The 72,089-nt window shown below is 44.2% G+C and overlaps 2 protein-coding genes across 6 annotated transcripts in view; both read left to right on the forward strand.

Annotated features, from left to right (window-relative positions):
* Window positions 1-2,401: 2,401 nt before the first annotated feature.
* On the forward strand, window positions 2,402-58,095 carry LOC109897894 (neurogenic locus notch homolog protein 2). 3 transcript variants are annotated; one of them, XM_020492545.2, is made up of 34 exons: window positions 2,402-2,807; window positions 13,848-13,929; window positions 28,207-28,472; window positions 28,884-29,225; window positions 35,649-35,771; window positions 35,947-36,180; window positions 36,333-36,488; window positions 36,624-36,821; window positions 36,904-37,017; window positions 37,119-37,232; window positions 37,364-37,597; window positions 40,967-41,077; window positions 41,187-41,379; window positions 41,478-41,623; window positions 41,745-41,858; window positions 41,975-42,094; window positions 42,213-42,365; window positions 42,571-42,799; window positions 43,030-43,231; window positions 43,318-43,471; window positions 43,629-43,813; window positions 43,914-44,046; window positions 44,199-44,450; window positions 44,547-44,659; window positions 45,311-45,852; window positions 46,530-46,883; window positions 47,019-47,161; window positions 47,385-47,589; window positions 47,876-47,957; window positions 48,473-48,626; window positions 48,738-49,060; window positions 49,773-49,920; window positions 52,344-52,441; window positions 54,135-58,095. In XM_020492545.2, exons 1-34 carry the CDS (start codon window positions 2,735-2,737, stop codon window positions 55,530-55,532), a joined length of 7,488 nt encoding a protein of 2,495 aa, XP_020348134.2. In that variant the 5' UTR covers window positions 2,402-2,734; the 3' UTR covers window positions 55,533-58,095. The 3 variants fall into 3 exon arrangements, with proteins under 3 accessions (XP_020348134.2, XP_031689158.1, XP_031689159.1); XM_031833298.1 differs by having other exon boundaries at window positions 2,403-2,807; window positions 47,876-47,951; XM_031833299.1 differs by having other exon boundaries at window positions 2,403-2,807; window positions 36,636-36,821.
* A 7,171-nt stretch (window positions 58,096-65,266) lies between these two features.
* Window positions 65,267-72,089, forward strand: part of LOC109897895 (UDP-N-acetylglucosamine transporter-like) — an 8,964-nt gene continuing 2,141 nt past the window's right edge. The window contains exons 1-5 of one of the 3 annotated variants that reach the window (XM_020492547.2): window positions 65,267-65,622; window positions 70,458-70,673; window positions 70,869-71,023; window positions 71,337-71,459; window positions 71,575-71,749. In XM_020492547.2, coding sequence (XP_020348136.1) covers window positions 70,484-70,673; window positions 70,869-71,023; window positions 71,337-71,459; window positions 71,575-71,749 — 643 coding nt within the window. In that variant the 5' untranslated portion in view covers window positions 65,267-65,622; window positions 70,458-70,483. Of the gene's footprint in view, window positions 65,623-69,463; window positions 69,872-70,457; window positions 70,674-70,868; window positions 71,024-71,336; window positions 71,460-71,574; window positions 71,763-72,089 lie in introns of those variants that run through there. The other 2 variants (XM_020492546.2, XM_031833300.1) reach the window with 2 other exon arrangements.

Here is a 72,089-nt window from a genome sequence, read left to right on the forward strand (position 1 = left end):
GCTGTCAGGACCCACTGGCAGACTTGACCATAAATTGCTCTTCGCATGCAGCCCGTTTTAGTGAAAGATTACTCCCCAGTTGTCATCCAAGCCTCCCACTGAACAAGGAGCGCCACCTTAAAATGCACGATTTACACTGATGTCGAGTAGCTGCAAATACTTTGGGCCATCTGCTTTTCTTCCCTCTGAAAGCTTCTGTTGTCTTTTTGCACTGAGTCAGTTCCTCACGCTGCTGTTTCCAACGTCTTATCATCGAGTCATTAAGGCCAAGCTCCCGTGCAGCAGCTCTATTTCCTTTTCCAACAGCCAGATCGATCGCCTTCAACTTGAAAGCTGCATCATATACATTTCTCCGTGTCTTTGCCATGATGAGGGTGACAAAATTACTACCGTAATCAGAACGATGGGAAGTTTGAGCGCGCTCGATTTACGTCACATTATGTGACGGTGCTCAATTTTTTGGCGGCATGAATCTTGTGAAAGTGGGAAAAATCCATAAATTAGCCGCGTCATTGTATAAACCGCGAGGTTCAAAGCGTGGGAATAAAGTAGCGGCCTATAGTCCGGAAATTACGGTATACTGTATCTTAGTCCAATGCCGCTCTGACATATATGTACTGTATATATATTCTCAATCCATTACTTACTTAGATTTACGTGTTTTTGGGTATATGTTGTGAAACTGTTAGATATTACTGCACTGTTGGAGCTAGAAGCACAAACATTTCACTCCACCCGCAATAACATCTGCTAAATTTTGGGTTGTGCCGTGGCGGAGATCTTTGTGGGCTATACTCGGCCTTGTCTCAGGATGGTAAGTTGGTGGTTGAAGATATCCCTCCAGTGGTGTGGGGGCTGTGCTTTGGCAAAGTGGGTGGGGTTATATCCTTCCTGTTTGGCCCTGTCCGGGGGTATCATCGGATGGGGCCACAGTGTCTCCTGACCCCTCCTGTCTCAGCCTCCAGTATTTATGCTGCAGTAGTTTATGTGTCGGGGGCTAGGGTCAGTTTGTTATTTCTGGAGTACTTCTCCTGTCTTTCCGGTGTCCTGTGTGAATTTAAGTATGCTCTCTCTAATTCTCTCTTTCTCTCTCGGAGGACCTGAGCCCTAGGACCATGTCTCAGGACTACCTGGCATGATGACTCCTTGCTGTCCCCAGTTCACCTGACCGTGCTGCTGCTCTAGTTTCAACTGTTCTGCCTGCGGCTATGGAATCCCGACCTGTTCACCGGACGTGCTACCTGTCGCAGACCTATTATTTGACCATGTTGGTCATTTATGAACATTTTAACATCTTGGCCATGTTCTGTTATAATCTCCACCCGGCACAGCCAGAAGAGGACTGGCCACCCCTCATGGCCTGGTTCCTCTCTAGGTTTCTTCCTAGGTTTTGGCCTTTCTAGGGAGTTTTTCCTAGCCAATGCGCTTCAACACCTGCATTGCTTGCTGTTTGGGGTTTTAGGCTGGGTTTCTGTACAGCACTTTAAGATATCAGGGCTATATAAATAAATTTGATTTTTGATTTAGGTGGAACCCCTGAGGAGATCAATTTGCTCCCCCTGGTCCCAGCTCTTTCATGTGTGGTCAATAGGGACAGACGGACGTCCTGGATTTAATGTCTATGGTCCCAACAGCAGGGGTCCTGCAAAGTTTCTCTAACAGGGTGTGAAAACAAACAATGGGATGAGCTCTGTGTTTAGGTCATGAGTCAGTGATTTACACCTGGATCAGAATGCCTGCAATAACTGTTGTTAGTATCTGTGAATATAAAGTAATTCAGTTTATTGTTATATTGGAGGTTAAATGATACCAATAAAGTGCTGCTCTTGTTCTCACACCTCATGATGGAAGTAGGCTATGATATCACAAATCACAAGACAGCCTGTCTTATACTGTATGACAAGGCCTAAAATTATTCAAATGTATAGCCTATCACACCATATAAAGTAGGCTACCAGATTGCACTGTGACTGCAAGTTTATTGATGTTGCTTATTTGTTTTACTAATCTGGTTATTGAAAGTAATATTGTTCATCAAAACAACATTGACAGTAAACACTATGGTATAGTTATTGAAGGGAAATATTCTGATCACCTTCATGAGTCACAAATACCAGTAAACCTGCCAATGAGGGCAACCTATAGTAGTACAATTAGGAAAGTGTGGGAGTTAAAAGGCTGAACGGAAAAGCGTCAACATCTAGGCCCATGTGGGGAGAGAAAAAAATCTATGAACGGGTTAAATTTCAGTCATACGAAGCTTTGAGAAGTAGAAAATATGTGAAAATTCCTCCGCCGCGGCGACAGAGAAAAATAAAAGTAGAAAAGTGGAATTCTAAAACAGTTCCACAAGTACAAACACAAAAATATCTCAGTAATCAATTTGTAATGCGATGTTGGTTTGGTGAGTGTCAAAGTGTACTTTCAAATGTGCCGACACTCATATATACTGCTCAGATAGATCCTCCTCTGTAACTTCTGCGGAGGAATAGATTTTCCTCTGAGTGACTTCAGCGACGAGGTGAGGAGTGAAGAAACGGAATACAGTCTTTTATAGGAAAATACGAAATGTTAAAGTAAAAACAGACGGGGACGAAACAAGGGGAACGGGGCCTTTATTATTTTAACTCCTTAATAATATTGTTCTTGACGACACATTTAGAAGATTAGTTCACCTAACCCGAGAGAGAGCTCAGCCTCGCGCTGGCGACTCTATGTGGATTTTACAGAAAATATGGGCCAATTACCCGTTTTCTCTTCGGGCAAAGTATTAGTCATCGTCGTCTGCTGTGTTCGACTTTCTTTGGGTAAGTTACTGAGATAAGTTTAGCTTTTGATACATTTCTATGACCTAAATCGTATGCTCTCGCTAATTACTTAGCATCTGTGCTGGCATGGGGCGAAGCATCTGCACCCGCTTCTTCATAATAACAGGGGCTGATTAGGCGACTTTTGGATCCAAAGTAACACATATCGACATTAATACTTTGTCACGTGCCTCTTAAGCATCAGTTTAGTAACTTTGTAACAAATAAAGTAGTCAGTAGCAGTTCGCGACAAGGTGAAGAATGGGGAAAAAGTTACAGCACAGCTGTACTGTTTTATTTGGCAGTTTATTCTTTAGAGTACATTGTATACGTCTATCTTAAATCTAGTGTAACCGACAGTACACACACACACTATCAAGTAAGATTTGTGGATGGTGTTTAATTACAAATTATATTTAGTTGCCACAATTTAGTTATTGACACCTATGCTCGATGTCTCGCAGCGCTGCCCAGATGTTAGTTAACCAGCGCGCTCGCCCAATATATTTAGTGTGAAAGGATTTCAAAATGGTTTTGTTGTGTTAGCTACAAATAAATATATATTTTGTAATTTGAGTTTGATGGAGTATAGATTTGACGTTTTTGTTATTTTTTTGTTCGTTTTGGGCGTGTTAATGCTTTTTGCTGATTGGCTACTTTTGGCTCATTTTTTTTGACAACTCATATTGATGATAATCACAATTATCATAACTCTAATACAGTACTTTTAATCGTTACACAATGAATAATTGGGCTAATAGCAATGATACCATACTGAAATTGTTACTATTACTATCTGCTCAGCACTATTATTGTTCCTTTGTGATAGTTTCCAAATTCAACAAAGTACTGCTACAGACTCAAAGTCATAGCACAGAAATGGTGGTTAATAATAAAACACATGAATTCCAGCCAGGTAAGGGACATTAACATAAAAGTGATTACATGAGCCATGTTTCTGCCTCGACCTCATGTATGCATGACAATCATTTATCACGTTTGGGACAGAGGCCTGACACAAAAGAACACAAGAAAACGTAAAGCTGCTGCATGCAGGAGAAGAAGTGGGTGGAATGTTCCTGTTGGTGTTTCACATTCCTCCCTCTTTCTCTCTCTCTCTGACCCTCTCATGCTTTCTCTCTCTCTCCCTCTCACACACACACACTCACCCAGCCACTCTTACAGCATAGAAATCGGCTGTTGCCTCCCTATTGTGTCAAGCAGATGATGTCCCTTGAGGATGAAGCTTCTGACTTTTTTTGTGGCACATGACTTGGTGCTGCCTGCCTGCCTCCACTGCATGGGTCCATGGCTGCATGTATTTACTCAGTCCTGACAGCATGCCTGTGCAATGAAAAGCCCAGTGATTGTGCCTGTTACTGCATTGCTTGTTCTGCAGTCTGACCCATGCTGGAGCCTGGTGTGAAATGTGATTTATCTGTGACATGCTGCGCCCTCCATGTGGAACAGAAGCTTCTGTTTATTGACCTGCCTGCATTACTGAGCTGCTGAGCACTGGCTCTCCACAATGCCGGTGGAGGGGAGGGCACAGTGGTCGGAGCATCAGTTCATCCCAGCTCCGTCTGCCTCCAGACAATTTTAATATTTTTCTATGTTTGTTGATTCTTCTTCTTAACCCATTCTCCTCCCTAAGCTATATGTACATATTAGAAGAAAACACATGTTTTTTTGCCTGTTTCTTTTGGTTGTTGTAGTAGTAAATTACCTCAAATTACAGCAGCAAAGAACAGCTGTGTGATAAGAACAGGATAGGAGTGTGCTCCAGATAGGTTTTTAGTTGAGTAGAGGGGAGGCGATCTGATGGAAAGGGGGGCTTGGTGTGGTTAATGTGAGGTGCTGCTGTGAAGAGTGGGGGTGATTTACAGAGGGTTGTGACTGCACTGTTGAGCAGGTTAGCAAATGAACAGAGAATTAAGATGTCCTACATTCCTGCCCCAGCAGAGCTCAATAATCCTGGAGCCATGAGGGCAGAGCGCTGGTGCCCATGTCCACGGCGCTACACTACACCCCAGCACTGCAGTGTGAAGGCCACTCTGCCAGCAGAGGATGGCCCTCTGTATACACAGATTTAGATCAGGGGTGATAACTTTGCTGTTACAATTAGGAAGAAGAATTATCATCAGGACTTGACTGTTGCGATTGGAACGGGGCAATTTGTAACGTCACCTCCCTCGCTGTATGTGACCTACTAGTCCAAGTACAAACCCAGCTTGATGTTGATGCTGCTGTTTTTGTGGGCCACAGACATAAGTAACCCTCGGGCAAAGTCGTTTAGCTTAGTTTCTGTGCATGCTAAGTCAACTAGGAGTAGTACTGTTGACCAATCACCGACGAAGGGGCGTAGACTTCAGTTACCGAACTTCGACTTGCCTCAAGATGTTTTTTTTGTGTGCACAAACTGCTGAAAAAAAACTTCCAAAGACAAAAATTTACCAAAACATCACACAATTTTGTCATAATATATGCGCAAACTGTTTCAATTTGGAAGCATACGGTAAGCTTTAGCCCCAAATATATTAGCCTATGATATTAATGCACATAAAGACCAGGGAAGTTTCTATATAGATTTTTTTTTTTTACGTAAGGTTCTGCAACCCAATATTTATTTATTTAACTTATTTTTTTGTACTTTTAACCTTTTCTCTCCCCAATTTTGTCCAATTTGAAGTTACATTCTTGTCCCATCGCTGAAACTCCCGTAAGGACTCGGGAGGTGAAGGTCAAGAGCCGTATGTCGCACTGCTTCTTGACACACTGCTCGCTTAACCCAGAAGCCAGCTGCACCAATGTGTTGGAGGAAACACCATACAACTGGCAACCGAAGTCAGCTTGCAGGTGCCGGGCCCGCCACAAGGAATTGCTAGAGCGTGATGGGATAAGGACATCCCGGCCGGCCAAACCCTCCTTAACCCGGACGACGCTGGGCTAATTGTGCGCCGCCTTATAGGTCTCCCGGTCACGGGCCAGCTGTGACACAGCCTGGGTTCGAACCCGGGTCTGTAGTGATGCCTCAAGCACTGCGATGCAGTATCTTTGACCGCTGTGCCACTCAGGAGACCCCTGCAACACTTTTTAACAATAAAATATAACAACAATAGCTTAATTGTCAACCCAACATGCATGACAATCACTGGATTGGTTGCACATGAGAATATTTAGAATCACAACATGAAAAGATGAAACAACCTGTTTCTTGAATACCATCTCAGTAGACTATTTGTGCTTTTTAACAAATCACTGCGAATGATGTTATAAGATGATACTCATTTGTTCTATTGTGTGACACTGGGAAGAAAATCATGGGCTGGTGCCACGTACTGAAAAACTTAGTGCCATCAGGGGAAAATGTTAGTCTGGAGCCCTGCCATGGCAACTGTTTGCTTGTCGTCTGTTAGATATGGCTGCACTGTCGGAACTAGAAGAACATGCGTTTCGCTACACTCACAATAACATCTGCTAACCATGTGTATGTGACCAATAAAATTTGATTTGTTTTGCCAACGGATATGGGCTATAGCAATTCCAGGAAACTGGGTTACTTCCTCAGTTGGTGCGAACAACTTCCTGTCCTCTCCAATATGGGACTAGAGCCTGTGCTTGGGGACGCCCATTCTTGTGCACTCTTTGTCAGTCCGTCACTCATTCCCTCTCCGCAATCAGACTCAACTAACAGAGCCTCCCCTCCCCAGGGTTTTGTAGTGGTTTCAGTGACAAAGCAGTGGTGCGTGTTGAGGGAGGAACCAACGTGTGCCAGCCAGCTGCACAGCCAAATGCCAAGGCCCATGACCCTGACTGACATACTCTTCGTTTGTATGTCCTTGATCTGTTCTTAAAATGGATAGAGAACAACATACAGTGCACAGAGACAAAACAAGAGAGAGGGAAAGAGAGCGAGCGAGCGAGAGATTCACTTCCATTTCTACGAATGTGGGGATTCCATTGTCTAGCCCACACAGTCGTGTCTGACCGCAGTCACACATGCTCACGCCACTACATGTGTGTGTTTGGCCTACTAGCCTGGCCTGAAGGACGATGAGTATGTTTTAGTCATCTCATCTGTGTGTTAAATACCACCCCCCCCCTCCTCTTCAACCATCCCCAATTTCCCTGTTTTCCTTAGCCGCTAGGTTCTTATCATGTCTACAATCCCAAGAAAATTCCCCTAAACCAGCTTTCACTGCTAGAATAGGAGAGCCTCCATTAGGAGGCAATAGGCTGGTAAAAGTTATTTGTCAGCGGGGTCTGTGACACATGGTGGTATTGTTTGTTTGCTTGTTGGGTCTGTGTGAGAGCGGTGGGGCTGAGCTGCGATGGGGGGATCCTCTCCTCCCTCCCTCCCCACCCTCTCCCAGAGCCAGAGCCTGGGCTGGTGGCCTGCTTCAGAATGGAAATTGAGTAATTAGTGTTAGCCTGTCCCAAATCCTGTGAGATCATTACGCCTGGCGTTGTGACAGCGTGCGTGTATGTGGACTGGAGCTCGTCAAACCAGTCAGGGGAAAGAGATTTCTCCTCTGCTTACTCGCTCACTCTCTCCTTCTCACCCTTTCTCTCCCTGTTGCTCTTTTTAGCACTCCTCCTTATACTATTTGGATATCCTTATACTCAGTTGCTCATTGTCTACTGTCTTTATTTACCCCTGTATATTTTGCTTCCTGCTTTCTGTCTTTCTCTCCTTCGTGTCTAAAAAGTAAAATTGTGTCTGGCTGGAGCAGTTTTTTTTTCTGAAGTATTTCCTATTTAATGAGCCAATGTCAGTAGAGAGAGAGTGAAACCCCAGATGCGAACTTCACTGTTCAATCATGTGCATATTTTTGGCACCTCTTTTTAACCACAGTGACCACCAATGAGACGGCATAGGAAAAGTATGTCTGCTTCTAGAGCTTCCAAATACATTTTAGGCCTAAGTACAGTATATATTTTCTTGACATGCATTTTCATGCAAATATCTCATTAATAATCAATGCATAGCCTATTTATGCCTATAGGCTAAGCTATGTGCATTAACCGCATATCACAAGTTAGCCTTGAATGATCAGTCATATGGAGATGAAAGTGAAGGATCCAGACAGGGAGTGACCTCTGTATGATCTGTGATGTCTTACTGTCTCGTAGCATGAGTAATGGGGGATATTATTTTTGTGGTCAGTCATCATGCAAAGTCACACATGATATCACAGCCTAGCTGTATGCAGCACAGCAGTATATGGTGTGATATGTCAGCTGATATTTACTGGCCTTATGAGATGTGTGTCTTGCCTCAGGTCTTCCAGGCTCATTATGTTGCTCTAAATTGTAGTGTGGTTGTGTTTAATACCATTGTTCCTAAATTTGATTTTAACCAATATCCACTATGATTGACTGAGTTTATATCTGTGATTCTTGGACCTTGGAGTCTGATTCCAACCAGCACTCGGTTGTTGAAATGACTAGGCTTGTCCTTTACAGTCGAAGTTGCTCCAGATGTGTGAGTGTTCATGTACTTCTTCCTTTCAGAGTGGTGCATACAATATGCGACGGTCTTGTCACAGGAAGTAGTGTTAATGCTGAGCACACTTCCTGCGCATTGATGATGTGGCTGTCATGTGAGGATTGGCGTTGCTGTGAAGTCATTTGACCTGCCCTTTCTTCCAGGAAAGAGCGCTGTGTTTTGGGTTTCCCAAACTCGGTGCTGGGGCCCCCCCTGGTTGATTATGACAGTGAACCCCAGGCTAAGATTCAGACTAAGTTAAATCAAACATCAATGGAAAAAAGATAACATTTATTTTGTTCTTAAAACAGGCTCGATTGAATGGGCCTTAGTTTGCCCCCCCCAGCCCCCGCCCCCACACACACCATTCTAGGAGCTAATGATTTTCACAAACACATGTTCTTTTCCTTCCTGTTATTCATATATATATTGGAAGCCCATTGGACGTTTCTTACCGTAATGCTAACAAAATGTGCACAAACTAATAGCGAAATCACAAAGTCAACTAACAAACTAATTGCAAAGCCGTGCAAATCCAGCTATAAAGTCTTACAAGCATAGCTAGTAGCTACCGAGTGTGGACATTTTACAAGTGAATGAGAAATTGTACAAATTAACAAGTTGTGATGCATGCTTTTCTGAAGGAATAGCAGCATGTGTACATGGAACTGAGGGTAGAAGAACAGAGGAGGGGGAGATAACGCTAGTAGGAATCACAATAAAAAAAATTGGAGCTTTCCAAGCAACTCATCCAGAGCTCTTTGACTTCTGGCAGAAAGCCATTGCAAACATTTAGTAGTGATTAAAAAAAAGATATATATATATTTCACCTTTATTTAACCAGGTAGGCTAGTTGAGAACAAGTTCTAATTTACAACTGCGACCTGGCCAAGATGAAGCATAGCAGTGTGAACAGATAACAGAGTTACACATGGAGTAAACAAGTCAATAACACAGTAGAAAAAAAGAGTATCTACATTGTGTGCAAAAGGCATGAGGAGGTAGGCGAATAATTACAATTTAGCAGATTAACACTGGAGTGATAAATGATCAGATGGCCATGTGCAGGTAGAGATACTGGTGTGCAAAAGATCAGAAAAGTAAATAAATAAAAGCAGTATGGGGATGAGGTAGGTGAATTGGGTGGGCTATTTACCGATGGGGATGAGGTAGGTGAGTTGGGTGGGCTATTTACCGATGGACTATGTACAGCTGCAGCGATCGGTTAGCTGCTCAGATAGCAGATGTTTAAAGTTGGTGAGGGAGATAAAAGTCTCCAACTTCAGTGATTTTTGCAATTCGTTCCAGTCACAGGCAGCAGAGAACTGGAAGGAAAGACGGCCAAATGAGGTGTTGGCTTTAGGGATGATCAGTGAGATACACCTGCTGGAGCGCGTGCTACGGGTGGGTGTTGCCATCGTGACCAATGAACTGAGATAAGGTGGAGCTTTATCTAGCATGGACTTGTAGATGATCTGGAGCCAGTGGGTCTGGCAACGAATATGTAGCGAGGGCCAGCCGACTAGAGCATACAGGTCGCAGTGGTGGGTGGTATAAGGTGCTTTAGTAACAAAACGGATGGCACTGTGATAAACTGCATCCAGTTTGCTGAGTAGAGTATTGGAAGCTATTTTGTAGATGACATCGCCAAAGTCGAGGATCGGTAGGATAGTCATATTTACTAGGGTAAGTTTGGCAGCGTGAGTAAGGAGGCTTTGTTGCGAAATAGAAAGCCGATTTCTAGATTTGATTTTAGATTCGAGATGTTTGATATGAGTCTGGAAGGAGAGTTTACAGTCTAGCCAGACACCTAGGTACTTATAGATGTCCACATATTCTAGGTCGGAACCATCCAGGGTGGTGATGCTAGTCGGTCGTGCGGGTGCAGGCAGCGAATGGTTGAAAAGCATGCATTTGGTTTTTACTGCCGTTTAAGAGCAGTTGGAGGCAGCGGAAGGAGTGTTGTATGGCATTGAAGCTCGTTTGGAGGTTAGATAGCACAGTGTCCAAGGAAGGGCCAGAAGTATACAGAATGGTGTTGTCTGCGTAGAGGTGGATCAGGGAATCGCCCGCAGCAAGACCAACATCATTGATATATACAGAGAAAAGAGTCTGCCAAGAATTGAACCCTGTGGCACCCCCATAGAGACTGCCAGAGGACCGGACAACATGCCCTCCGATTTGACACACTGAACTCTGTCTGCAAAATAGTTGGTGAACCAGGCAAGGCAGTCATTAGAAAAACCGAGGCTACTGAGTCTGCCGATAAGAATATGATGATTGACAGAGAAAAAAAGCCTTGGCCAGGTCGATGAAGACGGCTGCACAGTACTGTCTTTTATTGATTGTGGTTATGATATCGTTTAGTACCTTGAGCGTGGCTGAGGTACACCCGTGACCGGCTCGGAAACCAGATTGCACAGCGGAGAAGGTATGGTGGGATTCGAGATGGTCAGTGATCTGTTTGTTGACTAGGCTTTCAAAGACCTTAGATAGGCAGGGCAGGATGGATATAGGTCTGTAGCAGTTTGGGTCCAGGGTGTCTCCCCCTTTGAATAGCGGGATGACCGCGGCAGCTTTCCAATCCTTGGGGATCTCAGACGATACGAAAGATCGGTTGAACAGGCTGGTAATAGGGGTTGCGACAATGGCGGCGGATAGTTTCTGAAATAGAGGGTCCAGATTGTCAAGCCCAGCTAATTTGTATGGGTCCAGGTTTTGTAAGAGCTACAGGAAAAAAACAGAAAAAGCTGGCCTTTGCTAACCTGACTGACTGCGTGTATTGGTTCCTGACTTCCCTGAACAGTTGCATATCGCGGGGACTATTCGATGCTATTGCAGTCCGCCACAGGATGTTTCTGTGCTGGTCGAGGGCAGTCAGGTCTGGAGTGAACCAAGGGCTATATCTGTTCTTAGTTCTGCATTTTTTTGAACGGAGCATGCTTATCTAAGATGGTGAGGAAGTTACTTTTAAAGAATGACCATGCATCCTCAACTGATGGGATGAGGTCAATATCCTTCCAGGATACCCGGGCCAGGTCGATTAGAAAGGCCTGCTCGCAGAAGTGTTTTAGGGAGCGATTGACAGTGATGAGGAGTGGTCGTTTGACCGCGGACCCGTAGTGGATACAGGCAATGAGGCAGTGATCGCTGAGATCCTGGTTGAAGACAGCGGAGGTGTATTTGGAGGGCCAGTTGGTCAGGATAATGTCTGAGGGTGACCATATTTACAGATTTAGGGTTTTACCTGGTACGTTCATTGATGATTTGTGTGCGATTGAGGGCATCTAGCTTAGATTGTACGACTGCCGGGGTGTTAAGCATATCCCAGTTTAGGGGGGCGATCAATTCACAAATGGTGTCCAGGGCACAGCTGGGAGCTGAGGGGGGTCGGTAGCAGGCGGCAACAGTGAGAGACTTATTTCTGGAAAGATTCATTTTTAAAATTAGAAGTTCAAACTGTTTGGGTATGGACCTGGAAAGTATGACATTACTTTGCAGGCTATCTCTGCAGTAGACTGCAACTCCTCCCCCTTTGGCAATTCTATCTTGACGGAAAATGTTATAGTTTGGTATGGAAGTCTCAGAATTTTTGGTGGCCTTCCTAAGCCAGGATTCAGACACGGCAAGGACATCAGGGTTGGCAGAGTGTGCTAAAGCAGTGAGTAAAACAAACGTAGGGAGGAGGCTTCTGATGTTGACATGCATGCAACCAAGGCTTTTTTCGATCACAGAAGTCAACAAATGAAGGTGCCTGGGGACATGCAGGGCCTGGGTTTACCTCCAAATCACCCGTGGAACAGAGGAGGAGTAGGATGAGGGTGCGGCTAAAGGCTATCAAAACTGGTTGCCTAGAGCGTTGGGGACAAAGAATAAAAGGGGCAGATTTCTGGGCATGGTAGAATATATTCAGGGCATAATGCGCAGACAGGGGTATGGTGGGGTGCGGGTACAGCGGAGGTAAGCCCAGGCACTGGGTGATAAGAGAGGTTGTATCTCTGGACATGCTGGTTATAATTGGTGAGGTCACCGCATGTGTGGGAGGTGGGACAAAGGAGGTTTCAGAGTTATGAAGAGTGGAACTAGGGGCTCCATTGTAAACTAAAACAATGATAACTAACCTGAACAACAGTATACAAGGCATATTGACATTTGAGACATACAGCCAGGCATAAAGTAATCGCAGGTGTTGATTGGGAGAGCTAGCTAAAACAACAGGTGAGACAACAACAGCTAATCAGCTAACACAACAACAGCAGGTAAAATGGCGATGACTAGGCAGAGTGGGTCAGATTAACTACACACAGAGCCTGAGTTCGCGGCTGGGGCCGACAGATTAAATAAACAGAATGGAGTACCGTGATTAATGGACAGTCCAGCAGGCATCAGCTATGTAGCCAAGTGATCATAGTGTCCAGGGGGCAGCAGTAGATGGAACAGGGAAGCTGCCACTACGCTATCACGCGGGCGACACAGCGTTTAAAGTTAGTAGCCCGGGGCTAGTAGGAGCGTCTGCTCCGACGGAGGCCGGTTGAAGGCACAGCGGATGGAGTATTCATCGGCAGACCAGTCGTGGTGGTGCGGCGGGGCGCTGTGTCGACAGAGAATCCAAGCCAGATGGCGAAAGAGGTATTGTAGAATTTAGTTTGCTAGCCGGAAGATGCGCCTGGCTCATGGCTAACTGGTGCTAGCTTCGTGGCAGTGGCGTTAGCCACTAGCCAATCGGTAGCAGCGGTGATCCTGTGCCAAGGTCCAGAGTTTACAACAAGGATCCGGTGGAGTATGTGACGGGTGAAATGAAGTACGCAATCTGCTTTATCTCCTAACGTTCTGCACAAATTACTGCAGGTATTCATTATAGATACAAAAACTTTAAATAAATAGTTTTGACGGTATTAATAAAAACATCCCTGTGGCTTTTTTTATACGATATACCGCCCAAGCCTAACTACCACCTGGTATGCATCAGGAGCACTTGAGTGCCGTCTCTGGTTGCATCCTCCCCGCACAATAGAGGAAGTGTTTATTTTTTTAATCGTATTTTTCTTAACCTTTATTTTGACAGGGAAGTCACGCTGTGAGCCTGAGTGTCTGACTAGCAGCCCCCCCCCCCCCCCCCCGGGTGCACGTATATATTGTTTTTTGCCCTAGTACTACACAGCTGATTCAAATCATCAAAGCTTGATGAAGAGTTGGGGGGGGGGGGGGCACTGACTCAGCACTGAGTTTGGGAAACCCTGACGTAGATGAGCATTGTGGTCTCTATCAAGGCTCACTGATGTCTCTGTCTGCTGCATGTTCACTGGCTGGCCAATGTGGCTCTTGTAGTTTCCTATATTAATATGATCACCTGGGGTTGGGTGGCAGGAGTGGTGAGATGTGCTTGAGTTTGGATGGCATAAGACTGAAATATATAGGGATTTTTTTTAAATGCATATTTTCAAGAGGATTCTGAATAAACAGATTGATCAAGGCCTATTGGAAATAATCACTAAAGTTATTCATCAGGTTGTGTGTTCTTGACTGATGTGTTATATTCCTGTCTGTTGCAGCTCTCCAGTGTCTGGATGCTGTTAAGCCGTGTGTCAACAATGCTACATGTGCCACCTTCACCAACGGGACAGGATACTGCAGGTAAGACTGGCTTGGCCGAGGAGAAACCCCTCAGGGGGTTGTTGGGTCCAGTGCCAACCCAAGGATCACTGAGTAATAACAATACTGGCAGCCCCACCAAAGAATACTTCCACCTCCAAGCTGTTTTTTTGTAGAGATTGCGGGGGATCTCCCAAGTCGTACATTTTCAAAGGGGTCTTGTCTTGCCAAATTAATAAAGACTCTTCCACTGTATTCAATGGCAATGGTTCACTGTCTAAATCCAGAATGGGTATAGCTTTTTAATGTTCTGTAAAGGTCTGCAGTTATTTCGGTTTGTTGTGATATATGCCTAGTGCTTTTGACAGTGCTTGTAATTCTACATTTACTTAGCATAGAAAGAACGGACACTCCCAATCTATACACCAATTATAGAAACACACAGCTGGGTCATGAACCTATCACGTTGCATGTAATGGGGTGTGAGTCACGCTCTGTTTCTGTTCCCAGACCTGTGGAATCTGAAAAGTTTGCTGCTTCTGAAATAAATAGAAAACATCTAGGCTATAGTCAATGTTTTCAATTCAACTATAAAGCAAATATGTTCCCCTACAGGTGTATGGAGTCCATTATTAGGGCCCTATAAAGTCTGCCTAATTTTTTTCCAAATTCTGTTTTATCCATTTTTGTTTTTCCAGGTTTCATTTTTTGAGGGGGGAGTTTCGCTCTCAAAATCACACCCTTTGGATGTTTTAAGTGCTTAAACCCCAACAGGAGACCACTTTTGGGGTCTGGGAAAAATCTAATAAATGTAGATGCTCTTTAATTCAACTGAGCACCAGCAAGAGACTTGTTTGGTTAGCTGTGTTTCTGTACCACACATGTAATTGCTAAATGTAGTTTGCTAAATAAATCGCCACTGGATAATCACATTTTATTGGCTACATGGACCGAATACAGCAGTTGTAGACTTTACCGTGAAATGCTTACTTACCAGCTCATCCACAACAACACAGAGTTAAAAAGTAAGACAAATATTTGCTAAATAAAATCATAGTAACAGAATAAATAATCAATGCACGGGCATTCCTGTGCGTTGCCTCTTCAGAAAGTTGAAGGAAATACGAATCACTGAATCATTTTTGAATGTCTTGGGCAAATGTAATACATGTTGTAGTAAGTTGACTACATTATTTGATTTCATACTAAGTTCAATACATTTTTGAATGTTTTTGAATTCCGTTTTAATGTCTAGATTCCGTGATTCCGTCTGCGTTCTCCGCTTTATGTATTTGATAGGATCCTACATTGTGTGTGCCTCTGGTGTAGAACAAGACACTGACCTAAGCTAGGCCTAGCTTTCACAGTCAGTGGTTGTAATGAGAGCGAGTAGGAGGACAAGTGAGCCCAAGACAAAGAACACTGAACAGTCCGCTTGAGTCACACACTGGTTTTAACGGTGACTTGTGTAACTGGCTGACTGCCCCAGAAGGAAGTTTCAACATTTGAGTTTGTCCCTCTTCTCTATTATCTATTTGAATTCATTTAGTCCTTTGTCCCATATCGGGCAGAGGGTTGCTCCTCCTGAAGAGAGGAGTCTTTCAGTCCAAAGCCAGTCGGGTGACAGAGGAGGGCAACTGTTAGACTGATTAACCAGTCAGACGGCACACACAGTCCCAGCTCTCTCCCTCCTGCCCGCCCGCTGGCTGACCTTAAAAGAGTCATTGTGTGAAAATCCCATTGTGTTTATTAGACTTCCAACATATTAAGGCAAGCAGTGAAAAAACAGTGCCTGGTCCATCCCTCTCAAGACAAGTGCAATTATGGACTGTGCAGCAGCCCAGGGGTCAGAGTTAATTGTAAAGACTACTGTTGTGTTGATATGCTGTCTTTAGGACAAGGCTGAACACTGCCGGGGGACAAGGGAGGCAGGCTGAAATGTGCTCCAAAACAGATTGATGGCTGCCTGTTGGCCTTTGTGCAAAGGGAACAGAAGGATACAGAGAAGGAATTAGGGGAACATTCAGCTGATGCTTAGTAATGCTCTTTTGTGTGGAGGTGACACCCAAGCACTCATTTCTGTCTGTCTTTTTGCTTACTGGGAACCTAATGAGAGAATTATGAGTCTGGGAGGGAGAGGCTGGCTGGCAGAGCAGGGTGTGTTTAAGCTGTTGAACCGGTGGGACTACAAGCCTTCAGCCAGGGTGTGAGAAAGAGGCGTGTGTCACCACTGTGTGTTTGTGTGTCACTGTCTGTTGAGCCTGGGCTTTCGTTAGTGCCCAAGTGTACTGGTAAGTCACAGCAAAGTGTGTTGATCTTGATTTATTATTTGACATATTTGACGTGATAAACCCACAGAGGGCCAGGGAGACGCGTGTGATAATCTGAAGGACACAAAAGGGCCACTTGATGTCTTGAGAGAAATTACATCAAATCCTTGAGTTATCAAAATTCTGGTAGTTTACTGGTAAACTTAAAAGATTTCCAATAAAACATTTATATCTATCTATCTCTCTCTTGCTCTCTCACTCTCTCTCTCAGGATAGATTTAGAGTTGGGCCTAGTACCTCATCACAGCAACCCTAGGGCAAGAGTAATGACATCCAAACCTTTTTTTCCCCTGAACAAGATCCCTTTGTCTACTGCAGTGCCATGGTGCAAACTGATTAATTTTCTCTCTCTTGACTGAACAGAGAAGGGGAGAGAGAGTTTGGTGTGTAGTAGTTTGTAGGTTTGATCTGACAGATAGAATTTAGCTTGGGGCAGAGAGAGGAAAAAAGAGGGAGTAAAGAAAGGAGGATGCCTCTTTAGCAGTAATTTGAGGAGAGTATCTCAGAGCTGACTTGTCACTGATGAGGTGTGGGAGGGGAGGAGAAAGGAGAGGGACAGAAATGACCTGTCACTGCCCCTTCCGCCTCACTCTATCAATCATCCCTCATTCCGCCGAGCTAAATGCCTCTGGACACATCTCACCTGGTGACTTTATCCTTCACTCTCTCTCTTTCTCTCTCTTTCTCTCTCTCCCTCAATTTATCCCCCTTTTCATTATTTCCACCATCTCTTTCTCTTCATTTAACCCCTCCACCCTACTTTTAGTCTCTCAGACCCTCAAATCCTCTGTTACCCCTTGCCTTTGCCCCACTGACTTAACCTCACCCCCTTTCTACTCCTGTCTATATATGTCAGTTCTCTTTCATCATGAGCTTGCCCTACAGAGAGCCATGATGTGATTTCCTATCCCCATTGAGCCTCCCATAGCCTCAGGTGAAACAGGAGAGAACCAGAAACTCCAGCACAAGGGAGGAGGGAAAGCTGAGTGGAGAAGCACTGCGTTAGCTTAATCTCTCCCTCACTCCTTTCACTGCAACCTCAGAGCACTGCGTTAGCTTAATCTCTCCCTCACTCCTTTCATTGCAACCTCAGAGCACTGCGTTAGCTTAATCTCTCCCTCACTCCTTTCACTGCAACCTCAGAGCACTGCGTTAGCTTAATCTCTCCCTCACTCCTTTCACTGCAACCTCAGAGCACTGCGTTAGCTTAATCTCTCCCTCACTCCTTTCACTGTAACCACTCCGTCTCCTCTACTCCAGCAGACCAGCACACACAACCACAGTAGCTCATAACACACACTGAGTGGCCAGGCAAACCTGAGTTAACAAAACCCTGTGATTTTGAAGAAACAAACCCAGGGTGTTGATTTTCCACCCAGTCCACTTGCCCACCACAGCTCAATGAGATGTACTGACAGAATGAAACCACACCAGATAAGAGACTAAAGACAGGCCCAGGGGCACCTTGAGACAAGATAGTGGCTGGCCTGGCCCTGGGACAGTGGGGCAGGGAAAGAGCTGAAGTGTGGCTGGAACAGAGAGCTAAGAAAGGGGTCTGCCGGTGGGGGTGTTGGTGGATGTTAGAGTGGGGTATGACTAGGCCTGTGTGTATTGTCTATGGCAGGGGTCTTGACGGGGTGGAGACGAGACCATTCATCATTGTCAACTCACTAGATAGGGTCAACATGGCCTGCTGGCCAAGAGGGACTGTCCCTTTTTGTGTGTTTCACCCCTACACCCACTCAATCTGAAAGGGAGGAAGCCCTACAGAATAGTGGGGAATGTAACAACCAGATTCTAAACCCACAAGACACTGCAGTGACGAGCTGTGGTGATAATGACAACAAAGTAGGCTAACCCTGTGAAGTTCAAATGCCCAGTGGTTACATGCCAACATCTTTCATTGAAGTCCTCATGCCTCCTAGAGATTCATAACTAAATGACGCCACACAACAGAGGAAAGCAGATGGAGCATACAGAATCAAAATGGATTCCTTATTCCGTCTGTCAGATCTGGATTACTTTGGAGTGTTTTTTTTTAATATAGTGTGCTATTTTACCACAGCCCAAAGTCAGTCTCCACTCTCCGACAGTCTCTTTTTCTACCCTCTCCTGCCTTTCATTCCTTCTCCCTCATCTCTCTACAAGCCACACATTTTCTCTTCATTTCTTGCTGTTCGCAACTTCGCACCCCCACCCCCCCAAATCGCTTGTTTTTGCAGCCTTTCTTCTCTTTATGAAAGTGTTTGCTTCCAAAAATACTACTAACATTTCCTCTGAGTAAAGAGCATAGAAGGTATTGAGCAAAAAGGAATGAGAGAAATTGCTTTATTGTAAAGAAAGCAAGGAAGACTTTTCCTATTATACTGTGTCATATAGCCTAGATCGCATAAGACCCACATCTCAAAATCTTCTCAACCTACAACATTATTTTTGGTTTTGAATTGAAACTTTCTACTGTAGAATATAGAGCACTATATTACATACTTGCACCAGAGAGACCACCTCCAGTCCAACCAGCCAAAGTGAATGTGGCAAGTGTGAAATGTGAGCAGGAGCACCTTGTTTATTATGCAGCCTGGTCTATGTGTGATGGCCGGAGGGAGAGGAGGAGATAGATTGTTTTTAGTCAAGGACAGCCCTATTGGTTGAAATTTTAAACGTTTATTTTTCCATATATAGACACACCCTATGTGTTTTAATAAAATCAATTATATGCATTGAGCTTGTCTGATGCTTTAAGCTTACTGGTTGATGAAATAAGACATGCCTCAAAAGGGTGCCAGAGATCTAGATAACCAGAAGAAAAAAAACCTGGCCCAACTATTCTCCTCCCGCTCCTGTTGGCTTTCAGATTCTGCCATCACTCTCCTGAAATTGCTGGTTGTCGGCTACTCATGGAGTCGGCAACCTTTCTCGTGGAATGCCAATTTATCCTACCATTTCTACTGATCTGCGTGCCAGTTATGGTTTTCATATGCACATTTTCGTGAAACAGTTTCATTTAATTTATAACTTCTTCATATCTAAATATCATTGGCATGTAGTTAATCAAAATTCTATCCAAATCTAAATTAAAATTATACAAACCTAAAAAGTAACTTCCATTGCCATTTCCAACAATGTAAAATAGCTTCCATAAAGCCAACAAATAAAAACATTGCAACCTGCAGGAAGAAAATATCCTGATTTAAAAATAAAAAAAATCCTATAAATCACATTGATACAACTTGAAACATTGTATCAACTATATAACTTCTTGATGCACCCATCCATTTTCGTCAACATCCGCTGAATTGCAGAGCGCCAAATTCAAATTAAATTACTAAAAATATTACATTTTCATGAAATCACAAATGCAATATAGCAAAACACAGCTTAGCTTGTTGTTAATCCACCTGGCGTGTCAGGTTTCAATAAAGCTTTTCGGCGAAAGCATACCAAGCGTTTATGTAAGGACATCTCTCTCAGCAGACAAAATATTACAAACCGCTAGCAGCCAAGTAGATAGGTCATGAAAGTCAGAAAAGCAATAAATTAAATCGCTTACCTTTGATCTTCAGATGTTTGCACTCACGAGACTCCTAGTTACACAATACATTTTCATTTTGTTCCATAAAGATTTATTTAATATTTAATATCCAAAATACCTCCATTTGATTTGGCGCGTTATGTTCAGAAATCCCCAGCTCGAGCGGTCACGACATCACAGAAAATTCCAAATAGTATCCGTAAAGTTCATAGAAACATGTCAAACGTTTTTTATAATCAATCCTCAGGTTGTTTATAAAATATATAATCGATAATATTTCAACCGGGACTGTAGCTTCTTCAATAGGAGAGAGAAATGTCTGCTCCAAGCTGTTGCGCATGCAAAACGCTGCTGGCACTATGTCTAAAAGCCTGAAACTATGTCTAAAGACTGTTCACACCATGGGGAAGCCATAGGAAAATGAATCTGGTTGATATCCCTTTAAATGGAGCGAAGGCAGGCAATGGAACAGAGAGCTTTCAGGAAAAACAGCACTTCCAGGTTGGATTTTCCTCAGGTTTTCACCTGCCATATCAGTTCTGTTAAAGGGTCAACCTAGTTCGTTTCTAGTAATCTCTCCTCCTTCAGTCATCTTCTGGCAGTTGGCAACCAACTTTAAGGTGCATTACCACCACTAACTGGACTGGAGTGTGGACCTCAGTACAGTTTTCTATCACCCATGTGGGTATATGTTCCTAAAAACCAATGAAGAGATGGGAGTGTGGACTTGTAGCACATCAAGTGTAAACATTTATTTATTTTAGGACCAGGGTATGCAGTCGCGCGTGAGCAGTTTGGATGAAATGCTTGAATAACATATACACTACCGGTCAAAAGTTCTAGAACACCTATTCATTCAATGGTTTTTCTTTCTTTTTAAAAACTATTTTCTACATTGAGGACATCAAAACTGTGAAATGACACCTGGAATCATGTAGTAACCAAAAAGTGTTAAACAAATCCAAATGTATTTTATATTTGAGATTCTTCAAATAGCCACCCATTGCCTTGATGACAGCTTTGCACACTCTTGGCATTCTCTCAACCAGCTTCACCTGGAATGCTTTTCCAACAGTCTTGAAGGAGTTCTCACATATGCTGAGCACTTGTTGGCTGCTTTTCCTTCACTCTGCGGTCCAACTCATCCCAAACCATCTCAATTTGGTTGATGTCGGGGAATTGTGGAGGCCAGGTCATCTGATGCAGCACACCATCATTCTCCTTCTTGGTAAAATAGCCCTTACACAGCCTGGAGGTGTGTTGGGTAATTGTCCTGTTGAAAAACAAATTATAATCTCACGGCATCCCATCTGGTTTGGGTATAGTATCACTGCAGAATGCTGTGGTAGCCATGCTGGTTAAGTGTGCCTTGAATTCTAAATAAATCACAGACCATATCACCTGCAAAGCACCATCACACCACCCCCTCCATGCTTTACGGTGGGAAACCACATGCGGAATTCCTGCGTTCACCCACACCTGTCGGTGGTTGGAACCAAAAATCTCCAATTTGGATTCCAGATCAAAGGACAAATTTCCACCGGTCTAATGTCCATTGCTTTTGTTTCTTGGCCCAATCAAGTCTCCTCTTCTTATTGGTGTCCTTTTAGTAGTGGTTTCGTGGCAGCAATTTGACCATGTAAGCATGATTCACAGTCTCCTCTGAACAGTTGATGTTGAGATGTGTCTGTTACTTGAACTCTGAAGTATTTATTTGGGCTGCAATTTCTGAGTCTGGTAACTTATCCTCTGCAGCAGAGAACTCTGGGTCTTCCATTCCTGTGGCGGTCCTCATGAGATCCAGGTTCATCATAGTGTTTGATGTTTTTTGCGACTGCACTTGAAGAAACTTTAAAAGTTAGAAACTTTATGGATTTTTTCCGTATTGACTGACCTTCATGTCTTAAAGTAATGATGGACTGCCATTTCTCTCTGCTTATTTGAGCTGTTTTTGCCATAATATGGACATGGTCTTTTACCAAATAGGGCTATCTTCTGTATACCACCCCTACCTTGTCACAACACAACTGATTAGCTCAAAAGCATTAAGAAGGAAATAAATTCCACAAATGAACTTTTAAGAAGGCACACCTGTTAATTTAAATGCATTCCAGGTGACTACCTCATGAAACTGGTTGACATAATGCCAAGAGTTTGCAAAGCTGTCGTCAATTTTGGCTACTTTGAATAATCTCAAATATAACAGATTTTGATTTTGATTTTTTAACACTTTATTTGGTTACTATATGATTCCATGTGTTATGTCATAGTTTTGATGTCTTCACTATTATTCTACAATGTAAAAAATAAAGGAAAACCCTTGAATGAGTAGGCGTTCTAAAACTTTTGACCGGTAGTGTATGTCTACATTTATTTTACGTAATGGGAGCGGTGTGGTCAGCATGTTACTCAAGATTGACAGTAGCGCTCCAAACAAAAGACAATGAATAAATTGACAACTCTTAAAAGGAATGAAATAAGTGTAGCCTAGGTTGTGCGCTCTGCAAACATGTCCACTCCTACAATGACAACAATAAGACTGTAACAATAATATATTGAATGCAATTTACAGAAAGTACCGTAACCAAACAAACATTGTAAATGTGTGAATCAGACGGGTGTCTCTCGTGTGCCATAATTTTTTTGTTGTTGATATATTTGCCACTGCTCAACAAAAAAATTCTCTATCGACCAACAGCCTATCGACAAAACAATTAACCAGTCGACTAAATGGCGTCAGCCCTACATCCAATCAAATTTTATTGGTCATAGATTTGCAGATGTTATCACCGGTGCAGCGAAATGCTTCTGTTTCTAGCTCTCACAGTGCTGCAATTTCTAGCAATACAATGACCGTAAAAAAATTATCAAAAGAGCAAGAAATTGGACGTATCAGAATATATGGACAGTATATGAATAGAAAAGGTGTGTACAGCAGTAGTTGTATAGGATGGCCATGACTAGAATACAGTACATGCATATCAAGTGGGTAAAACCGGATGTAAACATTATTAAATTGACCAGTGGTCAATGACCATGTACAGTGCATTCGGAAAGTTTTCGGACCGCTTTACTTTTTCCACATTTTGTTATTTTACAGCATATTCTAAATTGATTAAATTGCTTTTTTTCCCTCATCAATCTACACACAATAACCCATAATGATAAAGCAAAAACAGGCTTTTAAATAACAAATATCACATATTACAAAGGTATTCAGACCCTTTACTCAGTACTTTGTTGAAGCACCTTTGGCAGAGATCACAGCCTCGAGTCTTTTTGGGTATGACACTACAAGCTTGGCACACCTTTATTTGGGGAGTTTCTCCCATTCTCTGCAGATCCTCTCAAGCTCCCTCAGGTTGGATGGTGAGAGTTGCTGCACAGCTATTTTCAGGTCTCTCCAGAGATGTTCGATCAGGTTCAATTCCGGGCTCTGGCTGGGCCACTCAAGGACATTCAGAGACTTGTCCCGAAGCCACTGCTGCATTGTCTTGGTGTGCTTAGGGTCGTTGTCCAGTTGGAAGGTGAACCTTCACCCCAGTCTGAGGTCCTGAGTGCTCTGGAGCAGGTTTTCGTCAAAGATCTCTCACTACTTTGCTCCGTTAATCTTTCCCTCGATCCTGACTAGTCTCCCAGTCACTGCCTCTGAAAAACATGCCCACAGCATGATGCCGCCACCACCATGCTTCCCCATAAGGATGGTGCATGGTTTCCTCCATTTCCACACTTCCATTTAAGAATGATGTAGGCCACTGCATTCTTGATGACCTTCAATGCTGCAAAAATGTTTTGGTACCCTTCCCCAGTTCTGTGCCTCAACACAATCCTATCTATTGGAGCTCTACTGACAATTCCTTTGATCTCTTGGTTTTTACTCTGACATGCACTGTCAATTGAATTTACCACAGGTGGACTCCAATCAAGTTTTAGAAACATCTCAAGGATGACAGGACAACAGAGCTAAAATTTGAGTGTCATATCAAAGGGTCTGAATACTTAAGGAAGGTATTTCAGTTATGTTGAATACATTTGCAAACATTTCTTAACCTGTTTTCACTTTGTCATTGTGGAGTATTGTTTGAAAATTGATGAGGATTTTTTGGGATAAATTTTAGAATAAGGCTGTAACGTAACAAAATGTGGAAAAGGTAATGGGGTCTGTATACTTCCCAAAAGCACTGCATAGGACAGTAGTCTCTAACGTGCAGGGTAGAGTACCAATGATGGAGTTTAGGCATCAGTGAGCATGCGGGGGTCCATGAGAGAGTTGGAGAGGCAATCCCCAAGCCCTAACCCACGCCCCCATTGACAGGACAGGGAGAGGTCAGCAATCAGAGAGCTGAGGGAGAGGAGGTGCATTGACGGGACCGGGGCTCTCTAATGTGATCCAGCTGTAGAAACCTGACACCCTGAGAAGGGGGGGAGAGGAAATCTGCTGCGAACTGCACTTAGAGAAGGACAGGGAATGAAAAATCCCACATGGAGGATAACAAAGAATCCTATAGATGAGTTTGGCTGCAGAGCCACTGAGTTCTTCCTGAGTGTAGAGCTGACTACTGGGTGGTGACTACTGGGTGGTGAGGAGCAGTCTGGACTGTATTTGACTGTAGGGCCTTGTGCACTGCTTTGTCCAATTTCTTTTTTTGTTAATGTGTTTTATTAGTTTCTTTCAACATGCTTCAGCCCATTGCAGCAAACAGACTACACAGGCCAACATGGTTTGTTGTCTTATAAGTCATATTAGGTCCTCTCCTGTTTTCACCTAGAACCTCCCTGGGAATAATAATGCTGTGTGTCATTCACAGCCTTGTTCTTTAGCTGTAGGGTGATTTTGGTTAGGGGCAATATTATATTAAATAGAGAATACAAAGCTGAAGGACAAGACATTTCTTCATGTCAACAGGAATAGAAATGATACAGAAATGATAAACCCAATTAAATGAAATCAAACTTATGTCATTTTTTCTTTCAACACAGTTGAATTCAAGAGATTGTATTTTTTGTTAAATATCATGTTCCCCTTTACTCATACATTATAGGTCTTCTGAAATATAAAACGATTACCTACATGGACATGGTCAGCTTTATTTGACAGGCTGCTAATGTGATCTATGTCAGGGGCCATGTCATCATTCTTTCAGAGGGTTGAGAGGTTGCCTTGGAGTAGAGTAGAGGGGAGTGTAAATTCCCAGGGTAGCACATATTGTTGTGATATCATTGACAGGCTGTGCTTAGTTGTGTGTGTTTTGGGGTGGGGTGAGGGCATAGTGTAACCAAAGACGAGGAGAGGAGTGCTGAGACGGAGAGGAGGGATGGAGGGATGAGAAGCTATTATAGGGAAGTAGCCTAGTCATGCCTGTGGAGCATGTCCAATCGGAGAGAGGTGAGGAGGTCTGTGTTTTTTTAAGGTTGTTTGTGTGTGTGAAACAAGCATGTTAAATAAAACAGGTATGTGAATCCTCTGAAGCCTGGGACGGTGTGATAAATATTAGGGTTACACTTTCAATCGATCTACTCTGGAATTCTCACTGTCATGAATCATGACAGCCAGAGTTTCCCATGCTCTCTCAACCTAATATTTTCAAGCTGTGTTTGGGTGTAGTGCAGAATATATATAGTACATGTGAGACTACATTTAAAAATGATTCCCATCTCCATTTCAAAAGATAAAAATTATTCCCGTTTGTCATTCAATGATCTGTGAAATAAAAATGTATTCCTTTTTGAGAAAATTAAGTGTGTGTGTGTGTGTGTGTGTGTGTGTGTGTGTGTGTGGGAGGGAGGGGGGACGTGTGTCAGTGAATGGAATTTATTCCGTTCCAGTCATTACTATGAGCCTGTCCTCCCCAATTAAGATGTCACCATCCGCCTACGCTGAGCCCCTTCACGGAGGCAGGTGTGAAGACCTATATCTGATAGTCAGCAGTTTACTCTATGGCTGAGAGTCTCTTGATAGTGTATTGGCAGTGTGCCAGACACACACTCTGGTGTGCTGAGAAGCATTAGAGCCCTGAGACCGTGTCTGTCTAGAGCAGCGTGACCACTGATCATGCTTCAACCTCGATCGGTCTGTGACCACAACCAGTAGACAGAACTTAAGAAAATAGACAATACAAAATACAATATACACAGACTTCGAGCTGACTACAGTACAAAATGACAATGTCAAACTGAGAGGGACATGTCAAGAAGTGAAGAAACAGTGAAAGTAAGGGGCAGAGTGGGGGTTTTCATTTGTCCTTTTGTGCAATATTGTAATTTCCACTCTGCTGTTAGTCATGTCGTTAAATCACTTTACATAGGGCATTTCTTTTTCTGTTCTTTTCTCTATGTCTTGTGACTATCTAGCGATGGTGAGCTGGCCTTATGTCCTTGTTTTTATGTTTACAAGTATTTGTGCAACTTCACATAAGATTGTTCTTGTTTTTTGTTTTTGCCACTTGGCCAACTTCCGTCTAACACCACATCGTTGCATCCTTCTGCATAAAAAAATAAATAAAACCTTTACCTTGCTGTCACCCTTTCTGCTGCTCAGCTCTATTCAAATGATTTACAGTAGCTCCAGTGACATGAACATGAATAGTCCAACTATTCTGAACAAAAATATAAACGCAACATGTTGGTCCCATGTTTCATGAGCTGAAATAAAAGATCACAGAAATGTTCCATATGTACAAAAAACGTATTTCTCTCAGGTGCACCTTGTGCTGGGGGACAACAAAAGGCCACTCAAATGTTTTGTCACACAACAACATGCCACAAATGTCTCAAGTTTTGAGGGATTGTGCAGTTGTCATGCTGACTGCAGGAATGTCAACGAGAACTGTTGCCAGAGAATTTAATGTTAAATTCTCTACCATAAGCCACCTCCAATGTCGATTTAGAATTTGGCAGTATTTCCAACGTGCCTTACAAACACAGACCACGTGTAACCACGCCAGCCCAGGACCTCCACATCCGGCTTCTTGCTCACAAATGCTGGCATGCTGGAGAAATGTGCTCTTCACGGATGAATCCCGGTTTCAACTGTACCGGGCAGATGGTGGGGTTATGGTATGGGCAGGCATTAGATATGGAAAACAAACACAATTGCATTTTATCTATGGCAATTTGAATGCACAGAAATACTATGACGAGATCCTGAGGCCCATTGTTGTCCCATTCCTTTGCTGCCGCTGTCTCATGTTTCAGCATGATGATGCATGGACCCATGTCTCAAGGCTCTGTACACAATTCCTGGAAGCTGAAAATGTCCCAGTTCTTCCATGGCCTGTATATTCACCCGATATGTATATTGGCCTGTATATTCACCTGATACCCATTGAGCATGTTTGGGATGCACTGGATCGATGTGTACGACAGCGTGTTCCTGTTCCCGCCAATATCCAGCAACTTTGCACAGCCATTGAAGAGGAGTGGGACAACATTCCACAGGCCACAATCAACAGCATGATCAACTCTGTATTCCCAGTCATGTGAAATCCATAGATTAGGGCCTAAGGAATTTATTTCAGTTGACTGATTTCCTTAAGTTAACTGTACCTCAGTCTTTGAAATTGTTGCATGTTGCCTTTATTTTTGTTCAGTGTAGTATTTTCCCTGTATTCATTACATTATCCCACATACCCTCTCTGACTTAATGAGCTCCAGAAGTATTGGGACAGTGACAATTTTATTGTTGTTTTGGCATGTTGGATTTGAAAAGATACAATGACTGAGGCTACAGTGCAGACTGTCAGCTTTAATTTTAGGGTACGGTTTAGAAATTACAGCACTTTTTGAACATAGCCCCCCCAGCATTTTGCTGAGACTCAAAATTGAGCTCCGGTGCGTCCTGTTTCCATCGATCGTCCTTGATGTTTCTACAACTTCATTGGAGTCCACCTGTGGTAAATTGCCACTTCCATCTAACACCACCTCGTCGCATCCTTCTGCTTTTAAATATTTTGAGAACTTGACCTTGCTGTCAACCTTTAGTCTGCACAAAATAATCCAAAACACCAAAACAAATGACAAATGCATCCAACAAGTTTGCAGAGTCACACGCTTGATGTAATCATTGCGTGCTATGACTATGGGACCAAATACTAAACTTTTGACTACTTTAATACACGTATCAGTGAATTTGTCCCAATACTTTTGGTAACTTAAAATGTGGGGACAATTTCTAAACGATTCACCCAATCTGGATGGTTATACCCTCAAATTAAAGCTGACAGTCTGTACTTTAACCTCATAAGATTTGAAATGATACAATGACTAAGTGCTGGAGTACAGAGTCAAAACAACAACAAGTATGTCACTGTCCCAATACATTTGGAGCTCGCTGTAAGATTCTTACGCTATGACTGATTTGTACTGTTGTCCACTATTGCTGCTCCTGTTCCTCTTTATAGTGTAATGTCCTGTCTGTGATGTATTGATGAGACCACTTTTATTGTCCTTTGTCTATAGGTGTGCCGCAGGTTTCCTGGGTGATTACTGCCATCACAAAGACCCGTGTCACCCTGGTTACTGTCTGAATGGGGGGAATTGCTCTGTGGCTGTGTCGGGCATCCCGGGCAGCCCTACCTGCTCCTGTCCCCTGGGCTACACTGGGCAGCACTGCCAGACCCCCCAGAACTCCACCTGCTACCCCAACAACCCATGTGCCAACCAAGGAGTCTGCACCCTGCTCTCCCTCGACAAGTACAAGTGCCAGTGTGCCCACGGATGGACAGGTCAGCTTCTCTCTGACTCAAACCGTTGCTTAATACTGTACAAGCGCTCCTGATACGTGCTAAGTGCTGTGCAGTTCACTAGTCCAAATCCATTCTTTCCACTATGTTGTCATTTGTTTGGTGCATGTATTCAGGACAGTCCTTGGCTTTTGCATTGATCAAAAGTCTGTTTTGAATGTTATGGCCATGATAAGTAACCAAGGACATGAGGCACTGTAGCCTAGCTGTTAAGAGCGTTTGCCTGCTCCACAGGCACCGATAACGTGGACGTCGATTAAGGCAGCCCCCTACACCTCTGATTTAGTTGAGCAACTGACTAGGTATCCCCTTCCCCACTATTTCCTATTTCTCTGTTATATAACCTCGGCTCACTCATCTCTTTTTCCACTGCCTCTCTCCCTGTGTGTCCAGGCATGCGCTGTAATCGTGAGGACAGATGTCTGTCAGGACCCTGTGCTAATGGAGGCACCTGCAGCTCTCTGTCTGGGGGCAAGTTCAGCTGTACCTGTCCTCCAGGTTACTGGGGTCCTCGCTGCCTCAACGACACTGACGAGTGTGCTGCTTCTGCCCCGGTGTGTCAGAACCAAGGGGCGTGTGTCAACACCCCCGGCTCCTACAGGTGTAACTGCGCCCCCGGGTTCACTGGCCGCCAATGTGAGACTCCCTACATCCCCTGCTCCCCCTCGCCCTGCCTCAACGGGGGCACGTGTCGCCCAACCTCTGAGACCAGCTACTGGTGCCACTGCCTGCCAGGTAAGAGAGAGAGAGCGAGAGAGAGAGAGAGAGAGAGAGGGAAAGAAAGAAAGATGGAGAAAGGCCTAGTGAGAGGCCTGTATGAATGCAGCTTGTTGCAATCAATGTTTGAGGTCCAAGCACTAGAATCCTACTGGCGCTATAACACTAGACACTATGTATTAAATCTCTCTGTTCCCAATGGCTCTTTGTGGGCACAACAATCAACTGTCAACCCTAGCTCATGTTATCTGTTTACAATATAACTTGTCATCACTATGTAAATGATAAATTATATGACAGATTGCCAGCAAGATTGATAGTAGTGCAATACACTATATATACAAAAGTATGTGGAGACCCTTTCAAATTTGTGGATTCACCCATTGCTGACAGGTGTATAAAATCGAGCACACCGCCATGCAATCTCCATAGACAAACATTGGCAGTAGAATGGCCCATACTGAAGAGCTCATTGACTTTCAATGTGGCACCGTCATAGGATGCTACCTTTCCAGCAAGTCAGTTTGTAAAATGTCTGCCCTGCTGGAGCTGCCCCAGGCAACAAGTACTGTTATTGTGAAATTGAAACGTCTAGGAGCAACATCGGCTGGCCGAGAAGTGGTAGGCCACACAAGCTCACAGAACGGGACCAGCGAGTGCTGAAGTGCGGAGCGCGTAAAATTCCTCTGTCCTTGGTTGCAACACTCACTACCGAGTTCCAAACTGCCTCTGTAAGCAACGTCAGCATAAGAACTGTTCGTCAGGAGCTTCATGAAATGGGTTTCCATGGCCGAGCAGCCGCACACAAGCATAAGAGCACCATGCGCAGTGGCAAGTGTCGGCTGGGGTGGTGTAAGGCTCGCTGCTGTTGGACTCTGGAGCAGTGGAAACGTGTTTTTAGTTTATTAATTCGACCATTTAAAAAAAAAAAACACAAAACTTAAAAGCCATACATGCACATGAATAAAATCATCGAGGATAACACACAATAAAGTCTGGGACTAATTTCCATTGTGGTCCTCTTGAGACAAGATGGCTATACAAGATGGAACACAGTATGGCAGTGAAATAATAAAACAAAAACATAAAAGAAGAACATCTATCTCATCATTCCAGTTACATCATAGGGGTTATTCATGTGGGCACAGAGGACATCAAACATATTTTTACTTTATTTTAAAAGCTGTCCAGAGAGGACGTTGTTTTTATAGGCAGAGGCAACTCATTCCATTCTGAGGCTCCAGTATACAAGAAAGTACCTTTCCCAGCATTCCTCCTGAACCTGTATAAGCACACATCAGCAACACCTGATCTGGTGCTGTGATTGTGTGCATCCCTAACACAAGGAAAGTAATCACTTACCAAACCTAGTCTAATCTGGGACACCGTGGCCTCAACAGGCAGACAGTTTAGTTCCTGAAAGCAGCTCCTGCCTATGTGCGTACGTGGACTCAAATTTCAGGTCTGTTCAGCGCAAGCTTTTAGCTTTGTTAGGATAGTTGCATTAAAAGTGACTAATTACGCTGATTCGATCCCATTTGCCACAGTAAAGGGAAACGTTGAGTGTTAACAGGGAAAGCTCTACTGGTCACCAACCTTTTCTGAGTCGAGATCACTTTCTGAGTCAAAATGCAAGCCTAGGTCTACTGCTCAGATTTGTTTTTAACATGACTTTAAAAATGTACGCCTGTGCAACATTAACAAATTAAAAACAGTTCTGTAGCAATGATGTTTGTGCAGTAAGCTATAGAACCAATACATTATCACTGCATACTGGCTTTGCCCTGTACGGACCATTTAAAAATATATATATTTCAAAATTTGAGGTATTCTATATGATCACACTAGTAATAAATACGTTGTTGTATTACTTGTGAGGCACAACTGAGTGAGCGTTTTAAATCATTTGCTTTTCATTTTACTGGGCTGATGATGCCTGCATCTGATGGTCGGTCAGTCTCCTCTCTCTTTCCTCCACTGACTCTCACCAAAAAGGGACACCATCCTCCAGCGGATGATGACAACTCCAGTTACACCTCATTATTTCTGCATGGACAAGTTCATGGTACTTCTATGAACAAAGAAAGTGAAATATTCCTAAAGATGAAACCAGACCCAAGCTGCTAATAACAACTAGAACGCAAGCCTATCGATTTACACTTTCATACTCATTCATTACTGCTGCAGTGCTTGTTGTAGCGCTGAGTGGAAATGGGAAGAATGTGCATTTTTGGCTTATAAAAGTGTTGAATACAAAGTGTTGACAGTAGAGGTCGACTGATTATGATTTTTCAGCGCCGATACCGATTATTTGAGGACCAAAAAAGATGATACCGGTTAACCGGACAATTTTCTATATATAATGACAATTAAAACAATACTGAATGAACACTTTTATATTAACTTAATATAATACATAAATAAAATCAATTTAGTCTCAAATAAATAATGAAACATAAACATAAAAAAATGCAAAAACAAGGTGTTGGAGAAGAAAGTAAGTGCAATATGTGCCATGTAAAAAATATAACTTAAGTTCCTTGCTCAGAACAAGTTTTAGGTTGTAGTTATTACAGGACTATTTCTCTCTATACCATTTGTATTTCGTATACCTTTGACTATTGGATGTTCTTATAGGCGCTATAGTATTGCCTGCTTAATCTCGGTAGTTGATAGGCTTGAAGTCATAAACAGAGCTGTGCTTCAAGCATTGCGAAGAGCTGCTGGCAAACGCAGTAAAGTGCTGTTTGAATGAACGCTTACGGGTCTGCTGCTGTCTACCACCGCTCAGTCAGACTGCACTCTCAAATATCAAATCATAGACTTAATTATAATATAATAAACACACAGAAATATGAGCCTTGGGTCATCAATATGGTCAAATCTGGAAACCTATCATTTATCGAAAGGGTGGAATCCCTCAAATTCTGGCAAACTAATTACGGTCTTTATTAGGAAGAAATGGTCTTCACACAGTTCGCAATGAGCCAGGTGGCCCAAACTGCTGCATATACCCTGACTCTGCTTGCACAGAACACAAGAGGAGTGACACGATTTCCCTAGTTAATATTAATTTATGTTAATGTTTAATGTTAGTTAATGCCTGCTAACACATTTATTTTAACTAAATATGCAGGTTTAAAAAAATATACTTGTGTAATGATTTTAAGAAAGGCATTGATGTTTATGGTTAGGTACATTGGTGCAACGGCAGTGCTTTTTTTCACGAATGCGCTTGTTAAATCATCACCCGTTTATCGATGATAAATTAACAGGCACCGCATTGATTATTTGCAACACAGGACAAGCTAGTTAAACTAGTAATATCATCAACCATGTGTGTTTAACTCGTGATTATGTGAAAATTGATTGTTTTTTTATAAGATAAGTTTAATGCTAGCTAGCAACTTACCTTGGCTCCTTGCTCCACTCGGGTAACAGGTGGTCAGCCTGCCACGCAGTCTCCTCGTGGAGTGCAATGTAATCGGCATCCAAAAATGTCGATTACCGATTTTGTTATGGAAACTTGAATCAGCCCTAATTAATTGGTCCACCTCTAGTTGACAGTGCTCAGTAAGAACTTAAACATGAAGTCATAAAAACAGCAGCTCTTTGCTGTATATCGTTGAGTTTCTCTCTCGTCATGGTTTTAAACATTTTGAAATCTCACAGTATCAACTTTGCTGTAGATTTCTTATGCCTGCTACATTACTGCAGACATGGTAATCTGAGCAATCCGATTGGCGAGAGGTAGGTCTAGAGTGTCGGGGCGGCAGGGTAGCCTAGTGGTTAGAGCGTTGGACTAGTAACCGAAAGGTTGCAAGTTCGAATCCCCGAGCTGACAAGGTACAAATTTGTCGTTCTGCCCCTGAACAGGCAGTTAACCCACTGTTCCTAGGCCGTCATTGAAAATAAGAATTTGTTCTTAACTGACTTGCCTAGTAAAATAAAGGCAAAAAAAAGAGTGCACAAGGCTTTATTGTTGGGTTATTTACAGAAATGTTTGGCGATTGACTAGGAATGCTTTGAAGATTTCCAGTCGATGGCGATCGACCGGTTGTTGACCACTACTCTAGAAAGTTGAGTGAAGGTCAATCTCATGCTTCTCTCCGTGGGCTGATATTCGGCAGTCCCAGGGGAGTTGTGCGGCAGTCTCGGAACTACTGCGTGCCTTTTTATTCGTTTTATTATTTTTTATTTCACCTTTATTTAACCAGGTAGGCTAGTTGAGACCAAGTTCTCATTTGCAACTGCGACCTGGCCAAGATAAAGCATAGCAGTGTGAACAGACAACACAGAGTTACACATGGAGTAAACAATTAACAAGTCAATAACACAGTAGAGAAAAAAAGAGAGTCTATATACATTGTGTGCAAAAGGCATGAGGAGGTAGGTGAATAATTACAATTTTGCAGATTAACACTGGAGTGATAAATGATCAGAACATCATGTACAGATAGAGATATTGGTGTGCAAAAGAGCAGAAAAGTAAATAAATATAAACAGTATGGGGAAGAGGTAGGTCAAATTGTGTGGGCTATTTACCGATAGACTATGTACAGCTGCAGCGATCGGTTAGCTGTTCAGATAGCAGATGTTTGAAGTTGGTGAGGGAGATAAAATTCTCAGACGTCAGCGATTTTTGCAATTCGTTCCAGTCACAGGCAGCAGAGAACTGGAACGAAAGGCGGCCAAATGAGGTGTTGGCTTTAGGGATGATCAGTGAGATACACCTGCTGGAGCGCGTGCTACGGGTGGGTGTTGCCATCGTGACCAGTGAACTGAGATAAGGCGGAGCTTTACCTAGCATGGACTTGTAGATGACCTGGAGCCAGTGGGTCTGGCGACGAATATGTAGCGAGGGCCAGCCGACTAGAGCATACAGGTCGCAGTGGTGGGTGGTATAAGGTGCTTTAGTAACAAAACGGATGGCACTGTGATGAACTGCATCCAGTTTGCTGAGTAGAGTGTTGGAAGCTATTTTGTAGATGACATACTAGGGTAAGTTTGGCGGCGTGAGTGAAGGAGGCTTTGTTGCGGAATAGAAAGCCGACTCTAGATTTGATTTTAGATTGGAGATGTTTGATATGAGCCTGGAAGGAGAGTTTACAGTCTAGCCAGACACCTAGGTACTTATAGATGTCCACATATTCTAGGTCGGAAACATCCAGGGTGGTGATGCTAGTCGGGCGTGCGGGTGCAGGCAGCGAACGGTTGAAAAGCATGCATTTGGTTTTACTAGCGTTTAAGAGCAGTTGGAGGCCACGGAAGGAGTGTTGTATGGCATTGAAGCTCGTTTGGAGGTTAGATAGCACAGTGTCCAAGGACGGGCCGGAAGTATACAGAATGGTGTCGTCTGCGTAGAGGTGGATCAGGGAATCGCCCGCAGCAAGAGCAACATCATTGATATATACAGAGAAAATAGTCGGCCTGAGAATTGAACCCTGTGGCACCCCCATAGAGACTGCCAGAGGACCGGACAGCATGCCCTCCGATTTGACACACTGAACTCTGTCTGCAAAGTAGTTGGTGAACCAGGCAAGGCAGTCATCAGAAAAACCGAGGCTACTGAGTCTGCCGATAAGAATATGGTGATTGACAGAGTCGAAAGCCTTGGCAAGGTCGATGAAGACGGCTGCACAGTACTGTCTTTTATCGATGGCGGTTATGATATCGTTTAGTACCTTGAGCGTGGCTGAGGTGCACCCGTGACCGGCTCGGAAACCAGATTTCACAGCGGAGAAGGTACGGTGGGATTCGAGATGGTCAGTGACCTGTTTGTTGACTTGGCTTTCGAAGACCTTCGATAGGCAGGGCAGCATGGATATAGGTCTGTAACAGTTTGGGTCCAGGGTGTCTCCCCCTTTGAAGAGGGGGATGACTGCGGCAGCTTTCCAATCCTTGGGGATCTCAGACGATATGAAAGAGAGGTTGAACAGGCTGGTAATAGGGGTTGCGACAATGGCGGCGGATAGTTTCAGAAATAGAGGGTCCAGATTGTCAAGCCCAGCTGACTTGTATGGGTCCAGGTTTTGCAGCTCTTTCAGAACATCTGCTATCTGGATTTGGGTAAAGGAGAATTTGGAGAGGCTTGGGCGAGTAGCTGCGGAGGGGGGGGGCGGAGCTGTTGGCCGAGGTTGGAGTAGCCAGGAGGAAGGCATGGCCAGCCGTTGAGAAATGCTTGTTGAAGTTTTCGATAATCATGGATTTATCGGTGGTGACCATGTTACCTAGCCTCAGTGCAGTTGGCAGCTGGGAGGAGGTGCTCTTGTTCTCCATGGACTTCACAGTGTCCCAGCCTGCAGCTAAGAGGGAACATTGGTGCCAACTGTAAAGTTTAGTGGAGGAGGAAAAATGGTCTGTGGCTGTTTTTCATGGTTCGGCTTTCATATAGTGTAATTAGCCTAAGTATCATATCTGTCTTTGTCTCTCTCATCGCAGGCTTCAATGGTACTAACTGTGAGAACAACATTGACGACTGCCCCGACCATCAATGCCGAAATGGAGGGACCTGCATGGACGGTGTCAATACTTACAACTGCCAATGCCCCCCAGAATGGACTGGTAAGGATAAAGAATAGTCCATGGTTTTGTGTCTGTCTGGTTGGCTTTACTTCTTTGTTTCAGTTTTTCGTTCAGTGTCTGTGTTTCTTTGTTTGTTTGTCTGTGGTTTCTCTCTGTGTCCAAATTGGGAGAGTTTTTTTTTCTTCTCTAATGTTCAACTGTTTTCCCCCTACAGGTCAGTTCTGTACTGAGGATGTAGATGAGTGTCGCCTGCAGCCCAACACATGTCAGAACGGGGGGACCTGCAGCAACATCCAGGGCAGCTACACCTGTGTATGTGTCAACGGCTGGAGTGGCCTGGACTGCTCTGAGAACATAGATGACTGTGCTACGGCTGCCTGCACCAATGGCTCCACCTGTATTGACCGTGTGGCATCCTTCCTTTGTGTCTGCCCCTATGGAAAAACAGGTGTGGGACAAAGCCTGTCTATAGTATAGATATATACAGATATCTCTTATGGACAGACTGATGGATAAATAGAAACAGAGTGTATTAATCCCCAGGGTTTATCTATAAGCACAGAAAACACACAGGCTGACTGACTGAGTTTCCCCTACCAGGTTTGCTCTGCCACGTGAACGATGCCTGCATTAGTAGCCCGTGCCGGGACGGGGCGCAGTGTGACACCAACCCCATCAACGGCATGTTCAACTGCAACTGTGCCCCAGGCTACATAGGAAGCACCTGCAATGACGACATCAATGAGTGCATCATAGGTGAGGAGGGACAGATCAGAACACATGATACCTAGAGTGCTTTTGTAATTTGACTTATTCTTTAAGAAAAATCCTTCCTTTCCCTTTGGTACTTTCGTTACTCCTTTATAGTTATGTGTATCTAACCTCTCTCAGGCTTCCCCTCAGGTCCAAACCCCTGTGAGCATGGAGGATCGTGTGTGAACACAGATGGCTCGTTCACATGTAACTGTGCGAGAGGTTATGGTGGGCCGCGCTGTGAGACAGACATCAATGAGTGTGCGTCCAGCCCCTGCCAGAATGACGGCACCTGTCTGGACCGCATAGGAGACTACAGCTGCATCTGTATGGAAGGTGTGTGTGATCAGTGATTCCCTATCTCTTTATAATTACACACACACAGTACTGTTGTGTAATATTCTCTCTCTGTTTCAAGGATTTGAGGGAACACACTGTGAGATTGACATCAACGAGTGTGCCAGCTCTCCATGTCTGAACCAAGGGACCTGTCTGGATCAAGTCAAACGCTACGTCTGCCAGTGCCCTCTAGGTTCGTCTGCCTTTTTCTAATCAAATTCATTCATTTGTCATAGTGTTTCAGAAGGTTTGTATCTACAGTATTTGAAGCTTGGTTCCGTCCCTGGCCTTTAGGATTCAGTGGGGAGATGTGTCAGATCGACATTGACGAGTGTTCCAGCACACCATGTCTCAACGGGGCTAAGTGTATCGACCGTCCCAACGGCTACGAGTGTGAATGTGCTGAAGGTACTAGACCGCCTTCACTATCTCAACTTTAATTAACGTACCTTTCTCGCATTTTTAAACATGATGTCTAAACTAAAGCATTAATACAGGGAATCTTTAACTGTTACTCAATGTTTGGTTTCTCTCGCCAGGCTTCTCGGGGCTGTTGTGTAATGAGAACATAGATGACTGTGACCCAGAGCCTTGTCACCACGGGGTTTGTCGTGATGGCATCGCAACCTTCTCCTGTGACTGTGACCCGGGCTACACCGGCTCTATCTGCAACGTCCAGTTCATGGAGTGCCACAGCAACCCCTGCCAGAACCGTGGACGCTGCATCGACCTGGTCAACAAGTACCAGTGCAACTGTCTGCCTGGCACCTCGGGTGAGCAGAGACAGAGAATGGGTGGACTATTTTCATTTTATTTAACAAAAACTTTGTAATAAGAGGAAAGCAACAAGAGAATGTTTGGACAAACAAAAAAATTAACTTACATCTGCTAAACCATTGCCTCTCCCAAAAATATTAAGTAAAATAATAGGGGGAAAACGATCTCGAATGGCATTGAAATGACTATATACAAAAGTATGTGGACACCCCTTAAAATTAGTGGATTCGGCTATTTCAGTGACACCCATTGCTGACAGGTGTATAAAATCTAACACAGCTATGCCATCTCCAAAGACAAACATTGGTACAAGAAGGGCCTTACTGAAGAGCTCAGTGACTTTCAATGTGGCATGTTATAGGTTGCCACCTTCCCAACAAGTCAGCTCATCAAATTTTTGCCCTGCAAGAGCTGCCCCGGTCAACTTTAAGTGCTGTTATTGTGAAGTGGAAATGTCTAGGAGCAACAACTACTCAACTGCGAAGTGGTAGGCCACACAAGCTCACGTAGAAATTGTCTGTCCAAACTGTTCCAAACTGCAACGTCCGCATAAGAACTGTTCGTCAGGAGTTTCATGAAATGGGTTTCCATGGACGCACAGCCGCACACTTGCCTAAGATCACCATGCACAATGGCAAGCGTCAGCCAGAGTGGTGTAAAGCTCGCCGCCATTGGACTTTGGAGCAGTGGAAACATTTTGTCTGGAGTGATGAATCACGCTTCACTATCTGGCAGTCCGATGGACAAATCTGGGTTTACTGCCAACTGTAAAGGTTGGATGAGGAATAATGGCTGTTTTACATGGTTCGGGCTAGGCCCCTTAGTGTAATCGCCCCTTAGTTCCAAAACATGTTTTTGTTGTTGAATTTTACCCCCTTTTTTCTCCCCAATTTCGTGGTAGCTACTATCTTGTCTCATCGCTACAACTCCCGTACGGGCTCGGGAGAGACAAAGGTTGAAAGTCATGCGTCCTCCGATACACAACCCAACCAAGCCGCACTGCTTCTTAACACAGCGCGCATCCAACCCGGAAGCCAGCCGCACCACTGTGTCGGAGGAAACCCTGTGCACCTGGCAACCTTGGTTAGCGTGCACTGCGCACGGCCCGCCACAGGAGTAGCTGGTGCGCGATGAGACAAGGACATCCCTACCGGCCAATCCCTCCCTAACTCAGACGACGCTATGCCAATTGTGTGTCACCCCACGGACCTCCCGGTCGCGGCCGGTTACTGGGCATGAACCCAGAGTCTCTGGTGGCACAGCTGCAGCGCCCCTAACCACCCGGAAGGCACCGTGAAGGGGCATCTTTTTTTTTTTTTTTTCAAATATTTTATTTTTGCATTTTCCAATTAAGAACATTCAAAACAAAAGTGAAAAGATATTAGACAATGATAGGGCAAAGTGTGAAGGGGCATCTTAACGCTATACCATACAATGACATTCGATTCTGTGCTTCCAACTTTGGGGCTACAGTTTGGGGAAGGCCCTTTCCTGTTTCAGCATGACAATGCTCCCATGCACAAAGCGAGGTCTATACAGAAATGGTTTGTTGAGATCGGTGTGGAAGAACTTGATTGGCTTGCACAGAGCCCTGACCTCAACCCCACCCAACACCTTTGGACTGAATTGGAACACCGACTGCGAGCCAGGCCTAATCGCCCAACATCAGTGTCCGACCTCATTAATGCTCTAGTGGCTGAATGGAAGCAAGTCCCCGCAGCAATGTTCCAACATCTAGTGGAAAGCCTTCCCAGAAGAGTGGAGTCTGTTTGGGCAGCTAAAGGGTGGACCAACTCCATATGAATGGTCCAATGAGATGTTCAATGAGCAGGTGTCCACATACGTTTTGTAATGTAGTGTACTTACATCTATAGTTCCTTCACTCTGACCTGTTTGCTAACAGTCATCGAAACAAAAGCTAGACAGAGCGTCAAAAATGCCAAAAGTGATGTATAGAGCAGGTGTATTCAACCGGGGGTCTGCATAACACAACAAAAAAAAATTGTTGATGTGAAAAACGTGTTTATTTAAAATGTTTTATAAATATCTCTAGCAACAATAGAAAAACAAACGTAATTACATACAGTAGAAAATATATTTTATTTCGAATTACTTTTTTTCTCAACAAATTACATTCACTGTAGTATTTGACTGGATCACTGGAGTAAAGTCTACACCCACTGTATTAGGCGCATTTGACATAACATTTTATAACACTGCTTTTTCAACAAGCGCTGCTGGTTAGCCATGTGTTGGCAAAAATGTATGTCTAACCTTTGATTAACCAGCTAAATAGCTGATCTTAGTGAAAATGTCTTAGTTACCTTTCTACCTTATTGGCTCTGTTAGTTTACACTTCCTCTTCCAATTATGTATGGACATCAAAACAATCTACCAAATCTATTCATTTTTAAATGTTGATCACTTCCCCTTTCCATTATCATTCACCTGATAATAAGACAAGACCTGTTAACTTATTCTATGATGGGGTTCCCTGGGTCGCTGGTTTGCCTGGGAAGGTTCCCTGGGCAAGAAAAAGTTGAAGACCTCTTGGGTTTCCGGACCTCAGTGAATACCCGAATGTGACCCGTGCTGCAAAATAAGTGTGACACCCCTGGGCACAGAGAAGGGAGAGAGGAGCAGCAGAGCACACCTTTAAGTTCATACGTTTTAAATTGTCACCAGAAGTGGCCTCGCAGTCATTCTACCAAAACAATCTCCTGGTGGGGTATCCCCAACCCCATTACCTTAGCCACCGCTGCTGAAAAAAGTCCCAGGGAAAACACTTATGTGTAAAACTCTGGTCTTGACCATGACCAAACTATAGTTTGTAAACTTTAGTAGACCATGACTTCATTGGTGTCATGTAGCCCCAACTTACACTGCTGCTCAGAAGGTGCTCTCAGCCCCAAAGCACTGTGCTGTGCTGCTCTGAACCTGAAACACCAGCAGTTCCTACTCCGTTCTGTTGTGTTCTGTGGTGTGGAAGGGGCTTCCTGCAGCTCTCAGCACAATGCACTCAGACAGGAGTGGAACAGTCATAAGGGTCGTCTGATCTCTGCCCTGCTGTGCCCAGCACGCTGCCGTGGCCTGGGGGGGATTAGTGCGGCCAGAGCACTGGTGCTGTACAGACACATACAGCCAGTCAGCCATCCAGTTAGCTAGCTTAGGTCACACACACTTTCTCTCGCTCAGCTCTCTTTGGAACACACCTGTTAAGCATGATCAGCTAGTCCACAGCTCCCCCTGATGGAGGCCATTAGAACTGCATCTACCTTGTGTAATGGAGAGCCTTATTCAAGTAACTTCAAAATGCATCCTTCCTTTCTTACATTAGACTCAAGACTAAATGGTTTTCTTCTCAGGGGTGAACTGTGAGTTCAATGTTGACGACTGTGCCAGTAACCCCTGTGAATACGGAGAGTGCCAGGACGGGATCAATGAGTACAAGTGTGTCTGTGCTCCAGGATACACAGGTAAACACACACTTCTCCCTCTCATCTAATCAGAAGCATTTCCATGTTAATGACAGCCTGATTTTTTCCCAGTGAATTAAATTTACTTTCTGAATTCCTTCTCTCACAGGTGCAAAATGTGATGTGGACATCCATGAGTGTAATTCCAGCCCGTGTATGAGTGGGGGTACGTGTGTGGACAAGGTAAACGGCTTCATCTGCCAGTGTCCCCCTGGCACCCACGGCCCCTTGTGCCACTCTGGCACCAACCACTGTGCCCCCCAGCCCTGTGTACACGGAGACTGTGTAGAGCAGCAGAGCGGGTACGCTTCTCCTCACCTTATCTCTCTATCTATCTCTTTCTTGAGTTACGTACTTCATGTAAAATAATATTCCTACCCCTCCCCTGGTCTCTATGTAGGTACAACTGTGAGTGTGATTCTGGCTGGGTGGGGCAGCACTGTGACCAGGAGAAGGATGAGTGCCAGTCCAGCCCCTGCCAGTACAGCAGCACCTGTGTGGACAGACTCAACGGATACTCTTGCCAGTGTCGTCCCGGATTCACAGGTCTGAATCGGGGTTTCATTTATCCTTTATTAATATACAGATGATCCCATTAAACTGCAGTACCTAACAGATACACGTGTATTTCTGTTCACCATTTTAGTTAACATCCCTCTCCCCTCAGGTGTGAACTGCGAGTTCAACATGGAGGAGTGTGCATCAAGCCCGTGTGAGAACCATGGTACCTGTGTGGATGGAGTCAACACCTACAGCTGCCTGTGTGATCCTCCATACTCCGGTAACAACACCAGTCACACTACTGTACTATCCAGGATACATTCCCTCTGTTGGAGCTGAGTTGATTTGTACCGTGGCCATTTGGGATATTACCAATATTGTTATGTGCGTCCACAGGAAAACACTGTGAGGAGGAGTTGGTTCCCTGTGCGTCTCATCCATGTGAGAGGGGAGGTGTGTGTCAGCCAACCCCAGACTACACCTTTTACACCTGTCGATGTCCCAGTGGCTGGCAAGGTGAGTAATTCATAGAAAGAGAGAAAAGGTTTGTTTGTGTGTGTCTTTGTGTTGGGGGACATTTTCTACCATTCAGTCATTGCGTTGATGTTAATTGAAATGGTATGTTTGTGAATAGGCCCCCGCTGCACTGAGGATGTGGATGAGTGCAGGAAGAACCCATGTCAGAACAGGGCCCGTTGCATCAACAGCCAGGGCAGCTACGTGTGCAAGTGTCGACCAGGCTACAGCGGTCTCAACTGCCAGACCAACATCGATGACTGCTCCCCCCGTGAGTTATCACACATTTCTCTTTTACTTAAATGTTTTACTTAATTTGTATCAACACATATACTGCTGCATATTGGGTACTCTCCATGAGCACCTTGTACACTCATCTCCGTAGTTAGTTACTATTCTGGGTCTTTTCAACTTCTTGTCCGACTCCAACCCTTTCTTTTTATGTGTCTTTCCCTCCGTCTCTCTCTCCCTCTCAGACCCGTGTCTGAACGGCGGTTCCTGTGTGGACGAAGTGGGAGGGTTCTCCTGTGACTGCCGGCAAGGGTTTGATGGTGAGCGGTGTGAGGCAGAAGTGGACGAGTGTGCCAGTCAGCCGTGTCAGAATGGAGCTGTGTGCCGGGACTACGTCAACAGCTTTGTCTGTGTGTGCCGGCCAGGTTTCGATGGAATCCTCTGTGAACACAACATCCCAGAATGCACTGAGAGGTGGGTTAAAAAGGACTGTAACTATAGTCAATATTGTAAAGGGTTTAACGTTGAGACGCACTCAGAATTATTCTTCAATGAGTTTCCTTTTTGATATGTGGATTGGGACACATGTATTGAAAATGAATTTCCTTTGCAACGCACAAGGAATTCCTATCTACTTACATATGTTCGACTTTTCATCATGCTTGACTACATCTCTTTCTCAATTTGTTTCTCCCTTCCTCTAGTTCCTGTCTGAATAACGGGACCTGTGTTGATGACATCAACACATTCTCGTGTCGTTGTCGTCCTGGCTTCTACGGCACCTTCTGTGAGTATGAGCAGAATGAGTGTGACTCTCAGCCCTGCAAGCACGGAGGAACCTGCACTGACGGTCTGGGCTCCTACCGCTGCACCTGCCCTGTGGGCTACAATGGACAGAACTGCCAGGTAGAGTGTGTGTATTATGGTTCTTGCCTGGTTCTTCATTTTAAAATCAATGCTAACATTTTATACTCACTTTTCTCTCCTTGCAGAACTTTGTGAACCTGTGTAGCCAGCCACTGTGCCAAAATGGAGGGTCTTGTTCCCAGTCAGAGACCACCTGGTTGTGTCACTGTCCTGTGGGGTGGACTGGCATGTACTGTGATGTCCCCAACTTGTCCTGTCAGGACTATGCTGCTCGGAACGGTGAGCAGGCACTGCCTCTATAGTACCATTTCTTCATTCTGTCACCAGTGAAATATGAAACTTATATAGGTAAAGATAATGACCATTTGATGAAGATATATTACGCATAATGCGTCTCTGGTTAACGTGTCTTTGTGTGTGTCTTTGTCTCGGCCAGGTATCCAAGTGGAGTTAGTGTGCAAGCACTCGGGTCGCTGCGTGAACGTGGGTAAGGCCCACCAGTGTCAGTGCTTGCCTGGTTACACGGGCAGCTACTGTAACGAGATGGTGGATGAGTGCCTTTCCAACCCCTGCCGCAACGGGGCCACCTGCATGGACTACCAGGGCACATATGAGTGTATGGTAAGTTGTGTATGAATGTGTGTCTGCGTGTGGGATCTAAGTATTGCACTTACTGTACTGCACCCAGGGAAACATCTAAAAATGTATTTTTCTGTTCCAGTGCAAGGCTGGCTACCAGGGGGTGAACTGTGAATATGATGTGGATGAGTGTCACTCTAATCCTTGTCACCACGGAGGAACCTGCATCAACCTCATAAACCGCTTTTCCTGCGCCTGCCCACCTGGCACTAATGGTAAGCAGATACCGGAAGATTCTCTTCCTTTATCTATCTCTTTCTGGCCCATTGGTTTTGCATCATGTATCATGTACAATTATAATTCTGACCTCTGAACTGATGGTCTTCACTCCCACTCTCCTCTCTCTCTCTTCTCCCCCTCTCTGTAGGTGTTCAGTGTGAGGTGAATGTGGACGACTGTGCTCCCAAGCCTGGCTCCTGGGAGCTTCGCTGTCTGAATGGGGGCCAGTGTGTAGACGGGGTGGGACGCTACACCTGCTCCTGCCCCCCTGGCTTCGCTGGGGAACACTGTGAGGGGGACGTCAACGAGTGTCTCTCTGGTCCCTGCCAGTCTCCTGGCAGCCTGGACTGTGTACAGCTGGCCAATGACTACCAGTGCCGCTGTCGCTTGGGCTACACAGGTAGAGTGCCCCTCTCTATATGTTAGACAGTATCAAGTTACCTAGCTTACCCCACATTCATGCTGTATAACATGACATGTCTGTCTGTTGTCCTAGGACGCCGCTGTGAGTCCATGGTGGACCTGTGCCAGTCGAAGCCGTGCCATAACAGTGGCACCTGCTCCATGAACATGAGCTCAGTGCATGGATACACATGCATCTGTCAACCAGTAAGTCATATAACGTTACTCTACCCTTTTTAATGTTTGTTTTCCAACTGCCAGACTGCTGTGTTACTAAGTACTCCGTGTGCCAGCTTGCTGATCTTTCTCTCTTTGTTTTGAATGGATTTACAACTGCATAGAAATTGCATTGTGTTGTATAAAATTGTATTTACCTCTAATGTAGATATGAAGTGAGTTTTTTTTCCTACTGCAGGGTTTCCAAACACGGTGCATGTTTTGGTTTTTGCCCTAGCACTACACAGCTGATTTAAGTAATCAACTCATCATCAAGCTTTGATCATTTGAATCAACTATGTAGTGTTAAGGCAAAAACCAAAATGTGCACCCATTGGGTTTCCGAGGACCGAGTTTGGGAAACCCTGACCTGCTGGCTTGTTTTCCAAACCACTAACCACTTCCTTCTCCTTATTGTCACGCTTGCTTCAGAGGGTGAAACAACACAGGTCAGGTATGACTGAGAACAGCAGTGTTCTAGGAAGATACCGAACTTAGTAGATTCTCCCAGCTTTTCTGACTAGTCAACTGCAGTTAGAAATGCATGTTAGAAATGTGTTAGAGATGTAAAACGGAGACCACGGGTATCTGTCTAGCCAGTCTGTTCACATGTCTGATGCCCACTCTGTCCCGACCCCTCAGGGCTTCACTGGCTTCAACTGTGGAGAGGTGGAGGGCTACAACTGTGCCAAGCTGCGTTGCCAGAACGGCGGGCAATGCCAGGAGTCTCAGGTTGGTCGTCCGCACTGCCGTTGCCAGCCAGGCTTCAGTGGGCCCCGCTGCGAGACCGTCCACAGCTGCCAGAACCGGCCCTGTCTGAACGGAGGCACCTGTATGAAGGACCCACTCTACCAGTACAGCTGTCACTGCCCAGCCCACTTCTCAGGCAGGCACTGTGAGAATGTCATCTTCGATCCGTCTTCCAGCACCCCCGCCTCCTGCCCCTACGTAGAGTGTGAGCAGCATTCTGGGGATAAGGTGTGTGACCCGCAGTGCAACAGCCATGAGTGCCAATGGGACGGAGGAGACTGTTCTCTACATTGGCGCCAGCCATGGGTCAACTGCACCGCCCCGGTGCCCTGCTGGGAGCTGTTCCGCAACGGCCGATGTGACCCCGAGTGTGACAACTCTGGCTGCCTCTTCGACAGCTTCGAGTGTCAGGAGAGCGCACAGTCTTACTGCAAGTAGGTACAAGAATGTGCAACAACATAAAGACATCAATACACATGTACACTGAGTATACCAAACATTTAAGAACATTCTTGAGTTGCACGCCCCCTTTTGCCATCAGAACAGCCTCAATTCGTCGGGGCATGGAATCTGCAAGGTGTTAAAAGCGGTCCACAGGGATGCTGGCCCATGTTGACTCCAATGCTTCCCACAGTTGTGTCAAGTTGACTGGATGTCCTTTGGGTCGTGGACCATTCTTGATACACCCAGGAAATTGTTGAGCGTGAAAAACCCAGCAGTGTTGCAGTTCTTGACACAAACTGGTGCGCCTGGCACCTACTACCATATCCCGTTCAAAGGCACTTCCATTTGTTGTCTTGCCCATTCACCCTCTGAATGACACACATGCTCAATCCATGTCTTAAAGCTTAAAAATATATTTTTAACCTGTCTCCTCTCTTTCATCTACACTGATTTTGAAGTGGCTTTAACAAGTGACATCAATAAGGGATCATAGCTTTCCCCTGGATTCACCTGGTCAGTCTGTCATGGAAAGAGCAGGTGTTCTTCATGTTTTGTACACTCAGTGTGTATGTCTTATTAATTACATTCAAATGTCAAAGTTTATTAACCCATAGGAACTTCTAGAGTCTTCTGAATTCCCTAACCCTCTCCCTTGTCCTGTATACAGGTATGATAAGTACTGTGCGGCTCACTATGCCAACAAGATCTGTGATAAGGGCTGTAACACGGAGGCATGTGGCTGGGACGGCCTGGACTGCTCTGGAGACACCCCTGCTGTGGTGGCTGACGGAACGCTGGTGATCGTAGTGTTACTGCAGCCTGAGGAGCTAATGGGAGACATGAGAGGCTTCCTGCGCTCCCTGGGAACCCTGCTGCACACCAACCTCCGTGTCAAGATGGACGACCAGCAGAAACCTATGTTGTATCCGTACTACGGCCTCGAGCACGACGACGCCAATGGAGGACAGCCTTCTACCATGAAGCTTAGAGGCAAACGGGAGCTAGACAAGGAGGTTGTCGGGTAAGGAGATGTGTATTTATCCTGTCTGTCTCCCTCTTTCTCTGTCTCTCTCTCTTTCTCTACTAGATAAGATGAGGTGTGTGTATAGTCTTCCATGTTGGGAAGTAAGACTAACGGAAGTTGTGTTTGCTGCAGGTCTAAGGTGTACCTGGAGATCGATAACCGTAAGTGTTCTGAGCGCTCCATGGACTGCTTCTCCAGCACAGAGCTGGCTGCATCCTTCATCGCTGCTGAGTACTTGAAATCTGAGCTGCCCTACCCTGTGGTCTCTGTCAACAGTAAGTCCCTCTCCTTTCTTCCCAGTGTGATTTCTGAGACACCTTTAAAACACCCTAATGGTTATGTTACATCAGCACACAATTATCTTTGATCACAGACCTGATTAAACCCACTTATCATGTTCTTTGGTAACAAATGGACACTCTGTTCCATGCTCTGAATGCAGAGCCCATTTCAGATAGCATCACCTACTTAAGAGTTCCATGTCTCCTCCACCACCAGGTGATCCTACGGAACCCCATAAGCCCCCCATCCTGCTCTACCTGGCTGTGGGAGCAGCCGTCATCATCCTGCTCATCTTGGTACTGGGCGTGCTGGCCGCCAAGAGGAAACGCAAACATGGCGTCCTCTGGCTCCCCGATGGCTTCCTGGCCAAGAAGGATGACAAGAGGCGAGAACCCGTGGGCCAGGACGACTTCGGCATGAAGTGAGTGGAGAAAAGACAGAAGTTGCGTCTGAAATGGCACCCTATTCTGTGTATAGTGCACTACATTTGACCAGGGCCTGCATACGGTCAATATATATTTATTGTTTTATTAAATTACTGCACTACACCGGGAATAAAGACAAATGTGTACCTCTATACTGTACCATACTCTAGTATGTTCAGAATGATTCAGAATGGAACTGACACAAATGTTTGACTGGTGTACCATGTAGGGTGTAATTCTCCTGAGCCACACACTGACCTCTTTTTCCTCTCCTCCCTGCAGGAACTTCAAGACCCAGGATGGAGGGATGATAGATGGAGGCCAGAGGTGGATGGAAGAGGAGGCTCCGCCAAAGAAAGTAAGGGTGAGCGAGAAGAGGAACCCTTCTTGGCAGCCATTTTGGTCAGAACGCTCACCAGCTACTGAGTCGTTCCAGGAAATAAGTGACTTTTGCCTCCCTTTGATATTTTAAGGAGAAATGTTGGACAAATATTGAAATCTGAAAGCCTTGTATATTAAAAATTATATATAATATATATATATATATATATATTAAAAAGAGACATTGAACAGTCAATGTCCTAGTGTAAAAGCAAGTGAACTGGTTGTACTCTTTTTGTGGTGGAAAACTGAGCAAGTTGAGCATAACACGTCAACCATGTTACCCAGAGTTAGGTTTTATTTAACCTCTTGAGATCGGAAAACACTTTTTTTTTTATGTGGTCTTTATGACAGAAAGGTACAAATTTGGTGAAATCCACAAAGTTACACTACTCTAAAGGCACCTAATTGGCAGAACAACCTACTATACATATTGGCATTGAGTCAGTGTCTACAGTGTCTAAAAAATCTCTCCTCCTTTGCCTCCCTCTCCCCCAGACTGAGGACAAGCCCCTGCTGCCCATGGGTGTGGATGGAGGAGTGGACAGACGGGAGTGGACCCTGCAGCACCACAAGGCTGCTGACATCTCTCTCACTCCACCACAGACTGATCTGGAGGCAGACTGCCTGGATGTCAATGTCAAAGGACCAGGTAGAGTTTAAGATTGAATAGGATTGGTGTCAATCAAGTGTAAGGATACCTAACTGAGAAGTGATTGCTGTGTGTTTTTTGACTGACCAAATGGCAAAAAATATTTTCCAGATGGTTTCACCCCCCTGATGCTGGCCTCTCTACGAAACGGAGGGGCATCTGATTGCGGCCTGCAGGCGGAGGAGGAGGAGGAAGAGAGCGGGGGAGATGAGCCGGGACCCAACGCCATCTCAGACCTCATCACCCAGGGTGCAACAGTCATGGCCCAGACAGACCGCACCGGGGAGACGGCACTCCACCTGGCTGCTCGCTACGCCCGGGCCGACGCCGCCAAGAGGCTGCTGGACGCTGGGGCAGACGCCAACGCTCACGACAACATGGGTCGCACCCCTCTCCACGCTGCTGTGGCAGCCGATGCCCAGGGAGTGTTCCAGGTGAGAGGCTAGAAAAACGGACTCATTGGAGCAGCTGAAAACTATTCCTCGTACTGCGCTCACATGGGCACCAGTTCAAAAATCTTAATGCAGTCTTTTAAATGTTATTTTGAAATCATCACTGTATGTTTAATGTGGGTTTATTTAATGGAAAATAACTTGAAATATACTGAATAAAAATATAAATGCAACATGCAACAATTTCAAAGATTTTACTATGTTACATATAAGGAAATCATTCAATTTAAATAAAATATTTAGGCCCTAATCTATGGATTTCACTTTACTGGGCATAGGTGCAGCCGTTGGTGGGTCTGGTCAGAATAATCAGATTGTGATGACATTCTGTGGGCCAAAAGATCTATCCCACCTGAACAGATTGAAATAATATAGTGTTTTTATATATATATTTTTTTTTGGCTCTTACAATAAAAGGGCATTTTCATCATTTTTGTTTTAAATTTCATTGTTATTACAACTTCAGTGTGGAAATATCATTAATATGCAATATTCAGAAATCGTTTCGCCATATCCTGGTTGCTAAATTTCGAATAGTTTGCCTAATTTCAGTTTGTGACAAAACAAGAAATGTATAGTGTAGAGAATCATTGTACCATCTAAACCACTGTTAAATATATACTGAGTGTACAAAACATGACAGAGGGGAAAAAAGTTTGACTGCACTGCCCCTTTAACACGGTTCCCCTCTCAGATCCTGATCCGTAACCGGGCCACGGAGTTGGATGCCAGGATGAATGATGGCACCACACCTCTGATCCTGGCTGCCAGGCTGGCTGTGGAAGGCATGGTGGAGGAACTGGTACATTGCCACGCTGACATCAACGCTGTCGACGACCACGGTGAGCACTGGCATTGTTTTTACATGTATATTGTATGATTTTACATTTCTTTTATACAGGTAATCCCATTGGGATTAGAGATTTGTTCTAAACTGAGATTACGTTGAGAGCAAACAACAAGCTGCACAAGAACTCACTACTGTAATGGTCCAGGTTACAGAGTGGCTCAGTGACTCGTGTTTGCATCTCAATGTGAAAAGAGGGCAACACGATGCTACTGAACCAGATGTCTGTGTCAGGGGAGAAGCTCCAGGTGGTATCTGATTTTAAGTACCTTGGCATCATACTTGATTCCAACCTCTCTTTTAAAAAGCATGTGAAAAAGGTCATTCAGATTCAACCTAGCTAATTTCCGATTTATACTAAATTGTTTGACTACAGAGGTAGCAAAACTGTACTTCAAATCTATGATACTTCCCCACTTAACATACTGCTCGACTAGTTGGGCCCAAGCTTGCTGTACAACATTAAGACCTATTCAGTCTGTCTACAAACAGGCTCTCAAAGTGCTTGATAGTAAGCCCAATAGCCATCATCACTGTTACATCCTCAGAAAACATGAGCTCCTGAGTTGGGAAAATCTTGTGCAATACACCGACACATGTCTTGTATTCAAGATCCTAAATGGCCTGGCTCCCCCTCTACTCAGTATTTTTGTTTAAACAGAAAACCCAAACAAATGGCAGCAGATCCACAAGGTCCGCCATGAGAGGTGACTGTATAGTTCCCTTAAGGAAAAGCACCTTTAGTAAATCCGCTTTCTCTGTGAGAGCTTCCCATGTCTGGAATACACTGCCATCAGACACACATAACTGCACCACATATCATACTTTCACAAAATGCTTGAAGACATGGCTAAAGGTCAATCAGATTTGTGAACATGGTCCCTAGCTGTGTGTTGCCGCTTTCCATGTTGTCTGTAGCTTGTGAGGTGTGGAAACACTTTGTTGCTTTTATGAATTTTGTCTTGCTGCTTTTTGTTCTATGTTGCTCTGTCTGTATGCTACGTCTTGCTTGTCCTATGTTTCTCTGTCTGTATGCTATGTCTTGCTTGTCCTATGTGGCTCTGCATGTGCTCACTGATTGTCTATATTGTAATTGTTTTTAATAACCTGCACAGGGACTGCGGTTGAAAATTAGCCGGCTGGCTAAAACCGGCACTTTTACTGAAACGTTGATTAATGTGCACTGTCCCTGTAAAAAATAAAATAAACTCAAACTGTTCAGTAATACTTAAATAGGAAATGTTGTTTTAGTGATTTTCTCATTGAGAACTTCCATACAGGGCAATAATTAGGAAAGACCTTGGGACTGTAAGGTTCAATCTGTGCAAAACATAGTTCTGAGATTTTTTAATTTTTTTTAACCTTTATTTAACTAGGCAAGTCCGTTAAGAACAAATTCTTATTTACAATGACTGCCTAGGAACTGCCTTGTTCAGGGGCAGAACGACAGATTTTTACCTTGTCAGCTCAGGGATTTGATCTAGCAACCTTTCGGTTACTGGCCCAACTCTCTAAACACTAGGCTACCTGCCCCCCCTATTAAGCATTGTCTTCAGATCTCAGAACTGTTTTGTAGTGAATTCTTCTTTCATAACACATTAAGGTCCTCACCTTTTATAGGTACCTAAAGTGCAGATTATCAAAATCCTGAGACATTTGAAGATCTGTTTTTTTCAGGGGGATGCAATTGAAGATAGAACCTTATGGCTATGACATGTCAATCTGGGTTCAGCCACAAGGTTCTTTCTGAATTAGACAGAAAACTGTAGCTATTTGAATACATGATACATTATAGAATAGCATTATTTTACCAAGACAGTCAAGACCCATCAAATACATCAAGAAATGTAATATGATAATCAGACAAATGACTGTCATTACTGAATGACTGTGACAACGTCATTTGCTTGTTTTTTGCTTACGTGCCATTATTGCTGGCTAGACTAGCCCATACATGGAGAAAGATGGCAAGAACGTGTGCTGATTGGTCTATTTGTTCAGGCTTGTGATTGGATTGCAGATAGAACCTTATAGTGGCAAGTTCAAATAGTTTTATGTAGAGAACTTTTTAGTTTTTCATTTTTTCACTTAAAATTAACTATCAAACATTTTACTTCACAGACATATGAAGAACCATCTAAAGATGAATTGTGTGATTTTAACTATTTAAAAAAAAATATATATATATCAACCTTACAGTCCCATGGTTTCAATCTCGCTCTCAATGGAGCCCAGTTACCATTACAATTCCATTAAAGCTGGGTCATGAGTTTGTTGCGGTTTTGGCATTTGCATTTCGGTCATGCTTGAGGACCAACCTTCTCAAAAAAATTAAAAGTGGGCAGTCAAAATAGTTTTGTGCCATAACAGAGCAATTTGCATGTCTGTCTTTGACTCATATTCCTCTCTCTCTCTCAGGTAAATCTGCTCTGCACTGGGCAGCTGCTGTGAACAATGTGGAGGCCACTCTGGTGCTGCTGAAGAATGGAGCCAACAGAGACATGCAGGACAACAAGGTTTGTACTACCTCAGTTTGCATTTCACTTCTACCTTGTATTGCACATGTTTTCAAACCTCAAAAGTAGTCTTTAAGTCAAGCTACAGTGCATTCAGAAAGTATTCAGACCCCTTCACTTTTTCTATATATTTTTAAGTTACAGCCTTATTCTAAAATTGATTGAATACATTTTTCCCCTCAATCTACACACAATAATACCACATAATGACAAAGCGAAAACTGGGTTTTAGAATATTTTGGAAAAAAATCATTACAAAAATAACTTATTACTAAATTATTCAGACCCTTTGCTATGATACTCGAAATTGAGCTCAGGTGCATTCTGTTTCCATTGATCATCCTTGATGTTTCTACAACTTGATTGGAGTCCACCTGTGGTAAATTAAATTGATTGGACATGATTTGGAAAGGCACACACCTGTATATATAAGGTCCCACAGTTGACAGTGCACGTCAGAGCAAAAACCAAGCCATGAGGTCTAAAGAATTGTCTGTAGAGCTCTGAGACAGGATTGTGTCGTGGCACAGATCTGAGGAATAGTACCAAAACATTTCTGCAGCATTGAATGTCCCCAAGAACACAGTGGCCTCCATTCTTAAATGGAAGAAGTTTGGAACCACCAAGAATCTTGCTAGAGCTGGCCATCAGGGAGGTGACCAAGAACCCAATGGTCACTCTGACAGAGCTTCAGAGTTCTTCTGTGGAGATGGGAAAACCTTCCAGAAGGACAACCATCTCTGTAGCACTCCACCAATCAGGCCTTTGTGGTAGAGTGTCCAGATGGATGCCACTCCTCAGTAAAAGGAACATGATAGCCCGCTTAGAGTTTGCCAAAAGGCACCTAAAGAATTTTCAGACCAAGAGAAACAAGATTCTCTGGTCTGATGAAACCAAGATTGAACTGAATGTCAAGTGTCACGTCTGGAGGAAACCAGGCACTGCTCATCACCTGGCCAATACCTTCCCCACGGTGATGCATGGTGGTGGCAGCATCATGCTGTGGGGATTTTCTTCAGCGGCGGGGACTGGGAAACTAGTCAGGATTGAGGGGAAAGCTGAATGGAGTAAAGTACAGAGAGGTCCTTGATAAAAAACCTGCTCCAGGGCGCTCAGGACCTCAGACTGGGGCGAAGTTCCACCTTCTAACAGGACAACGACCCTAAGAGCACAGCCAAGAAAACGCAGGCGTGGCTTTGGGACAAGTCTTTGAATGTCCTTGAGTGGCCCAGCCAGAGCCCGGACTTGAACCCGATTGAACATCTCTGGAGAGACCTGAAAATAGCTGTGAGCGACGCTCCCCATCCAACCTGGCAGCGCTTGAGATTATCTGCAGAGAAGAATGGTAGAAACTCCCAAAATACAGGTGTGCCAAACTTGTAATGTCATACCCAAGAAGACTCGACGTTGTAATCGCTGCCAAAGGTGCTTCAACAAAGTAGAGTAAAGGGTCTGACTACTTATGTAAATGTGATATTTACATTGTTATGGGGTATTGGTAGATTTCAGAAGAGGGGGGAAAAGTATTTATTCCATTTTAGAATAAGGCTGTAATGTAACAAAATGTGGAAAAAGTGAAGTGGTCTGAATACTTTTTGAATGCACTGTATGTCCCATATTCTATCACGACGATGATCTTTTATTTGCTTGGTACATGCCTTCATGGGTTGTTTCTCCTGTTGTGTTCCTTCAGGAGCAGACCCCGTTGTTCCTGGCAGCCAGAGAGGGTAGTTTTGAGGCAGCCCAGGTTCTGCTGGACCACTACTCTAATAGGGACATCACAGACCACCTGGACCGGCTGCCCCGCGACACCGCACAGGAGCGCATGCACCATGACATCGTACGTCTGCTTGACCAGTACAACCTGGTCCACAGCCCTCACAATGGCCCCAACCACATGGGCGGGGGACACTCTTCCTTGGTCTGTGGAGGCAATGGCGCTGGCTACATGGGCATGCGCCCCGGACCCCAGGGCAAGAAGAGCAGGCGCGGCGGGGCAAAGGTTGGAGGGGTGGGTGGGGCTACAGCAAAAGAGCTGAAAGACATGAAGGCCAAGCGGAGAAAGAAGCCAACGGGAGGAGAAGGGCCTGCAGTGGGAGGAGCCAGTGGCAACGGCACTAAAGCTGCAGGAGGGCTGTCGGAGAGCTCAGTCACCATGTCCCCTGTCGACTCCCTGGAGTCTCCACACTCATACATAGGAGATGCTGCCGGGGCCTCCAAAACGACCAACTCTCCTCTCCTGGGCAGCCCCTCCTCAAGGCCCCTGCTGCCCCCAGTCAGCCACATGCTGGGCCAGCAGCAGAGTTGGGTGGGCCTGAAGCATGGCTACGGTGGCCACATGTTCAACCTCCTCCCCCAGCAGATGGGCAGTGGCCACCCTAGCATGTCCCAGCACCACGGCCAAGGCCTGCTCACCCCTATGAATGTCACCATGAGCCGCGAGCAGCTGCCTCCCATTGTTACCTTCCAGATGATGACGCCAGGAGGCGGGCAGGCCCTGCTGAAGCAGCCCCAGCCTGGGCAGGTGCAGTCCCAGGGGCAAAACCTGGGCCAAAACCAGGGCCAGCCCCAATCTCAGCAGGGCCCTACTCACCTCCACTGCACCCAGGGCATGTTGTACCAGATGCCCAACATGAGCCTCCAGCACAGCCTGTCTCACAGCCTCCCTCACCCCCACTCCCATGGCCTGGCCCACGGCCACGGCATGGTGCAGGATGGCCAGTCCCGCCAACAGCTCCCTCCCTATCAGGCTATGCAGAGCCCCGTGGATAAGTACCCAACCCCTCCTTCTCAGCACAGCTACGCTACTGCTGGCTCAGATGGCACCACCCCAGGGTATCCGGCTCACCCGCCCAGCGAGCACCCTTACCTCACCCCCTCCCCTGAGTCCCCTGACCCCTGGTCCTCATCCTCCCCCCACTCCAACTCAGACTGGTCTGACGTCACCACCAGCCCCACCCCCCTGGGGAACCCCCATGCACTGCCGCCTCTCCGCCACACACACATTCCGGAGCAGCTGCAGCCGCAGTCCCAGCAGACACAACAGAACCCCCAGCAGCCTCAGCGTGGCAACATGCAGGTGTTTGCATAGACAAGAGGACTCTATTAAAGTGCCCAACTCTTAAATGCTTTGTTGATCTTTGTAGGTACAACACTTAAACTCTTATCCATCACTTCTTTCGTCATTTGTTTTTGTCTTATCGTCTCTCTGGTTACAGTAATCACTTTTACACTTCATTGTCACACGATTTTCTTCAATTTTGCACTTAAAGATAGTGTATAGTCTTGTATGTGTATTGTCAACTAAAACCAAAAACTGTTTAAGTACCTTTGACATTTAAAAGTGATGGATCGTCAGAAATCAAACAAGGAACCAGAGCCAAACGGTGATCATGTAAGGAAAACTGACTGTTCAAGAAGACACAAGACCGAATCGACATTAGATATTGCCTAACTCTGCTTTTTATTGTCATCCCTCTTGGGACGTTTCTTTGGGCTGAGACTTATTTTATTTAAAAAATTAAGGAAATAATTGCTCATTTAACATGCTATCATTTTCATTCACTGTTTTATGTAGACCTCTGCCAAGGACATACGGTTTCAGTGAAAATTAACTTAACTTTTTATATGATGGGTTACTTTCACTTATGTTAAGATGTGTTCACTAAGCGAAGACTGCCTTATGGATTCGTATTATGGAATGTATCTGATTAGGATGTGGTGATGCTATTTGAGGGGTTATTGTGTGGTTAGAAACACACACACATGCTAAAAACATGCAGATACATCTCTTCAATGTGTGGTTCTAAGCTAAACTGTGGTGTAAATAGTTGTCATGTACACTGAGTATACCAAACATTAGGAACACGTTCCTAATATTGAGATGCACCCCTTTTGCCCTAAGAACAGACTTCTTGATACACACAGGAAACTGTTGAGCTTGAAAAACCCAGCAACATTGCAGTTCTTGACACAAACTGGTGCACCTGGCACCTACTACCATACCCTGTTTAAGGACATTTGCATTTTTTGTTTTGCCCAATTCACCCTCTAAATGACACACATACAAAATATGTCTTGAGGCTTAAAAATCCTTCTTTATCCGGTCTCCTCCCATGTACACAGATTTTTTAATTTTTTAAGTGATCATAGCTTTCACTTGGATTCACCTGGTCAGTCTATGTCATGGAAAGCATGAGTTCTTAATGTTTTGTACACTCAGTGTAAGTTCCTGTATTCTTTTTCATTATTGCCTTTGTTACAGTGTAGCCTCTGTCTCTCCCCTACACCTTAGGGAGGATGTCAGTTAGTGGGGCTGTGGTGTTCTGTGTCAGGAGAATCTGTTACTGAAGAGTTTAAGATGTATGGTACAGTTATGGATACAAAAGAAAAGATTGTGACTGAAATACCAAATTAAAGAAAAAGGCATTGTTTGATGTTGCACTGTCGCTCTCCATGTTCTCTCACCATGGGGGTTTCACTCTGGTGTGTGAAATAAGACGAGGACAAAGATGCTTTACATTATGTTACTAAGTCAATCACTTTGAGGTACAGTATTTCTTCCAAAATCATGTAATCACTTTTTTGCTTAATTACAATCAGTGTGTTTGTATCTTTTTTGTGATTCATAAACCAAGTCGTTTAAGATAAACAATTGTATAATGAGTATTTTTGTCGTCCTAATGTTTCTCATGAGCACAGCCTTATGTGAATGCTCTGTGATTACAGACAATCATTGATTGTTTCTATTTTGTACCGATAAATGAAACATCAATGTCTCCAAGACCAAAGTGATTCATTGCAAATCCATGACATTGGTGACTGTTGAAAGTGTTCTTTGGAAATGTTGCATTTTGGAGGTATTGTCTAATCAAAGTGGATTATTGTTACAATGTAATTGAAAGATTAATGTGGCTTTGACAGAGCAAAATCCAAATACAGTCATTGATTATTGTTATACCTTTTATTTAACTAGGCAAGTCAGTTAAGAACATATTCTTATTTTCTATGACGGCCGAGTGTTAGTGTTAACGACGGCCTTGGGTTACCTGCCTTGTTCAGGGGCAGAAAGACATTTTTACCTAGTCGGCTCGGGGATTCGATGTTGCAACCTTTCGGTTACTAGTCCAATGCTCTAACCACTAGGCTACCTGCCGCCCCGTCACACATGGTAAGGTATCATGTGAGTGCCTTTATGAGAACTACATACCAAAATCCCCAAAGTCCTTTCCCATTCCCCCTATCTGGCACTTAATATCCCCCACTACAAATGACTTCTGATGTACTATCCACATAATCAAATCAGCAGAGCTCGTGGAGCATGGTATTTATACCTAAATGCTGCATTATGCAAGGCTATTTTTTTTACGTGCTGTATATAAACAAGTTTTGTATGTTTTATACTTTTTCTGCTAACCAAATACATACACATTATATGAAGTAGCTTCACCTCATTTGTATGATGAGGAAAATATGCCTGTTTATAAAGAACAAAACCTGTCTGATTTGAAATAAACTAAACAAATGATACATATTATAGATCTAAAAGTCTGACTTTATTTCTGTATATCTGCCTATTGTGCACGTACGTGCCATTCTCATGGTAAAACACAGGAATTGTTTTTCGAAATAAATGAATAAACTGTTCAAAACAATGTATATTACAACCAATTTGTTTTCTGTATTACACTATGGCATTGAACCAATTCACTGATAAAGCAAATCAAGGGCATTAATATGGAGTTGGTCCCCCCCCTTTGCTACTATAACAGCCTCCACTCTTCTGGGAAGGCGTTCAACTATATGTTGGAACATTGCTGTGCGGACTTGCTTCCATTTGCCACAAGAGAATTAGTGAGGTCGGGTGTTGATGTTGCCACAAAGTTGCAGTCACACATCGTCTAGAATGTCATTGTATGCTGTAGCGTTAAGATTTCCCTTCATTGGAACTAAGGGGCCTAGCCCGAACCATGTAAAATTGCCCCAAACCATTTTTCTTCCTCCACCAATTGGCATTGGGGCAGGTAGCGTTCTCCTGGTATCCGCCAAACACAGATTCATCCGTCGGACTGCCAGATGGTGAAGCGTGATTCATCACTCCAGAGAACACTTTTCCACTTGGCAGCGAGTCCAATGGTGGCGAGCTTTACACCACTCCAGCCGACGCTTGGCATTGCACATGATGTTTTTAGGCTTGTGTGCGGCCTTAGAAACCCATTTTATGAAGCTCCTGACAAACAGTTTTTATGCTGACGTTGCTTCCAGAAGCAGTTTGGAACTCGATAGTGAGTGTTGCAAATGAGGACAGAAGATTGTTACGCACTACGCCCTTCAGCACTCGCCAGTCCCGTTCTGTGTGCTTGTGTGGCCTTACACTTTGTGGCTGAGCTATTGTTGCTCCAAGACGTTTCCACATCAATTACAGTACTTGTTAACCGGTGCAGCTCCAGCAGGGCAGAAATTTGACGAACTGACTTGTTTGAAAGGTACTATCCTATGACGGTGCCACATTAAGACACTGACCTCTTCAGTAAGGCCATTCTACTTCCAATGCTTGTTCATGGAGATTGCATGGCTGTGTGCTCGATTTTATACACCTGTCATCAACGGGTGTGGCTGAAATAGCCGAATCCACTCATTTGAAAGGTTGTCCGCATACTTTTAGTGTAGCATAGCTGCTTCGTGTAAGTGGAGAACACAGTAAAGACCTAATTAATCCAAGTATGTGTACAGTAACTGCATACGTGGAATGTGTATGAAAGTGGGCATTGCGAAACAAGTGGGAGGCTCAACACCAGTGGGTGTGTCAACCTAACAGCTAATTGGGCAGATTGGTTGCCACTCAAGACTGTTTTATGTGGCTGCTTCCTTCCTTGTATCCTTTTAGCTAAGCAGGTTAGGATCATTAACGTGGCAGGTTAGGAATACTAACATGGCAAGTTAGGAGAATTAGGGTAGCAGGTTAGGATAAACATGGCAGGTTAGGTGAATTAACGTGGCTGGTTAGGAGAACTACCCTAGCAGGTTACAAGAATGAGGTTAAGGTTAGGAAAAGCATCTGCCCGATTAGCTGTTAGTTTTCAATAGACCCACTTGTGTTGATCCTCCCACTTGTTTTCCAACCCCTACTTCCAGACACACTCCACATATGCAGTTCACTGAGGTAGATGTAGTTACCCATGACTCAATTCCTCTCCAAATTCACAGACATGGGCTGTGTTCAAAACACTGGTTCAAGAGCATCAAATCCATAATTCACATTATAGGTGTCACTTATGGGCATGTGGCAGCACTGTAGGATGGAGATTCCAAGATGTGGGACATGTGCAGGAGGACACGGGACAGAGAAATGCATAGTTTCGGTGAGAAAAGTTGTGTGTGTCATCTGTACAAGTGCCCATGTTGCTGGGGATCTGCGATGCCTGGTGCGAGGGAGGCAGGTTGAGGTGGCCAGGGTCAGAGTAGTGCAGAAGATGTCGTATGCCGAGACAGTGAATAAAGTAGAGGAATGTGGATCAAGGGTGAGGGATTCTGAGAGGATCCCTGTGAATAGTAGATATGTGCCAGAACAAAGAGGGATAGGCCAATGGGTGATACATTTCAGTAAGGTTGGCTTCCTAGTGTTCATAGCAATGGTCATCAACTGCACCGCAGAGATGGAACGTAAGTCACAGAAAATAGATGTTGTGGTGGCAGCTGCAGAGAAGTACTTGGGGGTACGAGGTTTGAATTCAGGAAAAAATTAAATATTTACAGAGTGTGTTGAGTGGTATTGTACCATCCTCTCATGTTGTTGGCCTGGGGTAGGGTCAGATAGGGTTACCGTCCTCTCATGTTGTTGGCCTGGGGTAGGGTCAGATAGGGTTACCGTCCTCTCATGTTGTTGGCCTGGGGTAGGGTCAGATAGGGTTACCATCCTCTCAGGTCATTGGCCTGGGGTAGGGTCAGATAGGGTTACCATCCTCTCAGGTCATTGGCCTGGGGTAGGGTCAGATAGGGTTACCATCCTCTCAGGTCATTGGCCTGGGGTAAGATCAGATAGGGTACCGTCCTCTCAGGTCGTTGGCCTGGGGTAGGGTCAGATAGGGTTACCATCCTCTCAGGTCATTGGCCTGGGGTAGGGTCAGATAGGGTTACCATCCTCTCAGGTCATTGGCCTGGGGTAAGATCAGATAGGGTTACCATCCTTTCAGGTCGTTGGCCTGGGGTAGGGTCAGATAGGGTTACCATCCTCTCAGGTCATTGGCCTGGGGTAGGGTCAGATAGGGTTACCATCCTCTCAGGTCGTTGGCCTGGGGTAGGGTCAGATAGGGTTACCATCCTCTCAGGTCATTGGCCTGGGGTAGGATCAGATAGGGTACCGTCCTCTCAGGTCGTTGGCCTGGGGTAGGGTCAGATAGGGTTACCATCCTCTCAGGTCGTTGGCCTGGGGTAGAATCAGATAGGGTTACCGTCCTCTCAGGTTGTTGGCCTGGGGTAGGATCAGATAGGGTTACCGTCCTCTCAGGTTGTTGGCCTGGGGTAGGATCAGATAGGGTTACCGTCCTGTCAGGTTGTTGGCCTGGGGTAGGGTCAGATAGGGTTACCGTCCTCTCAGGTCGTTGGCCTGGGGTAGGATCAGATAGGGTTACCCTCCTCTCAGGTTGTTGGCCTGGGGTAGGATCAGATAGGGTTACCGTCCTCTCAGGTTGTTGGCCTGGGGTAGGGTCAGATAGGGTTACCATCCTCTCAGGTCGTTGGCCTGGGGTAGAATCAGATAGGGTTACCGTCCTCTCAGGTTGTTGGCCTAGGGTAGGATCAGATAGGGTTACCGTCCTCTCAGGTTGTTGGCCTGGGGTAGGGTCAGATAGGGTTACCGTCCTCTCAGGTCGTTGGCCTGGGGTAGGGTCAGATAGGGTTACCGTCCTCTCAGGTTGTTGGCCTGGGGTAGAATCAGATAGGGTTACCGTCCTCTCAGGTTGTTGGCCTGGGGTAGGGTCAGATAGGCCAACGACCAGAGAGGACGGTAACCCTGGGGTAGGATCAGATAGGGTTACCGTCCTCTCAGGTTGTTGGCCTGGGATAGGATCAGATAGGGTTACCATCCTCTCAGGTCATTGGCCTGGGGTAGGGTAGGATAGGGTTAAAGTAGTGGAATAAGGTGGTGGGTTTTATTGTTTGCCCTTTTCTCATTTTGTATCAAAAAGTGTAAAGGATTTATCAAATCAAAATCAAAATGTATCTGTCACATGCGCCAAATACAAAAGGTGTAGTAGACCTTACAGTAAAGTGACCAGATTTGTGAAATGAAAACCGGGGACATTTCCAGTTTGGCAGTTAATATATAATTAAAATATCCAATGTTATTATCTATTAAATAAAAAAGGGGGACAATTCCGGTTTCATGTATTTAGTCTAACAGGCACACTGTGATAGAGAAAACAACTATACTACAGAAACACTACAGACAAGACAGAACTGTCAGATCTGAACAGCCATTCAGTGGTCCTGGTAGTCTGGGTAGAATAAGAGCAGAAGAGAACATGAGCAAAATGTAAAAAACAGACAATAGTATATGTGAAATACTTAACATAATAAAGAAATAAGATGGTGATGAGGTTGGTAACTACATAATATACTTATACCAACCTAATCTGTATATTTCTCAGAAGAATGTATTTTCTTCAGGATTGCTCTGTCTTTGGCCAGCTTCTCCATGAACTCCTGGCAGGGGAGGTTAAAGTTTGTCTTGACAATAAGCATGGCCTTGACGGTAGGAACAGTGAACCCATTTATTGCTGCTGTCCATAGATCATTCATTTGGGAGAACACTCTCTCGACTGGTGCATTACTTCCAGGTAAGCACATGACAACAGACGCTAATCTAGCCAGGTTAGTGTGTGGGATGTCGTTCTCTTTGAAGTGGGTAACCACCGTGCTCCATCTCTGACTGAGCGGTGTCTCAGATGTTTTCCATTCTTCAAGCGATTCCCCCTTTAGGAACACTTGCAGGCCAGTAACTTCGTCACACATCCTCATTGATGGTCACATTGGGGCATTTTTCCTGCAGTGTGCCTGCTGCCTTCTGGATCTCTTCACGCAGAGGTTGCCTTTTTAAAAGGAGACGATGTAAATCTTTTATATGATCTGTGTGCTTTCCCCATGCTTGCAAGTAGTTCACAGCCGTAGTGAAGAATGATTGGGATGTTTTGAGAAAGCTTTCTTTTTGACATGGCTCCATTGTCCTCTGTCTCTCTCAGAAGTCCTCTGACCAAAACTGGAATGAAGTTGTCATCACGTCTTGCAGTCAATTTTGCCTCAACGTTTCTCAGAATTGCAGCGGAGTCCACAGCACAGTGGTCCTGGCCTCCAAGCATCTTGATCGTGTTACTGAATACAGTCAAGTTTCCATCGACAAAGGCCAGCCAAAGTTCAGTCAGTGGATCTTCGAACATTGTTCGCAGGACAACAGGGCATTTGTCTTCAGAAATAAAAAGGATTTCAATGGCACATTTTCAGCACTCTTTCTAGAGCAGGGAGCATGGACATCCAGCGAACATAGCTGTGTCCTAAAATATTATGGTACTCCTGGCCAACAAACTCACAAAAGCCCTTCAGTCTTTCTACTCTGACGGTGAAAATATGAACATATTCAAATATCTTTGTGAGCAGATACTCAACATCATATCCAAAGCTGTTCTGGCCGTGTTATGAATGATGTGGGCAGGACAACCTAAGCTGTTCTGGCCGTGTTATGAATGATGTGGGCAGGACAACCTACGCTGTTCTGGCCGTGTTATGAATGATGTGGGCAGGACAACCTAAGCTGTTCTGGCCGTGTTATGAATGATGTGGGCAGGACAACCTACGCTGTTCTGGCCGTGTTATGAATGATGTGGGCAGGACAACCTAAGCTGTTCTGGCCGTGTTATGAATGATGTGGGCAGGACGACCTCAGCCAATCACCTCCCACTGCAGAGCATTTTTGGTATTTGTTGTCGCCAGAGAATGTTTTCCAGGTTACATTTTTGGATGACCACCAGGACCTCAGCTGCAATTTCCTCTGCTGTTTCTCCATTCAATTCAACAAAATCAAGCAGTTTTGTTTCCACAGATGTGCTGCCATCATATATCTTATAATATCTGACTACTATTGGCAGCAGCTTTACATGTCCACGATTGGACGCATCAATGGACAGGGACACATATTCAACCTGGTCTAGGTCCTGTGTTACCAAAGTAGTTGCCCATGGTGCTAACACGTTACTCACTATGGCGTCACATTTTGTCCTTGCATATGTAAACTTTGGCTCATAAAGCTTCCGTGTCAGTTGTGCTGTGCAGTCCATAGATCTGTAACTATGATTGTGTCTCATAGTGTGGTATGCAAAGACACCCTCCTGCACAGCTAAACCATGTTCTTCTTGGGAAGGCTCTACCTTCTTGAAGAATGTGGTAACAGAGGACATATCAACACGGGCAATCAGAGAGGCTTTATGCTTTTTCGTCTGCTGATGTTCTACCACTGCCGTTCTTCACCATAACCATATCTTTACCTTTCCTCCTCTGTCTCCTTCACACTTCTTCCTATCCAGTCTCCCTCCTCTCCTTCCTCTCCACTGCTACTGCTATCCATGAACATTTCTAAATATATTTTCACACTACTTATTATAATGCCAAACCATTAAAATTGTAATCTACAAAAATATTCTCTGAATAAATTGTCCATTCATTTAATATAATCATATTTTCAAAATAGCCCGTCCACTGCATGTTTACATGTGAACGTTTTTTAACCTAGCTACCATAACAGTAGCTAGCTAACCTAGCTAGCTAACTTAGTCTACATAGCTAACGTTAGCTAGCATAACCTATTTAAAACCTTATAGAGCAGATCATCTATCTATATAATAAATTGTGACATAACATCACTAGCTAGTATCTCAAACGATTGTAATTTAACTGGCTTGAAAATACGTTTGTGGTGATGTTTTGGATTCACTTGACACTTGCTAGCTTCTGGACGAGTTTTCCACAGCAGCTTTCTCTAAAACTATCGCGAGCAAGTAGTTAGGAGAAGAAGAAGAAGAGTGAATGAAACTGCTATAGCGAGCAGCCCCCTCTGTTGGCCTAAACAAGCACAACGCGATTGATACGTCAACCCGTAGGCTCTGCTGCCCGGTCTTTCTTGCCAAGTAAAATATTTCACTTTGCGGTCTGTTTTTAACGCAAAGTTAAAAACGGGGACATTTCCGGGGACAGCTCCAGCCGGGGACAGGCCACCAAAAACGGGGACTGTCCCCGGGAAACGGGGACGTCTGGTCACCCTACCTTACAGTGAAATGCTTACTTACAAGCCCTTAATTAACCAACAATGCAATTTTAAGAAAATACCGTTAAAAAAAAGTATGAGATAAGAATAACAAATGCTTAAAGAGTAGCAGTAAATAACATTACTTTAGTTCATTTGGTGGCAGTAATGCAACATATTGGATGTCAACCGTCATTAAACTCCACCGAAGAAAAATAAGTCACTCGGCAGTCTCCGACACTGACCGACAAGCCTGCCATCATGGGTTTTCAGTAGAACCCTGTCCACCCATCCAGCAGGTGGCAGTAAAGGGCGAGCGGAAGGTTGGTTCTTGATGTTCTTCTAATCAGATGAGGAAGACAAAAATACTGTACAAGTCGTGTTAGAATACTCATACTAACATACTGTATACTACATACTTAATGAGTATATACTACATACTATTAGTTCATTTTAGTATACTGTAAACGAATGGTATCGTTCATGTATTGAGCGTACTAGAGCTTCGCCTGTCTATCGGAAGTTGATGCTGTTGCTATGCAACCTCTTGCTAGCTTGTTAGCATGACAAATGAGTAGCCAGACATTTTACGATTTTGGGTGTGTTGGTAAATTCAATCTGGAGTGCCAGAGTGCGCTCTGGACTTTCGTAAATCATTGTCAGATTGTCAGTTCATAAATTCAGTGTTTCGCTCTCGGAGCGCACACTGGGAGCTCTGGCCAAGGGGGGTGAATCGAGCGTTCAACGGCAGTCAAGCACCCAAGCGTTTCAAGGCTGTGTTCAAACAATGATTTTTCAATGACCAGCTCAATTAACCCTTACCATTGTGACAATGAGTCGTCATAATGCTGCATAAACTGTACATTAGCCCAGGGGCGTTGGCAGACACAATGTAAGTAACTTCAATTATGTCCCCCTAATTGCCCTGAATACCTCTGTTGATCGTACAGCTATTGTATGCAGTAATCATGAGCCTATGAACCAGAGTTATACCAAATATCTTCTATGTATGCGGAGGACTCAACACTATACACGTCAGCTACTACAGCAACTAAAATGACTGCAACATTGAACAAAGAGCTGCATTTAGTTTTGGGAATGGGTAGCAAGGTATAAGTTGGTCCTAAATATTTCAAAAACTAAAAGCATTGTATTTGGGACAAATCATTCACTACGCCCTAAACCTCAACTACATCTCGTAATGAATAATGTGAAAATTTAGTAAGTTGAGGTGACTAAACTGCTTGGAGTAACCCTGGATTGTAAACTGTCATGGTCAAAACAGTAGCTAAAATGGGGAGAAGTATGTCCATAATAAAGCGCTGCTCTGCCTTAACACTATCAACAAGGCAAGTCCTACAGGGCCCAGTTTTGTCGCATCTAGACTAGTATTCAGTAGTGTGGTTAGGTGCCACAAAGTGGGACTTAGGAAAATTGCAGTTGGCTCAGACCAGGGCAGCAAGTTTGGCCCTTAAAAGTACATGGAGAGCTAACATTAATGACACCCCTTTAAAATATTATCATGATAAAACATTAATGACATGCATGTCAATCTCTCATGGCTCAAAGTGGAAGAGAGATCAACTTCATCACTACTTGTTTTTGTAAGAGGTGTTGACAAACTGAATGTACCGAACTGTCTGTTTGAACTACTGGCACACAGCTCGGACACCCATGCATACCCCACAAGACATGCCACCAGAGGTCTCTTCACAATCCCCAAGTCCAGAACAGACTATGGGAGGTGCACAGTACTACATAGAGCCATCACTACATGGAACTCTATTCCACGTCAGGTAACTGATGCAAGCAGTAGAATCAGATTTTAAAAAACAGGTAAAAATACACCTTATGGAACAGCGTGGAATGTGAAGAGACACACACAAAGGTACAGACACATGCATTGGGATATTGTTGTATAGTGGTATCAAACATTTTGTATTGTATATATGTAGTACTGTAATGTTATATGATGTACTGTTTTATCTTTATAATTAAATGTAATGCAAGTGCTTTAATATGTTTGGACCCCATGAAGAGGGATCGCTAATTAACATTGGTTAGCTACTTCCAGACACAAATGAGAGAACACAACTCTGACCATTTTACTCGGCCTAAGCAGGGCTGGTTCGGCAGTTTTCATGTTATGCAGTTTTCATGTTATCCAGAGCGTTGGTGACTAACTGTGTTGCTGGCAACAATATAATTCTGCTTTTTTTGCCGACGTTTACTGACACCGGCCATATTCAACCGGTATTCACCAGTTATTCTGGCTCTGCCACACTCAGATGAGAGCACTCTGAAATTGGAGTAGATAGCCGGAATTAACAATGTCCATTGAAACGAGCAATGGCTATACCACTTAACGTAAACTCACCCCATTGCGTACAAATGTGCGCAACCGAACATTCAAACGAGGCTACAAAGAAAACTAATGGGACTGTAGTGACTGTGTTGACTTCAAAATTGGGGGTGTGAACTAGGTTTCTATTCAAGCTTTGATCGACATGGTAATGGATCTATAGTATTTTAGAAAAGTTGAAAGAACGGACCCTCCGTTACATCGTGGCGTGTCATGTCGTAACGTACAGCACGCATAAAGCAACTATTTCTGTCTTACAATCTCTCTCCACCAGGTGTAGCACTTCTCTCATCCTCTAAAAATGAGAAATGGACAGTGACGGGGTAAGGGGGCTTACCTAGTCATTTTTTGTGTCATCATTGCATGCGATCATCATTCTCAAAGCCGCTGTTTACTTCTAAGATCACTTTAGCACCGCCCTAAAAACGCAATAAAAATTCGGCACAAACCTTCAAATAGATATGTAATGACACATTATATAAACTCTTTATAGTGTTTTATTTACATTTTAGAGGCGATAAGGTGATAAGTTGGACAGATCGAGTGAAAAAAAGCAATTTTCCCACACAACATCTCTCCTTCTTACTATCACGCATTAGTTTCACTTCCCCACCCGCCATTTTTAAAAAGACCCGACGGGGTTCATTGCCTGCTTGAATTATGCAGAAACAGGCAGTGTGTAGGTCATGTAATTGATTCTGTTGGAAAGGGGAGAAATTGTGCTTTACAATGGTATTGACATTACAGTTGATCTGGAAGTATTACATTTTTGGGGCGCTAAAATAAAGCAATTGTATGGACCAAGGTGATGTACGAGTTTACGTTAGCTAATAATGTGAATAATCACGTCAATAAACGTTGGGTAGTTAGATAGCAGATAGTTAATATACTGCCTGGCAAGTTTGATGTAACATTATTATTAGCCAACTAGAGTTAGGTAACTAGCTAACATACCGGTACATACTGCGGTAAGGATAGCATTGCTAACAAATTGTCAGCCAACGTAACTTATTTGAAAAATTGCTCAACATTTGTCATAATTAGTTAAAGCAATTCATTTGTATCCGCTCTCGTCGGACTTTGCCTGCATATTTTTCTCCATTTTCTTCAAATTTGAAAACGTTGAAGCCACGTCCATTTTCTGAAGACTTGCATTATGGGCCGTAAAAGCACGGAAATGGTGTCCACTGCTTTTTTTTCTTATTAACAACAAATCAATACAGAAAGTACATGAGGGAACAAGTATATATAGATTATATACAATGGACATCGAGCTAGGGGGTACAATATCACATTACAATTACACAAGGACCTTAAGGGACATACATACACTTACAATTCTAATTTTTTTTGTTTGTAAATTTACATTTGTGTATTTGAAATGTGGCCAAAAGAATAATGAAATTAATTACATAAAAATGTTTCAGCTTATTTATATCGCATGTAAATAATCTAAGCAGTACATCTCTCCACAATAGTGTAAAATCTAAATAAATCTACTGATGTCTTGACACAGTTTTCTTACATATGAATACAATGCCAAAAAAGATGCAACACTGTTTCTGGGTGGTCATTACAAAAGGAGCAATTTAAGTTGTTTTCCTTAAACTTCTTCATATAGTGGTTGGCAGGATAATATTTGTGAATAAAAACATTTTTACATTTTGTTAACAAGTAGGTATGTGTGTGGCAACATCCAAACTTTTTTCCAACATATATTATCAATAAATCCATTCTAATAAGGCATGACATAAGGTATAGATACAACATCCTGCTTAAACAAGGTTCGTATCACTCTGTTGTTGAATGGACCAAAAGAGAAACACATTTTTCCTACTGATGAGTCAACAGGGTCAATAGAAGGTAGGCTCGGAGGGTCAGGTCTTGACACGTTCCTGAATAACAGCAACACCCGAGGGAATAGCATCTAAAACAATTGCAAAATCTTTAGGTGTTACAGGGACCTTGTAAAGTGATAAGAATTCCTTATAACTGAGTAAAATACCCTCTGCATTTACCAGTTGGCTCACCAACAGGATATTATTTCAGAACCAATATTCTAAAAACAAAGAAGTATTTTTATACAATATATCCCGATTATTCCATATAATATCTGTGTGGAGAAAAATTGTGTTTATAAATTAAGGACCATGACAAGAAAACCTGCCGATGAAAAGCAAAAAGTTTCACTGGAATTTTGTCAATATTATAATTGCAAAACATGAAGTTAAGGCCACCAAAAGTAGAGAAGACATGATGAGGACATGGTGTCCACTGCTTGTATACTTCGTATTTTGGCGAATTTAGTACACATCCGGGAACTTTTGGCATACTAACTATATCCATATTATGACCAATAAGCATACGATATACTCACGTCACAAATAGTACGATTAGTATGAAGTATTCGAACACACCTCAGTAAAATTATACGAAATGTTTTTGATTTAGCTAGCTATGTCTTTGCACCTTTAGAATAGATACCGTAATAACACAGACAACAATTATGGTATTATGGACATTTACGTCGGTATGAAGGGGCAATGGTAGAATACCGTTGTTGTGAGCCAGCCTGGGTCAATGGACGAGAGGACTTGAACTAAGACAGTACAATATGGTTTCGAAACTCTGCTTGAAATGTGTGGCTAACAGACCTCTGAGTTAATTAGCTACTCAGGGCAGCTAACGTTAGATAGCTTGCACTACAACCCACACTTCAAGAATTACGGCTCAAGTTAAACTTTTGTATAACCTAGCTAGCTTCTTCCGGTGCCACCAGGTAGGTCTGCAATCCTTGCATTATTAAACTGGGTGAGAATGATGAGTCAGTGGCGCTGGTGATGAACGTGAGAAGACGCCTGTACAAACTAGCTAGTCAACTTTATAGGAAGGTGTCACTTGTTTTGACTGTAATTAAACGGAATAAACAAAAGTTGAATTATTAATTTAGTCATTGTTGACTTTCTGTCATTATGCATGTAGCCTGACTTTTGTCTGTAAAATCCTTGAAAAGGGGATTCTACAATCATGGGAATGTCCAAACGGACCTTACCACACTACAATTAAAAGTCAGTTTATCTTTGATTGAACTAGGAAACTGTCATATATGGTATCTGCTGGTGCCCCTGGTCTTGCGGACAAATAGAGCATTGTGTTGCTGTTTTTGAGCCAGTAGGAGGCCAGCATGTTTGTCTGGCCACAGTGTCAGTGTAAGCTAATTGTTCTTCACACCACTGAAGCTTGTCTCCAGTGCCCGACCACAGGAGCAAGAGTTGCAGCCATTTGGCCCATTGGTCCTTCCTTTGAATGTTTCAAGACTGCCCCCTCACCTTGAAGTGCCTAACTATTATCTCCTCTCCATGCAGACCAGAGTGACCCTGCTGTCCTCAACATGGTGTCGTCCAGGCTGAAGTACCTGTCTCTGTGGGTGCTGGTGTTCCAGACCACCTTCCTGGTGCTGACCATGCGCTACTCCCGTACACTACAGGGGGATGGCCCCCGCTACCTGGCCTCCTCTGCTGTGGTGGTGGCTGAGCTCATGAAGATCATCACCTGTGTGCTGCTCATATTCAAGGAGCACAGTGAGTGTCCTCAAAGTGAATACAACTGTTTAAAAATATACATGTGCAAGTATACATTTAGGGAAGCTGACCCTCCATTTGTCTCCCTCTCAAGTTTCAAGTTGTATTGGTCATATATGTACATGATACACATGGCATACACTGTCCAATGAAATGCTTTCTTCTCTCACTCTCCTGCCTGGCTCTGTTTCTCAGGCTACAATGTTCGGGCTCTGAACAGTATTCTGAGGCAAGAGATCACTCACAAGCCGAAAGAGACCCTGAAGCTGGCCATTCCTTCTGGGATCTACACCCTACAGAACAACCTGCTCTATGTGGCTCTGTCCAACCTGGACGCTGCCACCTACCAGGTAAGACAACCTGTTATGGAGTGTGTGCACAGAAGGTAGAAGGTTGGTGGCAACTTTAATTTGGGAGGACAGGCTCATAGTAATGACTGGAGCGGAATGAGTGAAATGGTTTCCATGTGTTTGATGCCATTCCATTTGTTCCGTTCCAGCCATTCTCCCCTCAGCAGCCTCCACTGAGTGTGTGTGTGTCTGTTTTGTAATTGTGTGGACATGCATATGTTTCTGTGTGGGATATCTACTTGTGTCTGGGGTAGTGTACTTTTTATGGTCTCTAAATGGTGTCCCCTGCTTTCCCCTTGTCTCTCTCCACCAGGTGACGTACCAGCTGAAGATCCTCACCACAGCCCTGTTCTCAGTGTCCATGCTGGGCCGGAGGCTGGGTGTGTACCAGTGGCTCTCCCTGCTCATCCTCATGGCTGGGGTCGCACTTGTGCAGGTAAACTCTACTCTAACTCCTTTACAATCCACTTTTTTGAAACCTGCATTTACACACTTCAGTGACTAAATTGTTTTAGTGCAAGTGTGTGTGTTTTTGTGTGTCCGATGTCTAGTGGCCCTCTGAATCCCTCGGGGCCCCTGAGAAGGAGCAGATGTCTGAAGGGTCCCAGTTTGTGGGCGTGGTGGCGGTGCTGGTGGCCTGCTGCTCCAGTGGCTTCGCTGGGGTTTATTTTGAGAAGATCCTCAAAGAGACCAAACAGAGCGTCTGGATCCGCAACATCCAACTGGGTCAGCATGAAAGGTTTCTACTATAGTAGGGTTTTCTTGCTATAAGGGCATTTTTCATCACAGAATTACCCCATTATTTTTAAAGGTATGTTGTTTATGACAGAGCTCCAGTATCTCTACCGGGTCCTTGAAAGGAGGTTTTACAGTGTTTTTTCCTTTTCACTGCACATAAACCCTGTTTGTCTCTCAGCTCCTTTTCTGCCAAATGAGTCTTCCTGCTGAGTTTATTTTTACCTCTGAATGTGTGAAGCGTGTGTTAATTCTCCTGTGATTCATTTCCTGGTGTGAACTTGTGCTAGTTTCCTGTATCAAGTGTATGTAACAGAGAAGAGATTTGATT

The sequence above is a fragment of the Oncorhynchus kisutch genome, linkage group LG10 (assembly GCF_002021735.2).
Source record: "Oncorhynchus kisutch isolate 150728-3 linkage group LG10, Okis_V2, whole genome shotgun sequence".
Taxonomy (NCBI): Eukaryota; Metazoa; Chordata; class Actinopteri; order Salmoniformes; family Salmonidae; genus Oncorhynchus; species Oncorhynchus kisutch.

Coding starts and splice junctions, on each gene's coding strand:
- LOC109897894 (XM_020492545.2), top strand. CDS start 2,735: ATGGGCCAATTACCCGTTTTCTCTTCGGGCAAAGTATTAGTCATCGTC. Junction 35,772..35,946: donor ATGCCCCCCAGAATGGACTG/GTAAGGATAAAG, acceptor TTCCCCCTACAG/GTCAGTTCTGTACTGAGGAT. Junction 52,442..54,134: donor GAGACATGCAGGACAACAAG/GTTTGTACTACC, acceptor GTGTTCCTTCAG/GAGCAGACCCCGTTGTTCCT.